We start from the raw sequence: 72,089 nt of genomic DNA, 5'->3' as shown, positions 1-72,089 counted from the left end.
GGCGAAGGCCATATGAGATTATCAAGACCGAAAGTGTCAAGAATCAGGGCTATAAATAATGCGTTGACGGGACAAGCTGTGTAGAGAACGTAATATTGTGATAAGAAACTCACCAGAGGGTCAGTCGGAGAATGGTGTAAACAAAACAAATACATTCGATAAATAACGGACTTCAGTTTGGGGGGGGGGGGGGGGGGGGGGGGTCTGTGGTATAGGTGCTGTCAGGGGGGAAACAGATAACAAACAGTGTCATAATCGCCACATTTAATTCGGAATCTGATACACAGAAAATAATAGGATTTTAAGGAGAAATATGTTTAGAATCCCATGTGACGGCGTCAATGTTCAAATCACATCGTAGAGCACTGTCAATGTTCAAAAGTGGTACAGCACCGATTGGACTAGAAACGGGGAGATATAAATGTCTGAATTCGTTTGCATTGTACACAGGAAATTGATTTAGAAGAGAACGGCCTTTTAGAATGTCCCATTTATGATTATGTTAGATATGATGTTGTAAAAGAAGTTATTTAACGTATCCCAATTTTTTATTGTGTACAAATGAAGAAAGGTTTCACCCCTTTTAAAGAACACTTTGATCTTAAAACATCCTGCCCAAAACGGCAATAATATTTTACTGCGACGTGACAAATATATGCAAACACCAATAAAATTGGTTGGTTGGTTGGTGCAATATTCCAGCTATATGTCGGCGGTCTGTAAATAATCGAGTCTGGGCCAGACAATCCAGTGATTGATATTATGAGCATCGATCCACGCATTTGGGTTCGATGACATGCATCAACCAAGTCAGCGAGCTTGACCACCCGATCCCGTTAGTCGCCTCTTACGACAAGCATAGTCGCCTTTTACGGCAAGCATAGTCGCCTTTTACGGCAAGCATATTTCCCTTTTTCGACAAGCATAGTCGCCTTTTACGACAACCATGGGTTACTGAAGGGCTATTCTACCCCGGCTCTTCATGGGCCACCAATATAATTGATGTATGCTTAAAACCACAAACCTTAGAATACTGCCACCAACCTTCAATATTTCTATTAACCTTTCTATGACATATTATTTTTGTTCTTATTCAACAGTAAAAAATATATATATCCAATAATTTTAAAATAGTTATTTGTACAAACAAACCTAACTTCGACCATAAAGTGCCAAATGTTACTGCTACATGTACCCGGAGTGTACTGCTACAACGAATTTATCTTACTGACATGTTTTAATCTGCCATTGTAAAAGAATTGCTTAGAAGCCGGGTATAAGGGATTTATTCTCTCGTTCAGATTTTTTTTCTCAGGGGGGATACATAGCATTTTGTCAAGATTACCTGAACCAGTCAGATCACATCATTCTGACACGGACGTATGATAATCCATTTTATCAACACTAGGGATAATTTTGCATTATCAGCAGAACAATCAGCGTTAGAAATTGGCACTAGTCCTGTAGCCCTTGCCAAAATGCCCAGTAGTAAAGGTATCATAAGGACTAGTAGAAATTTGCCATTTTTAGGGGTTTTGCTATATGTTATCATTATAAGGACTAGTGGACTGAAACTTTTAGTTTCTACCCCTGGCAATTCTAGATTCTACATCCATACTATCACAAGGTGAAAAGGCGAACGTGGCTTGGATGAGAGAAGCTGGGGGTCGATGTGGATGACCCTCGTACCCCCACTGACATGTCATGTCAAGCAGCTTGAGGCTGCACACAACCAAATGTTTTCCCATATACTTCCATATGTTATTTGTGTAATTAACTAAGCATTCAACGGCGATTATATGTACATGTCCCACCTTAAAGCAGCAATAGAACAAAAACATGACTAGCTTTGCCAGCTTCCCAGTACATGAGGCGGAACACACCACCCCCAGTTCTGCACCAAATGTAAATTGTTTGAAAATATCTGTGATCACAGTCAGCATAAGTCATCATGTTATAAATGACAGCACTAAAAATTGAAAAAAAACATTACCAGTTTTAATTACTGGATGGATTTACATTTAAAAAAATAAAATAAATCTTACACAAAATCATCCACTCAAGTAGCCAGATGATTCAATCTGCACTGAAGGCTACGGAAACTGCTACGATTGATTCTTATTTGGTGTAGTAAAACAAAGGTGTGAGTGCGCTTTCATCAAAAGTTTAAGGGGATGGAGGCCTGTGGGGGAGTTTAAGGGGCTGGGAGGCCTATCTATGGTAACCCTAGGAGGTCGCGTTTTCTTTAAGCTAGTCTAATGCAAATACAACTGTGCCCAGTTTCAGCAAACGGACACACTTGTGTCAGCAAGATTTAGGTGGTGTATTCTTATTTACTGAGGTGTGGATCAATAAGCTTCTGGGTGATAATAATGCTGTTAAGCAGCAATGTAGGTTCGGAGCAGATTGTCTGTTATATCCGTATTTTGTCTTCCTTATTGGTCACTGGGCTCTGATAGTTTATAAGCCAGCCAAATTATTGACACTACTGAGGATGACAAAATCACAATATGATTTTTGAAGTCAAATATTCACAGATGAAATAAAACTTTGAAAGCAATCAGGGACTCACAGCTTAATGGTAGTAATCATCACATAGAGGCGGACACCTGAGTCGAATCCAGATTTCGGGGAGAGGAGACCAGAAAGTGGAATAACTTTGCAAGCAATAGTCATATAGTGAGGTGGGACCTTTTACAGTGTTTGGTAGTCTGTTTCTCTACACGTTGGCATGTAATAAGGGGGTAATACAGCAATTATGTAGGTCACCAGAGGCCGAAAGGTCACGACATTTGACCCCTGCTTAAAATATAACCATCTGTCAGAAAATATACTCAATATACCACACCAATGGCACTTACCCCAAATTATAATTGACGACATATTTGTTATAATTGACTTCAAGCAGTTTCAAGGTCTATTAAAAGTCCGAAAAGTGGAATTTATTTGTCTTTTGTGGTATGGTATAGAACGGTTTTTGATGTATTTTAAAAACAAGTATTGTATGGAGTTTGACTGCTTAAAATACGTCTCTTACTATATAGAACAGCGTTGATTACTCATCATCTGAACTATCATCATCATCATCATCACTTGCTTCTAATTCAACCTCGTCCTCAAGTGGCGGATTGCTACATGTCTGTAACTTTCAAAGGTATATATACTTCATGTTATCCTGTAGGCAGGTACAGCTCTCTACTAAGCACTTCTGTCGACAGTTACATGCAATCAGTTCCATTACTGTCTCAGGAGTAGGTTGTGTGTCGCCCAAGTCTCCACCCGCATCTGGTGAGGGAATCTAAGGTAAAGCCTCCATGCTCCTTTTCCATACATTGATATTTGGCCCTCTTTCAATGGTTCTGCAGTGAAGAGGTGCAACGAGGAAGTTGCCAAGCCTCAGCCTTTCTTTCTGCACAAAGACCGCAATGCAATGTTCTCAGTAGGTGTCTTACGCTGAATAGGCTGCACGTCAGAGGTTGAAGTGCCTTGAACAGCTGTGGTGAAACTTACCAGTTTGTGCCTAAGCATATCAATGCGTTACTGTGTATGTCGCTGGTGTCACAGAGCCGTGCTCTGATGAACAGGGTGTCATTAAACAAGTATAAAGTAATGATGAAAACGTGGTAACAGGTTCACAGGTTTCTTAATCAGTTGTACAAAAAGATGACAATAAAAGATCGGCTAAACCCAATCTGCGCTGACTCAGATCACTGATTAATTACATCAGAGCATAAACAAAAGCAAAAGAAAATGTATTAGAGTAATATACATGTGGGTAGCGAAAACAACACTTTGACAAGATATTGACCAGATGCGTAGACAGCCAATTAAGTCTGCTGCAACCAATTAACACCTGAGTCAATTAACTCAACACTCTAATGAGTGAATAACCTCGGCTGGGTTACATAATCGGAAATAAACACACAGAGAGACCATCCCTAAAATAGGCCACTTAGACTACAAAACGAGTACCTATCAATATTACAAAAGTATGGTAGACTAAAGATTAAATCACTTTGACTGATAAATGAAAATACTCAAATTCCCAAATACGAGACAATCACGGGAAGTTTGGTTATCCACGGATAACTAGAAAAAACGGAGTATGGGAAACACAAGTTACTAAGTAGCTAGACAATCACGGGAATGTTGGTTGTCCAAGGATAACTAGAAAAAACGGAGTATTGGAAACACAAGTTACTAAGTAGCTAGACAATCACGGGAATGTTGGTTATCCAAGGATAACTAGAAAAAACGGAGTATTGGAAACACAAATTACTAAGTAGCTAGACAATCACGGGAATGTTGGTTGTCCAAGGATAAGTAGGAAAACGGTGTATTGGAAACACAAGTTACTAAGTAGCTAGACAATCACGGGAAGTTTAGTTATCCACGGATACCTAGAAAAACGGAGTATGGGAAACACAAGTTACTAAGTAGCTAGACAAACACGGGAAGGTTGGTTGTCCAAGGGTAACTAGGAAAACGAAGTATTGCAAACCCTAGTTGCTAAGTTAAGTTCAGTACAAAGAGACTCAGTACTAGTTCGAACAGTGTCCTGAAAACCACTTACTAACGAAACCTGAGTTTCGAATGAGACCACCGACCCAAATGGCCTAACGATTCCTAACGATAGACAAAAGTCTATATATTCAGAGCGCGGACCTCAGAGGGCTCAACCTCTCCTGGAATACCACATACTTGAACGCTTAGCCAACTTCTGTTTCTAAACACGGGGAAAACACGAACAGCAAATAAACTACTATACTCACACGCAAAAGAAACGCAAGTCGAGTATGCAGTATACATGTTATTTATTTTCAACAGTAAAGCCAAGAAATACTAATACGTCAAGATTGACAAAAAAATTACTGAAGATAGTTTAATGGATTAAAAGGCAGATGACATAAAAAAAAATTCAAATGTTAAGGGCTTATGAATACACAATGCCATTTAGAAAGTGGTCAAATGTAACTAATGTTATATTTGGGATAACACTTTCTTAGTAAAGTACAGATTCTAGTACTCAAAGTATGTGATCTAGACTACCAGTTGTCGGACTTTCATTTTTGTGGAAGGCTCGGTGGCTGAGTGGGTTAGATCGCTGACTTTGTGTGCTGGCGATTAGGTGCCTCACCCTGGAAGGTGTGGGTTCGAATCCCGGACGGGACTCAACCCAAAAGTACTAGAATCTGTACTTTACTAAGAAAGTGTTATCCCAAATATAACATTAGTTACGTTAAGGGCTTACACAGTTTCGGGTCAATACCCAAAATGTCAGTGAATACCTGGTGTGACCACCATTAGCATTGTTCACTGCCACACATCTCCTGTACATGAGTGGATCAGACGATTTCTGAAGGCCCTAGGGATCCTCCTGCACACATCAGGAGCAGCTGTGCGTAGTTCATATGCAGTTGCAGGGACTGAGCGCACATTGTGCAAACGCCTTTGAACCTCATCCCACAAGTGTTCGATGGGGTTCAGATCACGGCTGAGGGGTGGCCACTGTAGAACACGGATATTGTGTTGTTGCAGAAAGGCCATGGTAGCTCTGGCAACATGGGGACGAGCGTTGTCCTGCTGGAAAATGTGTTGTTGATGTTTTGCAAAAAATGGAACAACGTGGGGTCTGATCACTTGGTCGATATACCGCTGAGCAGTGACGCCGTGTCCACGACCTTGACCAACATTCAGAAAGCACATGCATGGGTCCAAGTCTGGCATTAAGTCCAATCCCTGCCTATATCATGACGCTAGGTCCACCCAATTGTTCCCTTTCCACAACGTTTCTGTCAGCGAAACGATCACCACTGAATATGAAAGTTTCAAAATAGAGCTCTGATCTTAAACTACCCAACTGTGCTATTAACGATTAACAACAAGCTATGTACACTTATCGATCAGGTAAAAATGATCATAAATACATGAAACATATCTGAATGTGTATATAAATTCCCCTAACATTTCAACACAAGAATAAGAGAAAACCTATAACAGATAACATCAAGTCAATATATGTTTTGAGAATTAGATCACAAGAGAATAAAACAGTTGGGCAACTACTTCTCTGACACAGAATGTACTGACACTGTACAATGACTACTGGCGGACTTTACCGAACGGTGCCGAAATAAAGCCAAGGAGCAGAGCATTCACTTGACGGTGACATGGGTAAATTCGAGATCCGGTGACACTGGTCAGTAACCTAAGGGCTAAAAATTTCCTCTTCCAGCCTGTAAATGCATGTAGTCCAAGAAGCCCTGCACTTTTGTCAAGGCCCAGCGCATCAGAAACTCTCTGGACGTCAACATATAGTGTTCATGTCTTGGTTCCACCCTTCATGAAAATTGAGCATGGTAGTTGTGATTTCAGATTTTCAGAGAATAGCTCCTGTTTCCAAATGATGCAGATGGCCTTTGCATACGGGCGTGTGACGTTCAGATCTTCTGGGACTGAGAAAAATCCTCACTGTCTGTGGGAAGCTGTGTTGCGGGGACATTTATTGTCGACAGATAATCAATCACTTCGGAGGTAACATCAACTTCATCCCGGACCCAAATATTGAACTCTGTCCAGCTGCTCACGGTGTGGTTTGATAAATAATGCAACCGAGTTGTCAACCATAGCAGGGTTTTCTTGTACGCATCCTTTTTCAGATTCATGTCATCTACTAAAATGTGTGTTTACATGAGGTGGCGGACCAGCTTGCACACCAACAGTGTAGATAGGAACCTTCGACTTGACAACCTTGATAATCTTCTGCTTCTGTTTTGGTTCCTTCCTGGCAAATATTGTGGATGAGACACCTTTGGTTGTAAAACGATTCCATTCACGTTATGTGATGTCCCTCCTCTACTTGATGTCTCTTCGAGTCGACTGATGTTCTTAACGACAGTGTTACTTGGACATTTGGTTGTATGACTCCTGGTAGTGCAACACTTTCTTCACTCAGTGACAATTTATAAAGACAGAGTGTTGTGTCAATCTCTTCAGTTTGAGAATATTACGAAGATTTTGAGATTGATTTTATCAATGTCATTTTCAAATCGGTTTAGGAGTGTACCCAGTAAGTGATTTCACAGCGTATGACAGCAGGATTTATTTTAGAGGTTTCACCTTGGCACATGTTATGCCATAAACAATGTCATCCCCTAAAGATTCTGTTAGCCTGTGAACATGGTCTGATACAAGAACTGATGTGTCAGTTTCTCCAATAAAACGCATTTTCAAGAAAGTAATGATGCAGGAATGTAGACAGAAGCATCCAAGATTTATGTTTTTAATGTGCATCCGAAACCCTTCTGTACCACACCACAAAATACAATAAATTCCACTTTTTCAGACCTTTCATAGACTTGTGTACTTCTGGTCTTCAATTATAACCCAGTTTGGGTAAAGAGAGTACCATTGGTACACAATGCTGTGTTACATACCATAGTGTAGAACATCAACATTGTGAGAGGTCACACTTCACTATATGACTGTTGCGTGTAAAGTTAATCCAAATTTTAGCTTCCCCCTACCCGGAATTTGGTACCTTGGGTTCGACTCAGGTGTCGCCTTTATATGATGATACTACCACTAAGCTGTTAGTACCGGATTTCTTTCATCAATGAGAATATGACTTTCAAAATTCAAAGTGAGATTTTGCCACCCTAAATGGTACCACTACATAAAATTTTGGGGTGTGGCTCATGAACTATGACATACAAAAATACTGATTTCAAGAGTAAAAAGCCAAAGGGATTGCAAAAGGTTTTCCCGCCAGTGTAAAGGTCACTCCTTGGATAGTCTCGTGAAACACGTGTCATAATGCGTCGAACATACAGTTATGGACTTCAGTTCATGTGACCGACCACGTGTGCAGTTGCAAAAGCCTTGTAACGTGTAAAATTCACATTGTATAATGATATATGCTGCTATCGATAAGATACCATAAGGGCAGGCGAAAGGTGCTTTCTCCAACGCCAACAAGATTGACACAGATTCGCTGCTTAGACGATGTTATAGCAGAAAGCTAGTAATACAATAGCAATTGTTTTAATGAAAGGAGAAAAAAATATTTGATACTTTTGATAAATGACCAGAGAGTCTGAGACTGTGACTGAGAAGATACATATAAGTGATTCAAATTATTCCAATTACGAAATGTTATTATCATACAAAGAACAAATTATGCTTAATTTATTAAGAATGATCTGGTGCAACTTCAAAGCAATATTGTTTGGATTAAATGCAGCCTTCGCTCAATCAAAACGTCATAATTTGAGTGTCTACATATATTTTAATAGCGACAAGAATATTTTCATACCCATAAAACTTTCACCTGAAAGAGTCCGTCTTTAACGAACTAACTTTTTAGTCCCGACTATTTGCTGTAGTTATGCTGTATATATGCTAATAACGAATTACGGTTATAACGAACTAAAATTAGTAGTCCCTTTGAGTTCGTTATAACCGTAGTTTACTGTATTTTTGAATCACTATTAAATGGTGATAATTCACCGTGTTGGCGAAAACGTGAGTGTTATATGCACACATACGTGTCATAATTTTAACTACAGAAACAGTACAAGCTTTGCTCAATTTTAAAAACTATCTTTATTTATGTGACTTTATTGCATTTTTCGCTACCTTGGTCTTGGACAAAAATACACTGAAGAATTTTTCTAAGAGGTAATGCATGCTTATTTTGTTGACCATACTATCATAAATTTCAAGTTATTGGGGTCATCAGCTGTTTATATACTTTTATGAGCATATATTTCAGAGATTGCTTGAAGTATGCCGACTATTAGTTTATATCTTCATAGTTAAAGTTTTGTTTCATCATAGGATTGGCTGGTTGTCCTCGAGTCCGGGTTGTTGTAGAGCCTGTTTCCCGATAAGACTGACCTGGACGTGTGTTGTCTGATCGAGGTCAATATGTTCCACAATCGGCTTTTCACATACTGTCACGCTCTAAGTACAGGGTTACGATACGCTGATTTGTACCATGCTGAAGCATATTTATTGCCATTAAAAGTTCGATGTCGAAAGTTTAGAGACGTTCAGTTTTAATCATATCACGATTCCTGTTTTGGACTAATCATATATATATATACACACACACACACACACACACACACACACACACACACACACACACACACACACACACACACACACACACACACACACACATACATATATATATAAATATATATATATATATATATATATATATATATACATACTGAACAGCATTGAAAACGCACCACCATGAAAATGGATGTATATATGAAAATATATAAGTGAATGAGTAATATACGACGTTTTGGACGAAGCATGAAGAAGAACAGCTCGTCAAAACACATTCCTAATTTTTTTGTGAGCGAAATCCATATGTTGGACCCATACTCACTGATCGACATCGAAATGAACGTCTGCATTAGGCCAAAAGGCATCGTCATTGGAGATTGAGGCAGTGGCATGGTGTGCTGTTCTCTGATGAGTCCCGTTTTCATTTATGGAATGCTGACGGTCGACTGCGAGTGTGGCGTCGACGTGGAGAACGTTACCACAATGACTGCGTTGTACAGACAGATCGATGGGGGGAGGGAGTGTCATGGTGTGGGGCGGCATCAGTTATTACCATCGAACAGAGCTCCATGTTTGTCGTGGAAGAGTTAATACCCTTTACTACAGGAATAACATATTGGCAAATCACGTCATCCCATTCTTTCATCAGCACCAGGATATGCACACCTTGCAGCAAGATAATGCAAGAGCGCACACAGCACGTGTTTCAACACAGTACCTAGCGAACAATAATGTGCCTCTGCTTCCATGGCCAGCCCTGTCACCCGATCTATCGCCAATTGAACATCTATGGGATTACCTGGATCAAAGCCTCTCACGTCGTCCGCAAGTACAGAACCTGAGAGAACTTGAAGATCCACTACGTCAAGATTGGAATGCCCCAGAACACTATTCGCAGACTTATTCGATCAATGAGAAGACGTTGCATGGCCTGTGTTGCTTTCAATGGCGGACATACCAGATATTGACTTTTCATTTTAACCCTATGTGTCTTCCTTACACTGATGACGTAATTGTAATTACTGTGTGGTATTCTTGTTTCTTTTGTCGTCTTTCTTAATAATCCGTCTATGTCTGTTCTAATCAAAATCGGTCATTGCTCAAGTTGTTTGTGTAATATTTCAAGATTTATTGCTGGTGCGTTCTCAATGCTGTTCATATATATATATATATGTGTGTGTGTGTGTGTGTGTGTGTGTGTGTGTGCGCGCGCACGTGTGTGTGTTGTTAATTAATCCTTTCACGATGGATCACCCGATCTCCAGTAAATGGGTAGATACATTCGATCGAGTTCGACAAATCTCAAGAAATACGCACCCGCTATTGTGTATTGATTGATGCATCACTGAGAATATACCTTATTATACAGGTTTAAGAAACGGTGTAATGCAATCGATAATCAGGTATGTTTTGTATGTCTTCTTTTTCAAACACTGAAACGCATGGCTCGTTTAACTTCTAATATAAGCTTGAAAGTTACCTACCTATTACTACAATACCCAAGTATAGATGGAAGAACATTAGGATTAGCATGGAACAAGGGACTTTGTCTACTTTGTGTAATATTCCAACAACAGAATCTGGATACTACTATTGCTTCCACTGTCCATTTTGTACTGACCTAAGAAGTACCAATATTCCTGAATCCTTTATATCTATATTGTTTTCTGAAAATTCTGGACGAACATACAATTCATACCGAAGGGAACGTAGAAACTTCCCGACTCTCGGATTGGCAAGCTACTGACACAACCACGCTGCCACACAGCTGAGTTAAGGACGAAACACGCTTGGTTATTTTATATATATGTTTTAAGTAAGCATTTTGTATCTATTTTCAGTTACTTCAGATTCAAAAGTGGTTATAACTGTTTCTTTCGACCACGTAGCGGAAGACCAAGGGTCACCACCGGACGTCAGGATGGACAAATTGTGCGACAGCATCTTCGTGATCGCTTTGTTACTGCTGTGGAAACTGCTCGACAGACCATGGGGACACATTAGTGCGGACACCGTGCGTCAACAATTGACACCTCCAGTCACAGGCCACACCGAGGACCCATTCTGACACTACGTCATCGCCGGGACAGTCTTCAGTGGGCAACACAGCACCAGCATTGGCGTCACCAGCAGTCTCTTATGAGACGAGAGCCGTTACTGTATCTCAACAGCAGATGGCAGAGAGAGAGAGAGAGAGAGAGAGAGAGAGAGAGAGAGAGAGAGAGAGAGAGAGAGAGAGAGAGAGTCTGTCGTGGGAAAAGTTGCGTGTGTTGTTGAGAGAGACTCGTGGGGTGTTCCGAAAGTCATGGTGTGGGGTGGAATTGGTCTTGCACAGAGGGTCGGCCCTGTGGTCTTCCTCTTCCGGTCCAGGGAGAGGCAATGGTGTCACAGCAGCTCTGTACATTGTCGAAGTCTTGAGACCACAGGCTATACCTCATTTGGCACATCGCCGCAACCACGAGTTTCAGCATGGTAACGCCTGTGCCCATACTGCGAGAACAACAAGAGACTTCCTCCAGCAGAATGGCATCAGAACCATGCAGTGGCCTGCCCTTAGTCCCGATCTAAATCCCATTAAGCACCTGTGGGACGAGATTGACGTCCGACCAAGGCCGACAACTGCAGCTGAACTGCGTCAGGCGTTCTTCAGAGTGTGGGCTCAAGTGCCTATGGCCTTCATCAACCGCCTCATACATTTCATGTATCGACGTTGCACGGCAGTCATCAATGCACATGGCGGACACACGAGATACTGACTTGTGATGCCATTTTCTCAGAGACTAGTGTTGTGTTTCACTTTAAGAACATTTGACACTTTAATTTCAACCTTGATGATCAGTTTTGCCAAGTTTCATCTTTTAAATATGTCTCAAAGAATTTTTGCAGTGTTTGGACAAATAAGGTTTCTCGTATATCTATCAATGGTGACGTTTCTTTTGCGGTTAAGTATATAAGGCGGTCAAGACTAACACCGGAAAAGACGTCTGTAAGCAGCTGTAGTATGGTGCCATGACGGGATCATCCATACAACATTTCACACATCAATGGCCCAGAGGCATTTAGGATGGTATAGGCGCCGCTACACGTGTGCAGAAGTAAGTCCCATGAAGGGTTTGAGCTATATGTTTAGCTTCCTCAAACGTTTGGGCTATGTGTTTAGCCTCCTTAAGTGTTAAGGCTATGTGTTTAGTCTCCTGAAGCGTTTGGGCTCTATGTGTAGCCTCCTTAAGTCTTCGGGATATATGTTTAGTCTCCCGAAGCGTTAGGGCTCTATGTGTAGCCTCCTTAAGTGTTTGGGCTCTATGTGTAGTCTCCTGAAGCGTTTGGGCTATGTGTTTAGTCTCCCGAAGCGTTTGGGCTCTATGTGTAGCCTCCTTAAGTCTTTGGGATATATGTTTAGTCTCCCGAAGCGTTTGGGCTAAGTGTTTAGTCCCCCGAAGCGTTTGGGATATATCTTTAGTCACCTGAAGCGTTTGGGCTATGTGTTTAGTCTCCCCAAGCGTTTGGGCTATATGTTTAGTCTCCTGAAGCGTTTGGGCTATGTGTTCAGTCTCCTCAAGCGTTTGGGCTATGTCTAAAACGTCTAAGACCAAGGTCACTTTGGCCTTTCTCCTCACATTTAACACATAAACTGTTCAGAGCAGAGTAAAACCGGACTCGTTCACTTAACATTTCATAGAAAAATCACCAGTAAGTTACGATCCTTAATGTTACATGTTCTATATCGGCTTAAGGTCACATGGTTTCAAGGGTTGCCTGCACTTGATTGTAGCAGTTCTCTACTGGGTGGCAGATCAAACAAATGGCTGTTGTCCAATATGACATTGTCACGTGGTTTTTATCTTTGCGGGGTACATGTAATAGACTTCAAGCTTACAGTTCAAAGGAGTGTGCGTGCTTCTACTGTTAATTGTGGCATTTGAGTGAGTCACTCGTGACCGTACATTATTGAGACATGACTTGTAACGAGACATTTCAGGGCTACGGATCGCCCTTCACAGAGGACCTAGTGGAACTTGTCAAACTGACGGGGCCTTCAAAATGTTCATTCATGGGAACAAATAACACCACTATTCGCTTTTCAAGACGTTCATATTTAAGATATTGTCACGGCACTGTAGTTCACCTGGACATATCGTCAACAGCTTAACATATCAACAAAGTCGGATACTTCACATAAGTTCAGTAATGATATTTAAATACTTGCTGCATTAAAATAAACATGTGAAAAAAAACTACAATCAAAAACATTTAACAAACTAAAGTATTATAAGGAGGAACATACATGCCCATGTCTCTACAGCCTAGCAATGTCAGAGGAAAAGAAGTTTACAGAGTCACAAATATATGTTGATAGAGGTAAGGATCATGGTCAGAAGTAAATATAATAAACATACTTGTTGTGCCCCACGACTAAGTAAACATATGCCACTTTCCACGATGTACACAATTAGATTCTAGTACGTTATATTGATCTTAATAAAAAATGTGATTACAAAAGTGGGAACAAGAATGTGAAGTTTCAGTTTCAAAGGTCCAATGATTTCTGAGAACACTTTTAGGACTGACGAGGCATGTTGTTTTCAATATGGCTGCTGGCATCAACATGCCTTGAATAACTTGGAACGACATTCGATGACTATCTCACCTAAGTGTCAGCCAAATGTCCCCTGGGGTTTTGGATATTTTTAAGTGATTAAATATATAAAGATGGCTACCTTGTGGACATGTTGAAATGTTGATGCATTGAACAAACTTGAGCCCCATTATAGTAATACATCCACGCACAATTCCAACTGAATTCATCAGGTGAGCTCAAATGTGTACGTAGCTAAAAGTCCCGATGCTGTTTAAACTGCTATTAAAGTCCAATACGGATATGTGACTAAAATATGATTGATCTTCATGTGACTTGTAGTGTGTGACGAGTTGGTCTCTGGTTATGAATAGAGGATCTTCTTCACTGTGGAGACGTACACGTCATCATTGGGCTTCCTCCGCTGTGGTCCTGCCAAAAACTCAGCCATGTTCGGCAGAGACGTCACCTTCTTATGAAACTCCTGAAGAGTGAAAAGGAACATGTATCAGATTCTGTCTTCTCAAGCATGAACTATTCTGCAAGTACTTTAGATACTCTAAACAGCAATGGAATTGAAATAATCAAAGACACGCGCACGGAAAAGTATACGTTACAAAAAAAGGGTCCGCTGACTTCCACGGACAAGACAGTGAATAATCAAAACCTTTCGAGAGAGGATACCCTGCAGACAAGGAGGACTTCGCGCAAACAGGTAACAAAAATGTAGCATAAAGATATGGACATGTACAGACGCTCGTACAACGTACTTCTGCAGTGAAAACAGCTCAGTACAAATCATCAAAATGTAAAATCGCTAGGTGGTCCACGTCTGCAGCCTTATCACATATGCAGCCTCACCTGAAGAGATGGGTAATCTTTTAGAGCTTCCTCCCCGTAGTAGTCGAGTATGGTAAGAATTGGTTCCAAAAGACCTATATCTGCCAGCGTCAGACGTCCGCCAACCAGGAAAGCACTTCCGTTTTCCTTTACAGCCTGTCAAAAGAGTAACATAAACAGCATCGCAAATCGGTCGATCGAATCTAATACAATAAAAATATTAGGAGGGGAACTGGGCTTTTTAAATTATTCTTGATATCCATGGTCAAAGTTTCGAAAGGCGAATAATTGACACATGTTCAAGCAGGTCTCACGTTTTAAACACCCAGATATTTTGACTTTCTGTTAATTGTTCTGGAAACTGTTCCCCTGGGGTTGTTCAGAGGGTGTCAGGATACACCATGAACAGAAAACTTTGGGCCGAGTGCCTGACGAACTAAGTTTGTATTTGACAGGACAATAGCGGTGACATTCAACTTGACAGGACAATAGCGGTGACATTCAACTTTGTGTATCTTGGCAGCAAGGATATGCTTGTTACCGGTCCAAACATCAGATTCTTTTCGACTGTCATTCATTATGATCGGGGGACATTTTACCCATGTTTTAAATAGCATGCGTGATTTTAATATAACCACAAATTAGACATTGTTCAACAACTCGCTAGTTAGCACTATCACATTAAAATGTGAGCTCACCTTGTCAAATATAGGCAGATAGCGAGGCAAACCTTTGGCCGAGGCGTCTTTCAGCACCTCCTTTATGTCCACAAATCCGGCTTTGTAGAAGAACGACATAAAGTCACGTGAGCCTTCGAACATGACATTGATTCTGAAGAAAAGACATATGACATGTAACCAGACGACATCATTTAATCAACCAACCAACCAACTAAAAAAAACAGCCAACCAACCATCCAACCTTAGGCCGATAATATACAATATGTCGTGACAATTGATTGTGGAGGAGTCACGTATATTGGGATAAATAATGTGACAATGATATATAATCGCGTACTGTGTTTTCGAGCTCATTGCGTCTCTTATAACAATCGCAATACACTAAAATTAAGTCTTACATTCGAGGACATTTATTTCAGTTTACAACTGGCCAGTCAAATGACCACATCCTGCCCATTATATCGCGATCATATCCCGCCAGGCAAGACGAGTCAATCAGGGGCCATCTTGTTACATTCACATGACTTCGAGCCCCTCCATGACAGTCAAGTTAAAAATAGATGCACAGCAGTCACATGACATTACAGACAGGAAATTTATAAACAGAGTTGTGTATCGAATCTAGGTACGCTCCAATTATGTAACTAGGTTTGTCAGCACCATGCCCTTGCTGGTCGGTATCACCAAAGTGGTAATTATAAACGTGTGAGACCTCCATCACTTCGGGCTTTCCTCCCACAATAAGCTGAAACACCGTGATAAAACTGGTAGACTGTTCAAAGCTGTGTTAAACACAACTCACTCACTCACTCACTCACTCTATTTTATTTTCCCATATCGACTCAGAAATACTTCTGTGAAAAGAGGATCTGATTGACAAACTCTATCACGCACATTCCATTCAGACGTTCCTGCTAATACATTTAATTCAGAAGGATGTACGTTTGGGAACTGTGGCTGTCGTACCTGGCCGTCTCCTCCAGTGATGACCCCAGTAGCCCTTCTTTATCTGCAAGGTACCGAACAATGGCTCCTGACTGTACCAACTTCAGGCCATCTATCTCCAACATTGGCACTTGTAAAAACTGTAGGAGCCCATCTGATCATGAAAAAGTCTCTCATCACAATACCTGACATAATGGCATTATCTATATATCCATTCTTGGGATTAAGTATGAGGAAAAATGTTAGTTTATCGCTGCTTGTAGTTTTCTAACGTCCACATTGCATAAGTGGGGTATATATATCTATAGCACAATATCAAGATGATTTGCCACATATTGAAACATGGTCATGCGATAACAAGAATTAAAACAAAATCAACTGTAAACATACAGGCTACAAACTGTTTCACTTTTAGACGAAAGAAGCAAATTATTTACCTGGTCGCCATTTTTCAAGTTGCTCTTTTTCTGTCAGAAGCTCATCTGTGAACTAAACAAAATACTACAGGTACATATGGTACAAAACCTAGACTAGCTGTTTGGAAAAGGAGGCAATAGAAATGACCGAATAATATACGAACATTGAAATTATACATTCAGAATGCTTTTTGTCAAGACTAGTTGTTACACAGAAGACGAATTTGGAGTGAAGGGTGTGGAAACATACGATGTTCACAATTCAAAATTATTTTGCTGAAGTTAGAAATGACGATATTGTTCTGGAAACATCATATTCATATTATCCTTAACTAGTGAAGACTGTTTCTGTTTACTACTAACGACACATGGACGGACGGACTTTTGACCCATGATAAGCTCACACTGACGATATCAAGGTAAACTTACACATTATGATGCAGATTAATGCAAATGAATGGCATTGTGATTTCTGAACACACTACGAACTTGTGGATTTCATGTACATCTAAGGCGGTCCGGTAGCCTTTTGGCAAAAGCGTTGAGTCCGATGCTCCATTGCCGGGTACAATGTATGAAGGCCAATTCTGGTTTCCCCTGCCGTGATATGGCAGACATATTGCAACCTACAAGCGGCGAAAAAACATACTCAGGCACTCCCACCTAGACTCTAGGCCGAAACACTCGAATACATTAAGTGTCGCATGTCCTCGTTGGTTGTTTATTGCTACCTGTTTCCCCTTTTTTCCAAATTTTGTAAACATAATTTGTCCTCGGGGTTTATCAATTACAATATATCGTTCACTCACAAGACATGCCGGGTGTTCTGTAAAACAATGTACAGTGGGTCCCCCCAAAAACTGTAAGAAAATAAAATCATGGATCTCATGGAAGTTTGAGATCCGTATTTTTCAGTGAACACCAGCTTACAGTGTACATGTGAGTGAGTTAGGTTTAACGTCTCTTTTGACAGTATTCCAGTCATATCGCGGCGTGTCAGCTTAATGTGGGAGCCCGAAGTGATGCAGGTCTGAGACGTTTACCACTTCCGTCAAACCCACGAGCACGGGTATGGTGCTGACAAACCTAGAAACATAATCGGGGCGAACCGGCATTCGAACCCACAATCATAGGTTTCTGGCGTGCACAAGCGGCGTCACTCTGCACAGCGAATCGCGGCGCCTCAGACGACTGGGCCACCCGTGCCCCCAGAGTACATGTGTAAATGAGAATTCAAATAACAAATATTCTGTAGCTTTCTTGACAATCATGACAACTTCCACATCAATCTCATTAAAATCAGATCTGTTCTATCGCTAAACAAAGATCTGAGGACATCCTAATACGGGTCACGTCAGTAGACCTTTCATCCGACCAACCTCGAAAACGTTAACACGGGGTATTCCTAATGACAGTTACGGCCCCTATGACCAATTCCGTCAAAATTATCGTCTATCTCTCGCTTCCGTGGGATAAACACTTGAACGGAGGAGTCGTTGCACAGTTCGTGGGAAGCACTGCAATACAATCGCAACCATACAATAGACATTCCGGATTGTTCGTTTGTTCAGTATTAAAAATTTTAACCGAGAACTGTGCCAACATATTTTTCAAGACAATAGTTTATTAGTTAGTGTCTCACTTCTGTGCATACATAAAACAGCTTTGTACAACTTGACATAGATAGAATGTACAGAACCATTCAATAGAATTATGAGAGACAAATTATCATAACATTTATACATAAATGATATAAGGATGATATAGTGAAACGTTATCCATATAAAAGAACCTTTCTACGGTTAAGAATGAAAAAGCAGACCTTGGCAAGCATAAAACATACACTTGATTCACTGAAAGTTAAACAAAGTTTGTTGATATCAGGTATATCTAAAAAATTGTAAGATTTAGCAATACATTCATAAAAAAGAGTTGCCCTGATATCGTCATATAATATGCAATGAAACTAAACATTGACCTCGTCTTCTTCGCTGTCATAACAGTGAAAGCTTTTTCTATTATGGACAGGTACACCTTCGTACCGACCGGTTTCCACTCGAATAGGAGCCACGCCACATCTAACCTTGGCTAGTGCCGATCTATAGTTTCTGGCCATCTTATTTGAAACATAGTATTCTGTCCCATTTACTTGCTTGTAACATCGGTACATTCTCAATTTATTAAGCCCATTTCGCCCCTCTTAACATATCACTCCAACGGGTAACATATTCATTCATAAACCATTGTTCCACCTGTGTACAAACAGAACATTTATCTATAAAAGCTGTTGCGTTTAACAGATGTTCTAAATCCATATTACTAAACTTCTTTCTTACCTTACCATTCCCGCTTTTACGCCCATTTACAGCGAATCTATCAGCCCAGTTAAACACTTGTTTGTTTAACCTACTAGACATATTCTTAAGGCGACATCATTGTCTTGCTACACTTTTCCACTGTCTGACAACAGGCGGTATCCATCCCATGTCCCCATTTATAACGACGTTAGGGGCATATATGCCGAGTCCCAAATAAAAATGGCTATGTGGTGTACAGCATTTATTGCTGACACGTCATAATTACCCCCAGATAGCCACCCCGTAGTCAGGAACTGACCACACCATGCTATCATACAATTTGGAATAGGTTTGAAAATTCATACCGCCTATTGTCTTAACTTTGGATATCAACAGGCCCAAAGCTCTATTAGCAGACTTCGATGCTGCATGTGCCATTGCAGTAAAATCTAAGTGGTCTGTAAACAGTAGACCAAGATAATTATACTTAGCAGCAATGTCGAAAATCATATTTCCGACATTAAAAACATGTTTCGTCTGCATGACAGACGGGTTTCTAAAATGAACAATTTGAGACTTCTAATAGTAAACTGAGATCAGCATGATTCTCAGCGAGCACCGCTAAATCATCCGCATATGCTAATGCTGCAATATAAAAATTGTCAGCGTAGACTGAAATGGAAGTCGCTAGGTTAAAACGAGTGTTGTAAAGCTCGAGAAAGCTGCTTTATAATTGGTTGATGTTGATTTCTTGTTAGTCGTTTCAGTGGTCGGTCAAAGTTCGCGAAAGGTCGTTCTGGCGTGACCCGTAATGGGATGTTCTCAGATCTTTGATTAGCGGCATCGAGAATTTAGATCTGATTTAAATGAGATTGACTTCCACATATAAATGTTTACTCGAACGACACCCCAAGAGGTTGAATAAACATATTCATGATATTCGACGGTTATGTGCACATGGCCGACAAAAAACACGTAAAACATAATTATCACATTCATGGAGGCATCACCTCACAAACACATTGTATCTAACCTTGATGCCACACGCGGCCAGCGTCATACGTATTATAGCTGCTCTGCCACGTCCGTCGAAATAGTAAAGTTTAGGAGCTGCCATTGTTGACATGGGGCGGAAAGTTACAAGGGATGGCGATAGTCGATTTAATAGGGTCAAGGACGAAGTCAGAAAAGACTGACTACAGGTTTGTAGTCCGCAAAGCAGAAATGAACGATCGTGTCCGAGTAAGGGAACTGCTTAGAATGACACGTGTAAGAGCACGAATTCAGGGGTCGTCGCTGCGCTGTATGCCACGCCAGAGACAGTTGGTGCGGCGACTGCGAGTTATCGTGACCCGGTACGGTGTCGATGGAAAATGTTACCGGTGGTATAAATAGACGGGGATTATGTTGCCTAGTCTCTCAGCTCAACACAAGTACAAATGAATGTTTTGATAAAATCTCTTCCAATAGGCCTATAGATGTTTGCTTTAACCGGTGTCTAGCCGGTTGAGCCACATTTCAAAAAAGACTATTGCCGAATGCGCCACATTTTCAGCTGTGTGCATTTCACCTACTCTAGCCGGTAATTAATTAATCAGATTACCGATACCTTTAAATGAGTGTCCCACATTTAAATTGAGTAAACGTTCTTTATTGACATTGAGTTAATCCTGTTATTTAACATATTTAAGTGACGTCCTGTTCACTCCATGTCAGAACCATGGCAAATGCACAAGTTCAAATAAAGTTCATTGAAAGTGGCAGAGGAGGCGTCATTTTGTACTATGATGGCTTTAAGTTTCGGTGTAAGAGCAGTGGTGGTGAAAGAAGATACTGGTCCTGTATTGTCAAGGAGTGCACTGCAAGGATCACAACTCAGGGTGAGTTGCTTCACGCCACCTCGTGACAAGGTGGATGATGTGTGGCTTGATGCCATTGCTGACTCTCCTGCTGGCCCTAAAGTGACTGCCTTCATGGACTACGTGACAACCAGTTGGGTTCAAGGACAGGCCTTCATCCCAGAGTTTTGGAATCACTTCGACAACCAGGGCCACCGTACCAAAAATCACCTAGAATGGTGGCACAACAAGATAAAGAGACTTGTCAAGAAGTGCCACCCGAAGTGCCTATCTACGAGGTAGTGAAGCTCTTTCAGCGCGAGCAGTCACTCACAGAGGTTGCAGTCCTGAGACCCTCTCATCAGTGGTCAGAACCTTCACGAAGAAGGAAGTACAATTTATTAAACAATCGTGACCTGTAATGTGACAATGTAATATGACCTGTCATGATATCCATCAATGTAATGTTGAATATATTATCCCTGTTATGATCTGAATAAAAAATGAGAAAACAAGACTTGTTTTGTTATATACGGTAACCTGTTAGAATCACAAAGCATGTTTTGACAGCATAGCCACGAGAGCCACATTCCACGATCACGCAACCGTAACCATTGCCACCAGAGCCACATCAATTTTGGCTATCTATTTTCGAAATGTGGCTTAGGCGGCCTGTAACCCTTTAACCTATAGCTATAAAAAAAAAAAACAGCCTGCAGATATAACTATAAAACAGTCATGTTTTTGTAATTATATTTCACCTCTCTAAATGGAATGTTGAAAAATTCCCGAACCCTACAAAGTAAGCCGTTTCATTTTTCATTTGGTTTGGTTTGAATCAGTTTGCAATATGTCAAAGTTAACGTATCTATTCTTGGTTTTAAATTGCACCAAGGTGTATTTAAGCTATCCAAAAATATTAATGATTAAAAAACAATTATATCTAAAAATCAACGGTATATTTGGAGCAAATACATAATACAGTCTGTACCTAAGAATAGTACACTTAATCAACACGATCCGGAAAATTGCAGAGGAATTACCCTATCACCTGCCTGTTATACAGTATATTGCTCTACGCTTTACTTTTGTGTTAGGACAAAAAGTTGAAACAATTGAAGATTTTATATCGGAATCTCAAACTGGTTTTCGCCCCAAATATTCTACCATTGATAGCATGTGCCTTTTACAGTCATTGTGCTCGAAATATATATACAAATTGAAGGGCCGCTTTTACTTTGCTTTCGTTTATTTCAATAAGACTTCAATGTAGTGAATACGCAAAAGATAATAGTCTTTACTTGTTATCAAGTGTTGTCATGGGAAAATGCAATGGTAACCCGATGCACGTGAGTTCAGTGTAAATTGAAATGCACATGCGTTCCCCCATTTCTTGCCCTATAAAAATCCACCCAGGTGGGATAACATTCATTCGTTATTGAATTGCTACCACATGCCAAGATTGACAAGAAATCAGCGACACCAAGAGCTTGGGCGATTGCAAAGCTGGACAAACCGCCCGGCAAGTTGCCAATGCATTTCAAGTCCAAGTAAGGACCATACACAGGCTCCAGCAACGGTACCAGACGACCAACACTACAGATGAGCGACCACGGAGTGGAAGATCAAGGGTCACCACCCGACGTCAGGATCGTCAGATTGTGCGACAGCATCTTCAAGATCGCTTTGTCACTGCTGCTCGACAGACCATGGGGACACATCAGCGACACATTAGTGCTGACACCGCATTTTCAAACATTATTTCTTATTGTACCAATAATCAATACTCACAATAGATTTTGATATGTTTTATGAATGTTACGTGTCGATTCCCAAATTGAAACAATTAGTTAAGCCAAATATATGTACGTAAACGAATTGAGTGTGTTACAGTTACAATCATTGTTTTACAATATGTTACACTGCCATATAATATATAGGATAACGCACTCTTGGTGCACATTATGATTCATAGATTCAGTATTTCTTCAAATTGCCACATTGTATGCAAAAGACCCAAGGTCAAACAAAATTGGAAGATTGCAGTCCAGGTCTGTGATATTCCCGGGGCCCTAATTCACGATGATCTAGTAAAACAAGACATGACTGGGCTCCATGATTGACAGACATGGCTTTATAAAGTCCAAGTAATTAGAGTCATTAGAAATTACTGGAACTCCGAAACCACGGGTTCGATTCTCCACATGGATACAATGAGTGAAGCCCCTTTATGGTGTCTTTCGTCGTGATTAGGTTGGAATATTTGTGATACATATTATTCCGGGAACACTTCTGCAGCGATAACGGTCGGCATATTCAAAATCCATTCATTATGTTACCTCTATGACAAGCTTTTGGAAATGTAGAAATGCTCAGTCGAAGAGTTAGTGAGTAAATATAGTTTAGCACCGCCATTAGTAGTATTCCAGTTATATCACGGCGTGTCAGCTTTATTTCGGGAGGAAAACACGAAGTGACGCAGGTCTCGGATATTTACCACTTTTGTCTGACCCACGAACAGGGGTATGGTGCTGACAAACTTCAGACAAACCTAAATATGTAATCGGGGAGAACAATCATAGGTTTCTGGCATGACAAAGGGATGCAACTCTGCCGGCCGGGCGACTGCAAAGAGCCACCATCGTCGATGAAAACCCCTAAAGGAATAAATATCTTCATGATACACACGCACAATTATTTTACACCTAAATAAGCACAATAACTACTTAATTAGTAAAAATCAATTAAGATCTATGCAGTTAATTATTAATTCAAACTCTACACGGTCGAACATGATATTCATTGACTAACTTGAAAATTGGAATCTTTACGCACTTTAGGGTTTAAGCGGTAGATAGCTTATCAAGTTGTGAGAGCGATGTCCCTTTGTTGACACGGCCACGATGCACGTTGTTAATATAGACCGTCAACGAAGATTGAAAAGCTATTTCAGAGCATTATGACACCCACATGCGACTTTATGACAAACTCATAGCCTATTAGTAGTCTACTAGTAACTTTTGTCTATTTAATATGATATTCTGAACTGATTATTCAACGTTAATTCAAAGATCAAGATTCTGCTGTTCTGTCGATGACTTGGTGACTTTATATTTACTGTGTATTTCATCGTTGTGATCAAAGTCAAAAGGTGTGTTCAGCGTTTATTTCAAAGTTGAACTATAAAAAGACCCCCCCCCCCCCCCCCCCCCCCCAAAAAAAAAAAAAAAAAAAAAAAACACCCAAAAAACAACAACAACAAAAACACACGAAAAACCCCAAAACAACAACACTATTTTTTAGTCCATTTTGCATTGAGATGCAGTAATGATGTTATGATCGAAGTAATGAAACCTTTAGGAAATAATATAATTTGACTAAATATCTTAGGTACATGTACATGTATAAATATATGAAAATTCCATATAAATTTGCTTACTAATATTTTACCAGGCAAGCAGAAAGCCCTTTCAAGTGAGTGTTTCACAAAATATACGTACTTTGTGACGTAAGCAAACTGCGCCCACAATTATTTTCTTAATAATGACAGGTTGTGTTAACTGTGGAAAATAAATAACCATCATATGCTACGAATGAACATGTTAAAATGATAGAAGTAATATTATCGATTCGTTTTAATATTCAAATTTGATTTGTCATCATTCATGTTTCTTGAATGAAAGTCAAAAATGTGTTGGTGAAAGATGTATATACATATACATTACCAAAAACATTATAATAAATAAATTACCAATATTTGTTACAAATAAAATCGAGCATAAACGGTCCCAATATGAGGGAAATAGCGTTTCAAGGAATCTCATTTTAGGGGGTTCAAGCGCTTCGGGACCACGAACATAGAAGATTGCTTTTGTTTACACTAGGAATTAGTCTTGTTGCGCACCTGGAAAGTGTACCGGGGATTGCGATAGTCGATAGAAGGAGGTGCATGGAATACTGGGAACAGTGCAGCTTTCCAGTGTTTACCTATTATCTTGGACGTGGTTAGATGACACTGCGCAGCTCCCATACTCGGAGCTCGTCACTGTACTGTGAGGTCAGGTCGAGTTATTGTGACCTGGTACGGCGCCGATGGAAAATGCCACCGGTGAGAAAAAAAACAATACAACTACTCGTAATACAAAACTACGAAAGCCTATTAGGGCCAAATTCATTGATAACATTTTTTTATTTAAAAGTTGTAATTACAAGTTGTAAAGGTGTAATTACAAGTTTCTCAAGGTGTAATTACAAGTTTCTCAAGGTGTAATTACAACTTGTAAAGGTGTTATTACAAGTTTCTAAAGGTGTAATTACAACTTGTATTGAAACTTCAAATGTTTCGATCATTCAGTGAAATTTCACATTTCTAAACTTGTAATTACGCCTTTAAATCTAGTTATTACACCTTTAAAAACTTGTATTTTCATCTTTTAAACTTGAAATTACACCTTAAAAACATGTAACTACAACTTTTTATAAGTCGTAATAACACCTTTTTAACTTAAGTTGTCACGATAACATGGGAATGTTCACATAATTATATATTTCATATGGCTATAGGTGGAATGCTGAACACACACGCACAGCACGCGCGCGTGCACGCACGCACGCGCGCACACACACACACACACACACACACCGTTGCTCCAGAACCCGCACACACACACACAACGTTGCTCCAGAACCCGCTGGAGAACCCGGAACACACCTGGGTATATTCAGACAGAACTACAGAAGTCTTTTAATTAGGGCCACTTGTTTTTGTTTTTCTTGAAATTTCAAGATACTGAATTGAAATTTTAAGATACACACGTTCTTCAGGAAACATATTTTCGATAAGAACACAATGTACCTTGTTTGCCGTCGCAAGCTGTACAACATTGTATACAGTATATATTTTATGTACGTATTCCCCGTGCAGGAGTTATCTTGCACACAATACGCAACTTAATTCATCGGAAATGATATATAATTTGCATTGTATATAGATCAAGTGTATATTTGCTTTGGAAATAGTGCTTATAAGAGATTTCTCGTATTCTCTCATTTGCATTTTCAATAAAATTTCAAAGATAGTGTACGCACAATGGATAGCTTATCACATGTATGACCGTCTCTCATTTTGGACATTTAAGGGTACATCACGTCCGCCGTGACGCTCTCGCGAGATGTGACAGGTGCTCGATTTGGTGCTTAGTCTGACAATGGCGAGTGAGCCGCATTTGACATATTTTGAAGGACGCGGTTTCGGGGAACTAATTAGAATGACACTATGTGCTGCACGAATCAAGGTGAGTCGTCGTTTGCTTGACTAGCTTCCGAGAGAGAGAGTGTAGTGACTTATGGTCATCGTGACCTCACATGGACTCGGCCCTACATGTGAACGGTTGCCGGTTGGTTGGTTGTATAACGCCGCGCTCAGCAATATTCCAGCTATATGACGGCGGTCTGTAAATAATCGAGTCTGGACCAGACAATCCAGTGATTCATATCCTGAGCATAGATCTACGCAATTGGGATCGATGACATGCATCAATCAGGACCTGTCAATCAAGTCAGCGAGCCTGACCACCCGATCCCGTTAGTCGCCTCTTACGGCAAGCATGGTTTGCTGAAGACCTATTCTACCCAGATCTCCATGGTACATGTGAATGGAAAGTAGGAAAGGGTTCTCAATTCTGGTGATAAATATTGACAGGAATTATTTTCGTTTGTAATATAATTGTATGTATATATATGTATATATTTACCCCCGTGTGTAGTGTAATAAAGTATAGTTTTCCCTCAACTCATATAGATCTAGTTAAAGCATGAGGATGCTTAATTGGGCGTGAGTGCTTTGATGTTATGACAGTTCACGGTCAAACTATACTTTTTATACTTTAGGGAAACGTCATAGCGGCCTGTCCTCATTTCGCCTACACCTCATTTCGCCTACACCCTTATCAAAACAAATTCAAAACATAAGTCAAGTGCTGTGTCAAGACAATCTTGAAGCCTCATACATTGTTTAATAGCTGATATTTACATTATGCAGTAATAATAATAATGACTCATGATAACTGTAGCTTAGTACATATCCAACGGCATCAAGAAATTGCATTACAGTTTTTCTTCCACTAAGAAGCTGTGTCTTTAGTCTTTCAATTCTTTCGTCCCTTTGTCTGTCAACACGAGCTTGGGTCTGCATGATCCTCCAAGATCAATTTGTTTCCTGGAGCGTCTGTCTGCCTTTTCAATCTTCTTGATCTCCTTCAAGAACTGATAGATGTGCTGACCTGGCACATAGTGTCTTTTGTATGTATATATCTACATCTATAAAGTAAAACTGTATATACCGCAAGCCATCGTCTCCAAGTTGTCACTTCCTACTGAGAACCATACGTCGGTACCTCGCATATACGAGTATGCAAATTATTCACTAATCAACATCAGACCATATGTATTATTAGAAACAACACTCCAAGTTTGAAAGACTTGAAATATTGATGGGCATATATTTTCAAAATATACTTATTATGGACTATTCTTGCTGCGCTGCTCGAAATGACACCTATCAGAGAATCGAAGAATGAGAAGCCAAAGAGCTGCAGCCAAACGGAAATGTGTTTTGTTGTTGATTAATGCATGTACGACTTAAACGGCTGAAGCTATCGTCAACATTTTATCATAAAACACTGCATAGTATCCCTTCAACTCGGGTAACCGAACAGGTGACAACAAACTGGATCAATAAAAATGTGAAATTCAGATTATTATCCCTGAGCATGATGATTTACCATTTAGATTGTATTTTCTGTTCTGCTAGGCATTGTTTAATATGCAGAAATAAATTCTGCAAATGAATGAAAACAAAATGCAAATACCGTAATCACAACCAACAACAGCTATATGTATAATATCAGGGAGTTACCTTGTTGGAGGAAGGAGTCCGCAGATATCGACATAAACGAACAATGTCCCATACATCTGAAGCTGTACAAAGAAACTTGTCCGATGTCACATGTCTGTGTAACAATCTAATATATATTAAACTATATATAGTGTTTGGGGATATTAGGACCCTACTGACCACGTAAGTTTGTTTAGTTGTTTCACATAGGTGTCAGTAAAGTCTCCTTGGTCAGCTGAGATGACACACGTGACAACTATGTTCAGGATGTCCACTGTTCTTTAAAAAATCAATCAACACGTTATTGGCTAATCCATTTAACAAAGTATGTTGTTTTTACATGGGCATGTCATGCCAAGATATGGGTGCATTCTGTCGGATTCAGTAAGCCTACATATATAAACACTTACTTTTGACAAGTCCTCTGTGCAAGATAACAGTGATTAATCAATCAACGTATTATCAGTTAATCATTTGAACAATGTGTTTTGCAACTCTACTGATTATCCCTCTCTTGCTGCGCTGCCACCTGCATATTACATAACATGTAGGACATTCACCACATTAGATCTGGATGTATAATCCAATCATAGATTAAATAATTCCCCCAGACACAATACAAACCACTGAGTGCTCCATTCATTGCCTTGACACCCTTACAGGCAGCGGGGGGGCATGGGTGGCCCAGTTGTCTAAGGCGCCGCGATTCGCTGTTCAGAGTTGCGTCCCTTGGGCACGCCAGAAACCTATGATTGTGGGTTCGAATCTCGGTTCGCCCCGATTATGTTTCTAGGTTTGTCAGCACCATACCCATGCTCGTGGGTTTCACCAAAGGGGTAAACGTCTGAGACCTGCATCACTTTGGGCTTTCCTCCCACATTTAGCTGACACGCGTGATATGACTGGAATACTGTTAAAAGCGGCGTTAAACCCAACTCACTCACTCACTCTTTATAGGCAGCGGTGAACGTTACTGAGATATTTTGCAGTCTTTGTCAGGTAATCTGAGTAGTTCTACCACCAATTATACCTGTAAAAGTCATTAACTGAGCATCAAATCAATGATGACAAATATACAGGTTGAAGGTTATACCATGAAACATGGATGGCAAGAAGGGAGTAGTAACTGTTGTAGAGAATGGAATTTGTACGAAAAATAAGAGAGGTTACTGTTGAGTATACGAACTGAATTTCATTGTTACAAAAATTATACGTACACATCTTTTCTGTATACCATACTACATAATTTACACATGCAGATGAATTTGCAAGGTTAAGGTAACCATCATCTACTCAAATGTGAGGATACCAGTAAACCCTCGCTGTCAACAAGGTTTTCCAGGTGGCCCCTCACTGGTCAGAAGCCCAGTTTGTTGGTTCCTGGCTAATTAAAATGGCGCCGGCTAGACAACTGAAAGTTTGAGTCTTGTCTCCCTTTAAGAGACCTATTAATGTGTTAGACATAATACAACACCACTATAATGGGTAGTTTATTAAATATATAGGTCATATTTCATTGTCTGTTAAGTGTGTGGTTATCCATAATCACATGCACCAATAAGTATACGATTTAGATTTAAGTTTTTTATATTAATTTGCTTGAATTTAATCACGACACTCAAAACATTCCACAAGTGCATTGTTGGGGCTGAGTTAACACCTGTAAACATAGCCGAAGTTCAGTGTCACGGGTTATTGTGAGTTGAGGGGTTTTCTGTTGTACAAGTTGTTTCCACCAGTGATGTCAGCGACTGCAGCAAAAGCAAACCATGAAATAGTGTGCATACTAGTTGGTTACACTACATGATACCTTTACCAACGTGAATCAACGGCTTGGGCGATATATGGCGTCGCTGTGCGATGAACGTGGCAGAGGAAGAGAAACAGTGGCTGTTTTGTTTGACTGCAGTATATTGCAAAATGCCGTACGCTGTGGTTAAGAAACGTTTCAAGGATTGCGTATGCCTGTACCTTGAGACAGACATAGGCCCAAATTCATAGGACACCCAACACCCAGCTCGGACATTTTGTTTACTTCTGTGGCACGGACACATGACCGCGAAGCATAGGAACAACACAACTTGACGTTCCAATTGTTTCATGAGACTGTATTCTTAAAATCAATCAATGAATTTTCATTATTATTTAGATAACACATCTTTGCAATCACCTTTCAATGATCGGCCAGTTGATCAATGATGACTAACAAATATACAGAGTCAGATATTTGTGCTTGTCAAAACTTTATGCACACTCTATGCATGTATATGTATATGTATATGTATTATCGTCTGATATCAGAACCAAATGGTCCTGTGTCCTCATAATACCAAAAATCATGTCTTTGCATTTTCTTTCCAAATGGGTACTTTTCTAACATTGTTGTAAATTTCATGAAGTCCTATTGCTGGAAATTAGTTTTTCAGTGCCTGTCATTGTCCAAAAACTCATAAGTGAATGTTCTATGTCCATATTTCATCACGTCCATGAAACGGATCATGTGACGAGGAGATAGGACCACTCAGTTGCAAGTCATTTGCAGATAGAAATGTTTGGTTATCATTTATCAGCTGAAGGATGTGAACAAAGAGAGTGAACTTTTGTGATCTGTTAACTGAAGTTGTAAATAAAATTTGATGAATTCATTACATTGTGCTCTCTGAAGTATGTCATCTCTCCTTTGGGTGAAAACTATGGACCAGAATAATTAGAATACACCAGTTGAATTTACTAATTGAGACAGAACACTAATTCTAAAACAAATCTTTAATTCACCTGTTTAAATTTGGAACATTTTCTTGTTAAATTTTAAAGTTTTCAACAATATTCCTTTTCTGAGTGACAGGATTTATTGCACTTCAAAATGAAGTATTTAGTTGAAATTATGACAGACGACATACATGGAGAAATTGACAAATTTAGCCGTTTGGTTTACTTTTAGAACAAATAATACTGAACTATAAGTAGTATCATCAATATTAACTTTTATTAAATTAGTGCCAAACAATGAACTATTATCTTATTATAGCTCAAATACTGTTAAAAGCAGTGTTAAACCCAACTCACTCACTTATCATAGCTGAATATTGACTCTGAAAAACGTCTTAGAATGAATGAATGAATGAATCTTTCAGACTTCTAACAGTGACTTAACCATGGGTGCATGTGCAATGATGACAGTGATGTATAGATCGGTATAGAATCTTATCCAACTGTCCTCAAACATTCTCAATAAAGAAATGTGGTTTCCAAGCTCATGTTATTATCATTATGAGTATATCTAATATTATCATGGTTATTGCTTTGCAAATGTGACTTTATTTGATCACTTTCTATGTTAATAATTTTATACCACAGATAACTTGACCAAGAAAATGGAAAATTCTTTAAAAATACTTTGTTTTACATCATTGCATTAAATGCATTTTTAAAATTACATTTGAATTAAAACACTTTTTTTAGAACCAGTGTTGGACAAATTTATGTTTTTTTCTTCTAATTTTTTATCGGGCGGTCGGGTAGCCTAGAGGTTAAAGCGTTGGATCGTCACGCCGAAGACCCGGGTTCGATTCCCGACATGGGTACAATGTGTGAAGCCCATTTCTGGTGTCTCCCGCCGTGATATTGCTGGAATATTGCTAAAAGCGGCGTAAAACCATACTCACTCACTCACTCTAATTTTTAATTTATTTTATAACCTGTGATAAAGCACAAATATTAAATAAACCTTGGTAATTTATAAGCTTTTACGGTTTTGTTTCAGTATTTTAATATATCATTCTTCAAAATTCTTACCTTGAAGAAATGGGTTGTGAATTTACACTGTAATAGGAAAATACCCCCTGTAATTAAAAGAATAAGATAAATAATTTTCATTAAGTGTATATATGCCCATTTGAGCAATTCTTTTGTGTGTACACACACACAGGCACACTCAGTTGTTTTTTCTCCTGCTTTGTGTGCTGCTGAGACTGCTATGTTATTGATCTGGCGTTAAGTTGCCTTGTGTAAAAGAACATTTCAATCGTAATTTTTAAACGTACTTATCTCACACTATGCGTATCTCCTTCTTTCGACACCCAAGTGGGAATGTGCCTAAACAAGCTTTCCAGCATCTGAAAAAAACCTCAATTCCCCGAACACTCCTAGCATCACCATGGTCACCGCCCAACAATCTGGGTCATGGACACTTCATGCTGGTTGACCTACACGAGCCGAACATGCGATTTCCCCTGCTAACTCATTCTCTATCTAATGTCACGGTGTGGTGACATGCTCTCGAAAGAGAATCCGTTTGGCTGTTTCTTTGGTTGTTTTGGTAACATGGCAAAAAACTACGCATCTACCTGCATGCCTGACTTGTAGACAGGTTTTTCTCCTTCCGACCCACATGATGTCTGCTCGGATTGCCTGCTCTTCACAGTGTGTAGACTTGCCCGATGAATCTTTCAACATTTATCTTCGCAAGTGCCAGCATTGAATCTGCTGAATTTTTTTAAAAAAACTAAGAAAACTCCTATGAAGAATCATCCACACCCTCGCTTCCTATATTGTTTGTTAATGACGATGGAGTATCTGACAGGATGGAGTATCTGACAGCTTTCTCAAGGAAGACTGCTCAGCCACTTATGAGATTCATGGAGATACAACCTGCGGTTTTGGATGTACGGGAAGTTCCCCCAGTGGTATTGGATCTGACTGCTCCTGTACTTTCCTCACAGTCGGCCACACTTCCTCTTGCTTCTACCAAGTCTACCGTAGACCGTCTAGTTGCAGAATGATCTTTATGGATTTATAAACAAACTCAAGATCAAGAATGACAACCTAGGGCTGGCTAATCATGGGATCGATAATCCTCTCAGACTAGAGATACATCCAAAGATTGTGAATCCTCCCTGGGTCAATGTACTTCTAAGATTTGACAAAGATCTCAAGATCGGCGCTCCTCTGTGAAGCAGCTCACTTCAGAGATTTAACATACCGGGTACCTCACAGAATTGATGCACCTCAAAGCATTGCAATACTTCCAACGATTGCTGCTCCCCTAAGGATTAAGGCATATCAAAGGAGTGACATACCTCTAAGGATTGACATTCCCCCATGGTTTAACAAACATCCACAGTTAAACGCACCTCTCCAGATCGGCAATCGCTCAAAGGATGGATGATCAGGGGATCGGTTGTTTACTCGTCCTCTCTCACAGAGAGACACTTCAGATTCCTCATGTATCTGTTCAGAAGATGAACTTCATACCGATTCTTCTGGACACTTTTAGCACTTGGCTCACTCTTCTTCCAGTCATCTTGACTCTAGCCTATGTGATCGTTATCGGTTTTTTTACTATCATCAACGACGAGAATTTCCATTGAACCCTGCTTCATATAATGCCTATGCTAGCTCTCCTCTACCGAGCTACTATCCCTCTCCTTGCCGTGAATTTTTCTCTCTTCATCGGCACAGAGATAATCCTTGTCACTTGGCTACTACCAGCAGATGTCCTTCCCAAAAGGCCACGCATGGCATTCTTCCTTCAATGCACCGCTTAGGTTTCCCGTGCCCCTGGTCTGATGTCCACCTACTGTGGCTGTACCAGATTTTCCACACATATAATTTCCTACCTCATGGAATCCTAATCCATCTCAGCACGGCAACTTCAGTCTCACTTACAAGCTGTGACATAAGCATGCCTCCCTCACTCGGGCCTTCCTATGGATACAGTAAATTTCATTCCAGCTTTTCATCAGCCTACGACCTTGATAGTGTCACCCCCTTGTCCTGTGGACCCTTTGTCCAAGGGGGATTTAATCAATCGTCATGCCTCCCCTGCTTCTTCCTCAGATGTTTTGACACTGTGGATCCGGTTACAGTTTTGATTTGGATTGCAGATTTACTCCATCTTCCCAAGATTACTTCACTGAGGTTACCGTATCAACTTTTGTTGTCCCCTCTGCTACTTCACCAAATTTTACGCTCCCTCCCGAACCAGTATTGGCTGACATGTCTAGATAAAGCCTTTGGGTCCTTTCGCCGTCTACTCGATCAATTAGTCCCCTAGCTTTGACACTGCTCTTGAAGTGGACAGTGACTTGGTGACTTTGGCCCCCAAATGTTTGATGTCTTGCTTTTCGATAAGTGCACCTAGACACCACTATTCGTCAAACACTAACCCTAGTCTCTACTATTCTTTGGCAATGGAGGCTCTTACCTCAGTTTTGGTCTTATCCAGGACATTGTTACGGCCATTTTGGATCTTCTTTCTCATTACACAGGGTCTGTTACAAGATGCCGTGGTGTCCTTCAACACTACTCATGGGACGGTTTCTTTAAAAAATTGCCTAATTACCAACTGCCTTGGTCAACTCCTTCACTTTTGATGGGCGCATCCCAGACATTGCACAGGAGGTTCAGTTTGACTAATTTTTCAGGGTGACGGTGGTTCTGCTTCGTTTACACGTAACCGCCTTGAAGACCAACAATGAAAGGACCACAAACAACCTGCCACTCCCACTCAGCTGGATCTTCGGAAGGTAATTAGCAGCAGATCCAGTACTTTTCCTGGGCGTGGAGATGTTCGTCAAGGACAATGTGATGGCAAATCAGTTATATGTACCCTGTCTTTCTCGGGTCCTAAAAGTAGCGTCTAGAACGCCATTGAGTGCTTGGGCACAGCTCCCACGACACCGTGTTTCTACTCGCCGATGTTAATGGTCCCAAAGAAAGACAGCCTCTAACTCCGTCTCATTTTCAACATGAAAAATTCAACACGTTATGCCTAAAGATACGTCAATTAACTACATACAATTCTTAGTCCCAGCGAATTCAGTTTAGATCTACAGGACACATATTTACATGTCCCTATCCCTCGGGAGCACTGATTGGTTCATTCTCCTCAGCTGCCCTTACCAGTGGAAGGTGCTCCAATTTTGCATTTCCTTAGCGCCATGGCTATTTACCCACCCCACCAAACCCATTGTCAAATTCCTACTCATTCGAGGCATCGTCTTCGAATCATACATAGATGACTGCATTCAGGCCAACAAAGATCAAGGCATCCTACATCTAAACTCCATGCATGAACGTCTTCTTCATCAACTCGGCTGAAATAATTCCCACTCAACATCTTCAGTTTATCAGGGCCATGCCCCAGGATTGTTGGGTGAATATTCAACACCTTGTTCCATTGGCACTCAGACAGTCACTTTTTCTGCATCAATGGCAACAACTTCTTGGTCTCCTGACGTCAGCACAGGCTCTCACCACAGGCTTTGTCAGCAAAGGCTATTCTCAATCACTTGTCAGGTACTAATTTCCCTGCCGAATCACCTACTGCCACCTCTCCAATGGGGGCTGGTACCATTGAATGTCTGCAAGGGAGTCTCATTGCATCCATTTATCACAACTCTACACCTAACAAGATGGTTGGTGTCACTACTTTCTCTGGCGCTCATCTTTTTTCAGCTGATCATTGGCATCTCCTGATTATGTTGCACCATACCCGTGCTCGTGGGTTTCACCGAAGTGGTAAACGTCTGAGACCTGCATCACTTTGGGCTTTCCTCCCACATTAAGCTGACACGCCGCGATATAACTGGAATACTGTTAAAAGCGGCGTTAAACCCAACTCAGTCACTCACTCACTCACTCACTCACTCACTACTTGACTATGTGTATGTTGTTTGACTGTTTTATACCATGTGAATGTTTAGTCCATGAACAATTCCAGATCAATCGTAAAACATGAAGGGGTGATGAGGTGGTCACATTTGATAACAGCCACTCTCATTCCTGTTTGTCAAATTACTATCACCTTTCATCATTCAATAAAGAAGAGAAATTTGTCTGTTGTTCTTGTGAGATTAATGCATTTTTTTCAATATTTAATTGTATTGTGTATTGTGAAGACAATTAATCAGCTCAGTCTCATGTGGGATTTACTATTTTAAACATGATAAAGATAACATTGTTTGCTTTTATTGTTAATATGTTGACCGAAACTTACGCTCTTTCTGGTTTTGCAAACAGCATGGATAAAGCTTGTGTGAAGGGGAAGAACGATAAAGACATATATTTTTAGTTTCTATATATTTTTCCAGTGTTTTCTGGAACAATTTGTTTTTCAGTTCACAGAACGCTTTGTGCAGTCAAGAGAGGAATTCCTTCAAATGAAAGCAGGTAATGTCACATTTGAATTAGGGGTGAAACAAAACATCAGTGCACTTGTGCATTGTGAGTTTTCATGTCACAATACAATATTTGATACTGAATACAAGACAATACACTTGCTAGAATATATTAATTACTACTTGGTGAATGACCACCTGCGTTTTTTTCAGTAAAATATCAGAAAATGTGTTGTGATTCAAGTTTCAATTGCACTACTTAAAAATAGCCACTACGAACATGTGTCTTCAGCTAGCTTTTCCTTTTCAACCTCCTCACAAATATTTATAGTCAAGAAGTAATTCCACCTGATTTGATGTAAATATGCGTATCCAAATACAAAAACGTATTGTGATGCGTATCGTAACGTGACCTATGTATTGTGATACATATGACCTTGCTGTTTCGTTTCACGTCAAATTTCAACATTGTTCATGTATAAATGCAATGCTAAGTACAGATGTACCTACTATCTACATAGATTCACAAAGGCATATATCAATGTTCCCGTTAACCGGTAATTACGAGTTTTTTACCAGTAAAATTAGGCATGGACTGGTGATTACTGGCTGTCCCTGTGGACCGGCAAATAGAATACCTTATAAATCTTTGTTGTTGAACAAAACATTGATAATATTCATAAAAGAACATTTTTCGAACGAAGTCAGATTGTCAGTTACCATCAGGGTTTCACCTTGTCTATTTTTAGTGCAAGGAAATAACATTTTGCTTTGCTTCGAGGTTAAATATCCATTCGTAGAGACTATGTATCAAAATATTTTAAAAAGAAGAAGAGAAAATTGTGACCAAAGTTTGTGTGAATGACATGTAGATCTAATTAAATTACTTAAGAGATGATGTCACTGAACTAAAAACAATTTTCACATGTTATTTTTATTTGTTGGAAGTAGTGACTGACAAAAATTTAGTTGGGACTGGTAATGATATATGTGAATCTGCCTTAAGTAGCTAGGTTACCTCTGTGTGTGGTGTATGCTGCTTGCTTTGTTGGTGTTTGTTCGTTTGTTTGTTGTTTAACATCCCACTAAGCAATAATCCTGCTGTATGATGGCGGACTGATGCGGCAGGCAATCCAGTGATTGATGCTATGAGCAATATCCCTCACTGTCAGGATACAATGACATGGGATCAATCAAACCACTGGGCCTGACCACCTGACCCATTCACCACCTGACCCATTCACCACCAAAGCTTCATTGAAAGTGGTGTCACTATCTTAAACTCTTTATCACGGACTTCACTAATTATTTCTCTTGCTCATGAATGAAATTTGATTGGTCAGCTAGCGTAGTCATTTGAAAAGGCATTTGTGACCAACTCCTGTTATTTTGGGACAAGCCGAATGGCCATTTATGCGACTGGGTTCCATCTATGTGCAAAAGGGCATAGCTAAAAGAATTGTCTACTCATTGCGTAACAAATCACGCACATTTCACCCATTTATCATATATATTTCAGATGCTATAGAAAACACTTAGGGGCGTATTATACAGTATGACTGAACACATTTAACTGTATCTTGGGTATATTTTTAGATGTAAGACACATGTCAATTCAACTATTTTTCCTGAGGGATTCTTTTCCCTCAGTACTTGAAGTCATGCTCACATTCTGATTGGTTTTGTCATATTTTCGGAAATAACAATCATCGATAGAGGGATGAGTCTTCTCGCAGGTTACAGAAAGGGGCAAGTGATGATAATGTTGAAAAGTGTTCAAAACGCGGCCACGGTTTTTTTATGGGTCCGAGGGATTTATCTGGACATGCTAAATGTAATGACATATGATATACTGGATAACCGAGGCTGAGCTGACTGTGACTAAAACAAGTATTCCTTATAGGGCTGGGATGAGTCCAAATTTACTACCCGGGTACCCCATCCCTAAATACTGGACCCTATCCTGTATGCGCTGTAGGTCTCAAGAGTTGGGTACAAAATGTCCAATTGGATACTGTTTTACCGGAGCCCTGGCTAAAACTATTCAGAAACACGTATAAAACAATCTGGTCATACATAAACTGAAGTTAACTGAAGCTGATCTTTATTCACACATGAAAGTCAGAAGGAATGTGTGTGTAGTCAGAAAGAAAAGCGAACATTAGTGACTTGTTGTATAACCATGGAGTTATAGTGAATATTTGTCATTAAACAAAGTATAATGAGATTAACCACAGGCACAACTTGGTATCCACCCAACCCATGTGCCCCAGTTGCACGTCCAAGCCCCAATTCCTACCCTAACTTATTCACCGTTCACAGATGGCAAGATGTTGTTTGGCCAGCTACCCCTCCTAGAGATTGATGGACTAAAGCTTGTACAGAGGAGGGCAATCCTGAATTACCTGGCCAGGAGGGAGGGGTTATATGGCTCTAACCCAACAGAAAACGCCTTGTAAGTAATCGTCTATCAACCGATGATTGTCGTAAAAGACAACTAACAGAATCGGGTGTTCAGGCTCTATGACTTGGTTGATGTCATCGTATCCCAATTGCATAGATCGATACTCGTGTCAATCTCTGGATTGTCTTGTCCAGACTTGACTTTTTACAAACTGACGTCATATAGCTGGAATATTGCTGAATGTGTGGTTAAACAACGAACAAACAAAACAAACTAAAAACAAAACGAAAAATTGATAGAGTATGTGTAACTTTTGACTATTTTAACCATTACTCGCTATTGTTCTAAAAAACTGTGTTTCATGGAAGCCAATCAGTTGATACTCATGCTTTGGGTTGGACTTGACAGACTGTTTAATGTCGCAACTGGTCGAAGTTCTTGGCATTTTATACTGTTGAATATATTGCTGATACAACTCAAAAATCACTTGAACTATTAACAAGAATGTATCGATCCAAGTATTCATGTGCCAGGTTACCTGCTGTGCTGCATCTTCCCGAGGCAAGAGCATCCACTATCTATTTATCAAAGTCTTGTTTCCACCTTAGCCACATGAAACCCTCTTTCTTTTTCTTAATGTTATTGGACAATAGCACACATCTATAGTCCAATCAGAGAACATTTCACAAAAACAACATCCGGGTTAAGAAAACTTGTCAAATTTGCGCTGAAGTTCTTCAACAATTAAGAGCAAACAAGTATTTTTTTAGTCTTCAAGTTTGAAATCAACTCACTGTAAGCTGTACGATGAGAACAGTCATTCACCTTAACACGACTGGTACATATTCGTATGAAAGTGATTTACCGCTGCCTGTCTTTGTTGAAAAGATTCCTTATCATCTTTTAAACCCTTTGAGCATTTTCATTAATCCCTTAATAATAGTAATAGGTTTTTGCCTTTTGTAGATGTTTCAAAATCATGAAATTTATGCAAGCATGATTATCAACGCGAAAAATGGGAATGCCCATGGCCACATCAATACAGTGACACATTTATCTAGACATTGGAGTACATTGTCATGTAGGGTTCACTGCAAATGGCCGGAAACAATGACATGACAAAGCTCCCAATAAACAATGTAAATAACCGCTCAACAAGTTCATGTCAACATGGTCAAGTGTGGTCAGTTTGTTCACACAACTTGATCAAGCTGTTAAGACATTTGCCAACCATGTATGAGGTAAAGCAAAAGGAGTTGTTGTTAATACATGACATAAACTGTATGATCTTCGTTGGTGACCTGGCCTCTCTCATTAACACATTAATGCATGGATTACTTTGTGGACATTTAAGATATAACAAAAACAGTTGCTTTCCATTTTCAGCAATTGGCTGATTGACAATATCAAGTCTTTTTCGGTAAATTAAACTTTATTTCATCACAATAGTTTATGTTAAATATTATCGATAACACAATTTTCATGTCGATAATCATTGATATTTCCTCCCATTGATGATAATTTTGATGATCGATAATTTTAGCCAGCCCTAGTTCTAATATACCCTATGAAATCTTTGTTGCTTGAATAAAAGTTTCATCCGAACTCAAAAGAGGGTGGATTACACCAGCTACATTGCTCAGTCCTTTCTGAAAGGTCAAGTTCTGACCACTAGCTATTCCTAAGTTATCCCACCCTGCCCTAACCCTCATGGTGACTGGCCGCTGCTGGCTCTGCATACTGCATCACAGTTTAAAAAATGTATACAAAAGTGTTACAACGTTCTTATTTCTTCAGTCAGTGTAACCAAATTGTATGACATGCAACTTGAGTTGATTGTCTTTTCAACAGTACCTTAAGTCAACAAATCCAAAAGGACTGCACTGCCTATCCATCGATAAAAGTGCTGGTATTGTCAGTTTCCTACTTTTCTACATTAATCATAATATGGAAGCACCCGAATGTGGCAAATAAAGTCAATTTAGCGCCTTGTTTGGAATCTAAATGTCCAATAATTCATATCATTGGGAAGTATATATCCTAACCGTGATAGACATATGACATATGACAAATGTAAATTGAAGTAGAACATTACAGCACATTGTATCCACAAGCTTTAAACCCAAATGCGAAAAAGTATAGCTGTCATTATTTTAGAAGTAATGTTGATGGTTTCAGTAGTTGTACTTTGTTTGTACCATGTGTACCATGTGTACCATCGATAGAAATGGGGGCCGAGTGACCACATATGAAACCGACCTTGACACAATTTGTTTACAATGTGGCGTCGACTCAGGACAGATGTTATGGACACACTTTTGAAATTTCCTTTTGCTATAAAATGTGACATTTCTGGTGTCATTTGCTGTGATATTGCTGGAATATTGCCAAAAGCAGCGTAAAACCAAAATTCACTACTCATGAAATATGAAACGGTTAGGGCAATTTATTCACACGGTCGGGTAGTTTGAGCAATCACACATGACTCTCAGTCATTTCATATTAAAAAAGCAGCAGATATTTGATGAAACGGGCAGGCATGTAGGACAACCGGTAGGCAAGAAATTGGGCACAGCTATGATGTGAACCTGCCCTGTTGATCATATTCCGGCTTGGTCATTCAATGTTTACATTTTAATCATGAACTTGCTGCCCATATATATACATTATACCACCTAAATATTTAAGATCATAGCTATCTTTCCCTGTCTTAGATTTAAATGTTTTCTGTAAATCAGAATCATAAAACAGAAAGACAATCTGCATTGTCATTTCGTCTCAAGGCTCATGCTAAATCGCCATGACACACAGCCGATAAAAATATGCAATATTTGAACAAAAAACTTTCGTTTCGGACCAAACATTGGTAGTCTTACACCAATAACTGTACAGTGGGGAAAAGTAAATCTTTCTGACCAGTCTGATAAATTTCTTTTTCAAACTGGCTGTCTGATATTATAATAGTTACATGTATGTAACATAGGTGCCTAATCAAAATTCACTGTCATTCGTCTGAAGTTCAGCATGGCAGAAGGTCGATAAGCGTAAGACAACTTGCTACCAGATATATCCACGGTAGACTGCGAAATATTCAACTATGGAGAGCATGGGAATACGTGCAGAAATGTCTGTGTTCCAACAAATGCTAGTGCAGAATGCATACAAAGACAACTTGCTACCAGATATATCCAAGGTAGACTATTTGGAAGGAAATCTGAGTAGAACACATCTAGAACCTTTGGAGGGCCTGCCAACATTTGTAGACGATATGTATGTATTTGGCTATCTAGAAGAAAACGATATTGTATCTCTACGAGGATCTGTGTCTTGTACAACTGGAGAAAATGGATCTGCAAAACGTATACTACCAGAAATACGAATAGCAATGCAGAAAGTATACGGATGTTGCGTGCATGCTACTATTGCAAATACAATTTCCTATATAGGAGGCTCCGGAAGCAAAATACGAGACACAATGCAACAAATACAAAAAACAAAATGTTCCATATACTGGAATTTCCAATCCATCTGTTGTTTGTAGAAACAGAATAGTCCTTTCCAATCCTCAAAATATACTTTTGGCAAATTTTCTACATGTATATTGTCCTACCATATCCAATGCTTTTGTGCATTCTTTCCATGCTGGCGCTTTTTCTATATATTGCATGGAAGAATCTTCCACTTCTTCTTGAATTTGTCTATCTTTGTATTTGCTGCAAGTGGTTCTTGGTTTGGTGTTTTCTCATTGTTGTAGAACATTTTTGTTTCTTCCACGAGCAAAGACAATTCGTCTCCTTCTACCATTGGGATCCAATACATTGTCGTTCCATTTTTGTCTGGTTTTGTAAGTTGTACAACTGGTTCTAGCAATTCTAGTATCTTTCGCAGTCTTTTTGTTTACCAAATAGATAGAAAACAATATACATCTACATTTTCAATATTTTCGATACATCTAGCTACAACACGTTCTCCTTTCCATCTGAGTATAGAAATATTTTTTCCATAAAATTAGGACATCTTTCTAAACCAGTCCCCCAAACTTTCTTCGACAATATTTTTGGTATCTGTAGATGCAATTCTATATTCTTGTATGTTTTTTGTATTTCTTCTATTTCTTGTTCTCTCATTTTCCTTTCCTCCTTTTCTTTTTGTATCTTTTGTTTGTGTATTTTTGCAATATTTTCTTTCCATAGATTGCTATCCAACCAGTCTTCTATGTCTTGCAATCTTTGTTCTTTATTGGATCTCGAAAGAGTGGATATTTGTCTTTTGGTTTCCATTTCTATTGCTTGGAACTGGGAAATTGTTTTCCTATTCTCTGGGATTTGTTTTTCTGGAATATCCATTCTATGTATTCTGTGCTTGGGAGAAGCTTGGAAGGGTTTGTATCTGCCTTGGATATTTTTGTTGGTTGTTTGGATGGCAAGAATAGTTTTGGAATCCATTGCTTTAGTATAGCAACGAAGTAGACCAAACTCTACCCCTTCGTTTGTAGAGGATAGGATGTCTATACGAAATATTGGACAAGCGCGAAACCCAAAGTCTCCAATAGCAAATTCTACTGCTCTTTCCCATTTCTTCGGATCTTCTACTGTCTCTTCTTTCAGATGTATATGTATCCCTGCTATTCTCATAGTTTTTGTGTGTGCATTCCATGCTGCAAATATCATCCTAAGAGGTCTAGAGGCGACTATACAACATCTATCCAATTTCTTTGCCAAGTTTCTCCATTGGTTTTCTGGTGGTTGTTCGAGAAATAGTGGTTCTTCTTTTGGGGATACCAACTCTAGAATTTCATCTACAACCCAAGATCCTATGTCTTCGTCTGGTGCATACACAGATACTTCTATTCGAGAACAACCTCTTTTCTGTACGTCTGGATGCAAAAATGTTTTTCGTAGGTGTCTATTTAGGCAATCTACGTATTCGCAAAGATGTGCTCCTATTGGATTCCGAACGTCCCCCGCTTCGAAATTGGAAACAACTTTGTTGTATACATTCGCGGAAAATGATCTATTGTTCCTACTGTATACCCAAGTACATACATGTTCTCCTACAGATGCTGTATTGTCTAGAATTGTTCCTTCTATTTCTCCACAGTCGTATTGTATGCCTTGTAGAAAGTATCCCTCGCTTTGTAGGTATTCCACTAGTTTTTTCCTATCTTGTACACCAGAACTATAGTATAATCTATGGAATATATCTCATATCCGAAGTAATATAGTTGCCAGTGTAGTGCATCCAACCCCTTTTGTGTTTTCTCTAGGGACAACTCGGAGACATCTATTTTGCATACAAATATACCTTTGGGTTCTTCGTTGGAAAATCTTTCAATCCATTTTTTCTTCTCTTTGTATTCTGTTTGTTTTTGTATTGGTTGCATTGTGTCTCGTATTTTGCTTCCGGAGCCTCCTATATAGGAAATTGTATTTGCAATAGTAGCATGCACGCGACATCCGTATACTTTCTGCATTGCTATTCGTATTTCTGGTAGTATACGTTTTGCAGATCCATTTTCTCCAGTTGTACAAGACACAGATCCTCGTAGAGATACAATATCGTTTTCTTCTAGATAGCCAAATACATACATATCGTCTACAAATGTTGGCAGGCCCTCCGAAGGTTCTAGATTTGTTCTACTCAGATTTCCTTCCAAATAGTCTACCTTGGATATATCTGGTAGCAAGTTGTCTTTGTATGCATTCTGCACTAGCATTTGTTGGAACACAGACATTTCTGCACGTATTCCCATGCTCTCCATAGTTGAATATTTCACAGTCTACTGTGGATATATCTGGTAGCAAGTTGTCTTACGCTTATCGACCTTCTGCCATGCTGAACTTCAGACGAATGACAGTGAATTTTGATTAGGCACCTATGTTACATACATGTAACTTTTATAATATCAGACAGCCAGTTTGAAAAAGAAATTTATTAGACTGGTCAGAAAGATTTACTTTTCCCCACTGTACAGTTATTGGTGTAAGACTACCAACGTTTTGTCCGAAACGAAAGTTTTTTGTTCAAATATTGCATATTTTTATTGGCTGTGTGTCATGGCGATTTAGCATGAGCCTTGAGACGAAACGACAATGCAGATTGTCTTTCTGTTTTATGATTCTGATTTACAGAAAACATTTAAATCTAAGACAGGGAAAGATAGCTATGATCTTAAATATTTAGGTGGTATAATGTATATTTATGGGCAGCAAGTTCATGATCAAAATGTAAACATTGAATGACCAAGCCGGAATGTGATCAACAGGGCAGGTTCACATCATAGCTGTGCCCAATTTCAGGGGTGCCAAAGAAGAAAAAGACGCCCTCTTGACGATCGTCGAATCGCATCATCATTTTGACAAAAAAAATTCTTTCTGTAGTAGTGGTATAGGTATATAAATCTGGCTCCAGTGGAAGTGAGCCAGAACTGTCATTGTCTATGCTACTCGCTTTACTAATTTCACCATATTTCGCAGTCCGTAGCACTGTATAAAATAGGAGTTACACAATGTTAAAGCTGAGAGAATTAGGGTGATGATGGCTATAAGTTTGCTTTTGTACACTCAAGTGTTTGACATCTTAATTCACAGTTGAAAAGAGTCATTTTAGCGGGACCATACATGGTCCCGTGGCACTAAGTGTGTGTGAAAGTGAGGGACCATATAGGGTTAAGATTATTCCCATCATTCCCATCATTAATCCAAGTGCGTAGGCGTACCTATTTATGTCAGTCAATACCTTGCATATGAGTTTTATGTACATAATTCTATGACAGTGGATACCTAGACCAATGTTTGGTACAAATTAACGTCTCTTCTATTCACAGAGTGGACATGTACTTTGAGGGGACTCGTGACTTCATGAATGCCTTTGACTTCTGGGTGTTCGATGATGTCAATAAAATTCGGGAGGCATATCGGACAAAACATTTTCCCAGATATCTGCCAGTGTTTGAAAAGGTAAGCAAGGATACAGAAGAAATAATACATATGTTTTACTGCAGTTGTCAAGGGCTCGAGTTTTGTGCTTCTTCCATGTCCGGAGCTGCGAGTCGTTTGTTCGGTGACCAGTCCATTCCAATTGCACTGTCGGCACCATACCCTTTCAATTTTGATAGGGGGCACAGGTACCCCAGTCGTCTAAGGCGCCGCAATTCGCTGTAGGAGTTGTGACCTTTGGGCAAGCCAGAAACTTAAGATTGTGGATTAGAATCCTGATTCACCCCAATTGTGTTACTAGGTTTGTGAGCACAATACCTGTGCTTGTGGGTTTCACTGAAGTGATAAAAGTCTGAGACCTGCATCACTGCGGGCTTTTTGCCTACATTAAGCTGAAAATGCGGCACTTTTTCTCCTGGATTAAACTTTTAAAGTTTTAAAGCAGCTTCAGACACCACTCACACACTTGTGGTACCAGCCATTTAAAAAACAATTTTCTGATGTATACTCACTTATCACTTTCACAGACACCGTCCAGGCGACTCAGATTAGTGATAAATGCATTCTCTTGTCACACTTAAGGCAACTAACTTCATTGTCTTTAAACTGTTTTTGATGAAATACAGTATTTTATTACTCATGTGACATCACTTCATCATTCTTCATTTTATCCCATTAAATTCGATTTGTAGATGACGCTGTAAATGGGATGATGTTGTTGTAAGCTGGTGCTAGCCCTCAGTGTATTGCACTCTGTCATCAAAACCCTGTAGTTGTGGTTGTCTGAATCCCTCCAGGTTCTGAAGGAAAGCAGCAGCGGTTACCTGGTTGGGGAAGCCATGAGCCTAGCTGACCTTGCACTTCTAGAACCTCTAATGACAGCACACGAATGTTTTGGGGAAGATGTTCTGCAGGACTATCCCAAATTAAAGGTGAGTATTGTGCTCCACAACTGTCCCTACTTAATGGTTAGTATTGTGTTCCACAACTGTCCCTACTTAATGGTGAGTATTGTGCTCCACAACTGTCCCTACTTAATGCATAGTGAGTATTGTGCTCCTAACATTCCCAACTTAAGGTGAGTATTGTGCTCCACAACTTTCCCAACTTAAGGTGAGTATTGTGCTCCACAACTATCCCAACTTAGGTGAGTATTGTGCTCCACAACATTCCCAATTTAAGGTGAGTATTGTGCTCCACAACTGTCCCTACTTAATGCATAGTGTGTATTGTGCTCCACAACTTTCCCAACATAAGGTGAGTATTGTGCTCCACAACTATCCCAACTTAGGTGAGTATTGTGCTCCACAACTTTCCCAACTTAAGGTGAGTATTGTGCTCCACAACTATCCCAACTTAAGGTGAGTATTGTGCTCCACAACTATCCCAACTTAAGGTGAGTATTGTGCTCCACAACTATCCCAACTGAATGGTGTGTATTGTGCTCCACAACTATCCAAACTAAATGGTGTGTATTGCGCTCCACAACTATCCCAACTAAATGGTGTGTATTGTGCTCCTCAACTATCCCAATTTAAGGTGAGTACTGTGCTCCGCCAGTATCCCAACTTAAGGTGAGTACTGTGCTCCGCAACTATCCCAATTTAAGGTGAGTACTGTGCTCAGCAACTATCCCAACTTAAGGTGAGTACTGTGCTCCACAACTTTCCCAACTTAAGGTGAGTATTGTGCTCCACAACTATCCCAACTTAAGGTGTGTATTGTGCTCCACAACTATCCCAACTTAAGGTGAGTATTGTGCTCCACAACTATCCCAACTGAATGGTGTGTATTGTACTCCGCAACTATCCCAACTTAAGGTGAGTATTGTGCTCCACAACTATCCCAATTTAAGGTGTGTACTGTGCTCCGCAACTATCCCAACTTAATGGTGAGTATTGTGCTCCACATAAATCCCAACTTAAGATGAGTATTGTGCTCCGCAACTGTCCCTACTTAATGCATAGTGTGTATTGTGCTCAACAACTTTCCCAATTTAAGGTGAGTATTGTGCTCCGCAACTATCTCAACTTAAGGTGTGTATTGTGCTCCACATAAATCCCAACTTAAAGTTGTGTATTGTGCTCCACAACTATCCCTACTTAAAGTTGTGTATTGTGCTCCACAACTATCCCTACTTAAAGGTGTGTATTGTGCTCAACAACTATCCCTAATTAAGATGTGTATTGTGCTCCGCAACTATCCCAACTTAAGGTGAGTATTGTGCTCCACAACTATCCCTACTTAAGATGTGTATTGTGCTCCACAACTATCCCAACTTAAGATGTGTATTGTTCTGCACAACTATCCCAACTTAAGGTGAGTATTGTGCTCCACAACTATCCCAACTTAAGGTGAGTATTGTGCTCCACAACTATCCCTACTTATGATGTGTATTGTGCTCCACAACTATCCCTACTTAAGATGTGTATTGTGCTCCACAACTATCCCAACTGATTGGTGAGTTGTGCTCCACAACTATCCCAACCTAAGGTGAGTATTGTGCTCCACAACTATCCCTACTTAAAGGTGAGTATTGTGTTCCACAACTATCCCCACTTAAAGGTGATTATTGTGCTCAAGTTCTTTAAGTGAAGGTGAGTTTTCTGCTCCTCGACTACCTCTGACTTGGATAATAACCTAAGGGGATGTTGTTGTGGACATGGTAGGTTTGAACCACAGGCCCCTTTCTGCACAACTGATTGATTTGCCCACATACATTGTGTAGAGAAGACATGCCTTGGAATAATTGAAATACATTATTCTTCGAAAGCTGGGCATCACTGTTTCAAGACAAACTGATTAATATGCCCTTGATTAAAAGTGGGTGGAAGTTAACATTTATCTCTGTACTAATGTGATAGGGCTGGGAATTTTTTATTTTTTTTCAGGAATTCCACAAAATGATGACAACAAATGAAGCCATTTCTGCTTTTCTTAACGGTCCTCATCGAAGACCTCTAAACACACCTGAGCATTGTCAAGACGTTTGTGGCATCCTTGCAATGGAATACAAACTCTAAAGGTTGAAAAGGCAATTAATGTTACTATATTACATAGATATATCCTTGTGTATCCTATTTTCGAACACTTGTTTCATACACTGAGAATTCAGTCGAACCTTGTGGGGACCTGGAAAAGTTTGATTTATTCATGTTTCTGTTATGGGAGATAATTGCCAGGTTCGGACACAACACTAGATTTCAAGGCATGCACAAATTTCCGTACCAAAGCTGCAGGTAGTGACAAGGGAGGCAACTCAAGCATATCATCGATCATGTTTAGGTCATATTTTGAATGACAAATTCACTAACGTAATATTCATACATTTTACTAAATTTTCACATATCATAGGCAGGCACATGAAAACACTAAAGTGTTTAAAGTGTGAATGTTTATACTACTGTAATCAGCTTGCACCATTGCTGTACAATGAGCTTGTTCGTCAGGATTGTTTGGATATTGGCTGCCTCTGATGTAAGTGTGTCAATCACACTGAGATCAGTCAATTGTATGTGAAATAAGTTGAAAGTTTGGCTGGTGTGGGTGTTGTTATTTATATGGAACGATTCGAGCCATCAGGGGAATTTTATGCTTTATATGGATACTTGGGACTCCCAAATAAGTACATGACAACCAGGAATTAGACACATCCAAGTTCGACACAACGAGGTTCGACTGTATTTGAGAATGCGTATATTATTGAATAATGAGCATTTTCAACTGAAATAAAATACTGATTACATCAATACTTGTGTATATCTGTTCACTGTCGTCTTTAGGAGGAATTATTTGCAAGTACAGTTGTTATAGATCGTTTAGTCCGATATGTTTATCACGATTAGGTGTTCATTTTCCTGGCTGGGTGGTGGGGTAGCCTAGTGGTTTAAGCGTTCGATTCCCCACATGGGTACAATGTGTGAAGCCAGTTTCTGGTGACTCATGCCTGAATATTGCTAGAATATTGCTACAAATGACATAAAACCATACTCACTCGCTCATTTTGCTGGCATGCAGGAGACAACAATCTCCCCCTATCAGATTTCTCTGTCTTCAACAATGTGTGTTTTGATGTTAATTGAAAATATTCAAAGTGAAAAGACATGAAATAGCGACTTGTAAATGGTGTTACAGTTTTCTGGTGAAAAAATGTTTATTTCCATTCGAAAATGATATTTTATGAAACACAGACTGTGCTTTTGTCAATTTAACTGCGTATTTCAATACTATTTAATGCCCAGAAATGGCCAGGGAGCGTCCAGGAGTTTTCATCAGATGTCAGGAGGTTAAATAATGTTGTGCAGTCAGTCAATAAATCATGTCTTTCTGAGTTTGGTACGATCATGAGAATATACGCTGCTTATGTTGTACAAGTAAATAAAACAGAAAAAACACACAAAACAACAAGTACAAGTAACAAGGTAAGAAATATTTAATAGGCCATGATGGTTTTGTTTATCCAACAAAGTGGACCTAATGGTAATTACAGACAAGTTTGTTTTATAATAAGTTCCAGCTATTTGACGGTGGTCTGTAAATAATCGAGTCTGGACCAGACAATCCAGTGATTGACGTCATGAGCATTTATCCATGCAATTGGGATATGATGACATGCATCAACCAAGCCAGTGAGCCTGACCACCCAATCCGGTTAGTCGCCTCTTACAACCATCATGGGTTGCTGATGACCACTTCTAACCAAATCTTCACGGGTCATATGTTAAGGTTTGTTTGTTTGTTGTTTAACAGCTTAGCAGTATTCCTGCTATATGATATTGGTCTGTAAATAATCGAGTATGGACCAGACAATCCAGTGATTTACATTATGAGCCTCAATCTACGCAATTGAGATATGATGACATATTAACCAAGTCAGGGAGCCTGAATTCTACTTTCTTATTGTGAACGTCTTTGCTGTTTCAATCCTCTTTTGTTGTCCTGTCTTTCTTGCTGTCTGTGGTGTCTTTGGCATGTGAGTCGAGCATCTGGCGAAACAGTATTGGTTTTTTGACATCTCGGGCCTCACAGGAACTTTTGAAAATGTCTATCTTTCTTCCTTTTGATGTCCAGCAGGCATTAGACAATTTCAAGACTGCCATCCAGGGTGTCAGTTGGTAGTTACCTTGGCTGTTGAGGGCACAGTACACATGTCAGCATTCTGTTTTTGTACAATTGTGTGAAGTTTATTTGTTAAATCCGGAATATTTAATGATTTCCCATTGGTACATAATTTGTTGATGTTGTTAATGCGCTCACAGGCATAGTTAGTCCAGTGTAACAGTACTGCTTTAGGTCTTTCTTTTGAAGGAAGGAAAATGTCAGTTTTTATAGTTTTAATGACTTTAGAAAGGTAAGAATAGGAATCAGGAACTGTTGTTGAAACAAGGTCTTCTAGTTCCATTTGTTTCAGTACGAACTGATAGGAGTCACTGCTATTCATCAGTCCATATGGTCCAAATATTTTCTGATGAATAAGTCGTATCTGCTCATCTGAAGTGCTTACCTTATGTCGGAGGTGTCTTTTTATATTTTGCTTGATGTGCCCTTCACATAACATGAGTGTTGAAACAGTTAGGAAAGAGGGAAACAGATTCAACCCCCTTTCTTCGTCAGATCCAGTTACCGATTGTTTTCAATGTGTCCGAGTCTTATGTTTGGTATGACCCATCCCAGTGAAGGTAAAGGGGGCCTAGCATTATTGAAGGGGTCTCTGTACCTTTTCTGTATAAGTTCGGATGTTGAAACACAAATAAAGTCACAAAACATGCCCCTAAATTGAACGCCCTGTCAACTCCAAATAAAGCTTTTTTTTCTGAGGCACTTTACAGAACTCAATTCCTTAATTTGATCCTGTGTGTAATAATTTACTGATCTCTTGAATAAACTCGTTGTTGTGAATGGCATTATTTATGCGGATAAGGTCGTCTGCGATGATCTGTCTGTTTGGTGACAGCCTTGTCTTTTCTCACTGTTTCAAGTGTTGTACTTGTTGAAGATCTCTTCCATCTAATTGTTGTCCCTGCTGCAGGTGCTTGCTGTAGCTATGTCCTCACCTCTTCTCTAATCTGTTTTATGACAGTGTCTGATGTCCTCACAAACTCGGCAGTAGTCTTTTTTTTTAAATTTCCGTGAATGACACAGGAATGTCATCTTCCCTAGGCAAGGGAGTTAACTGACTGTAAAGTTTCCACCTTTGCCGACCTAGGCTGGAATTTCAGCTCCGGCTCGTGGTATAAAGCCTAACGCTGGACGCATATAATCCCATGTACCCCTCATGACCATGCAACAACTTTTAACATGCTGCAGTGAGTTACATTCACTCAACATCTTATAGGAAGACGATACCTTACTCGACACGATGAATGCGAATTCTATGTTCAAATAAACAACATATTATCAAAAGCTTTATAAACATTATCATAATAGCGTTTTTAAATAATATTAAACAGTAACAGTATTGTAGCATCGTTATCGTAAAATAACGGAATTTAGACACACGTGTCGTAAACATAGTATGACATGAACACTCCTATAATATCCTCTATTGATGCATCTTCCTACTTTTGACTTCTGCCATGCAGCTCCGTGTAGTTTTTTCGAGCTCTTTATTCTTACGTTTGATTTGCCATGCATTAAATTTTATTTCCTAACCTCAGTAACTTTATAATTATGCATTTCTGAGGTAATATACATGAATGATTACCTCAGACACAATAAATGCCAAATGGGAACCTTTGTCAGGTATTCTGAGTGGTGCTACCACTAATTTAATCTGTAATAAATTCATTAACTGAACATCAAGTGAATGATGACAAATACAAAAGTGTAGGGTTATACCAGGAAACGGATGACAACAAGGGAGTAGTAAACGTATTATTGACGCAATCCGAAATCGTTTTCACTGCATGGATACTTTTTTTTATTATTAAACTACAACAATCGGGGGTATTTACAAATGACGACATCCGATGAGCTCCGCCGTTCTTTTTGTCTGTTTGTTTAGGCTGAAGAAATTAATTAACATGCGCCCTTTGTCTAAATCTTTATAGATCACGGTTAACCAATCAGTGATCAAAAATGAGTAAAACAAATATTGCCTCCAAGTTTATTGAGCTGTCCTTGCAGACGGTAGCCCAGTCTCTTGTCACGCTCAGTTGCGTTGCGTATCATCCGGGTACTCACGGGGGAAAACACCCAATAACAAAGGCAACAAACAGTTCCGGGGAATTGCTCTCGATCAGTGTCCCTTCCATGTGTTGGAACAGCAATTTTCATAAGGGCTTTGGGGATTTTAAGTTCTCTTCCAAGAATGCATGAGTTCTCTCCCTTAGATCAAATAACCTCAGTTCAGTCAGCAAATGGAATATATTTGCATTGTGTTTGATGTTGACAAGTTATACATATGTCTATGTTTTCTTGCCACCAGCTGCCCATGGTAACTTGCCAACAATTTCACAAAAACGAGTGATTATGACTGACTGTTTTCATCCTCACATAAACTATACAGTTGATAAGTAGAAGTGTTATAGTATACAGCTTAAATAAATCATGATATGGCAGTTCATTTGTTATATGATGGAAATGATAACATCTGTAGTGAGTGAAACTGCCTGTAACATCAGTTCGGACAACATTTCATGCAGTTTACATATTGCCAGTCTAATGTTTGAGGAACAAGATCGTAGATAGTTACCACTCTCGTGAAAACCGACAGTGGCCTGGCAGACCAAAATTTCAAAACCATCTTGTGTCATTCTTAGATACTGACATCCTTGGAAAAGGTCATGAACACTTGTATCGTGCTGACAAGCATTATAATCGGGGCAAACCTGAGATTCAAACTTATGACTAGCGGATCTTGACAAGGGCTCTGCTCAGTGAACAGCAGTGACCAAACTATGTACTAGTATATCCCACACTATAAGCCGTCTAAAATACACCACTCTATCAGCCACCTTATGTACTAGTATATCCCACGCTATAAGCCACTCTATGTACTGGTATATCCCACACAATAAGCCGTCTTATGTACACCCATCTTTAAGCCACCCAATGTGCTATTATATCCCACACTATGAGCCGTCTTAAATGTATCACTCTGTAAGCCACCCTATACATGTCACACTTTTGTGAAACCCTATACATTGTATATGTATACCACACTTTAAGATACAACATGCCACACCATGGGACACATTGTATATACCTCACAATGGGACACCTGATATATACTAAACAATGAGACACCAGTTCATGTAAGCCCGACTTGATTACAGCTACGTTGATGTTACTGGCTCCTGTGAACAACCTCGCTCAGTCGCCGTTTCGTTTGTATTTGACCATCGTTTTCAGGTTAAACTGTTGATCGTGGTGGGATTCTGAGAGTGGAATAGACCAACAGCACCAAACTATCTGAAAATCAATGTTTCAATGTCGACAATAGTTATGTGTTTTCATATTAGCGGGTTTTATTGAGAAGTGGGTGCACGGAAATTGTATTTGGAACCGACAGCGTTTGCATAGAATACTCAATAACACATGTCTATCGAAAATTGAATACAAAAAGTTAATCAGTATTGTACAGTAGCACACACAGTCTACATGGACTCAAACAGTTGAGGCAGACATTACGCCAGTCTGGCATGGAATTGCATCTTGCTACAATGTATGACGTCAAACTCTTCCATGACAACAGTCGCCTGGTTCGCAGAACACAGAGAAATATCAATTACAGCAAATTATCTTCAAACTCAACACTTACACGACTTCGTACTATGAAAAAAGCACGATACTCATGTTGGAAAGCCGTATAAAAATTTGACTAAGACAAAACAGATGTATAACCTTTTCCTCCCATAAGATTTCCGGTCTTCGAATCCAGTTTCACACTGGCTTTCAAAGTACATTTACAGTTGCAGACTCATTCCATTTATACACCGCGATACTTGTACGTACAATCCCTACTCATCATATACTGTGAAGCTGTTGATGAACATCGAAGTAAGAAACGCAGGAACAGTGTACCTATCTGCTTTACACACAGTAAGTCGAGGTTCCAGCCGAACGATATTGGAAACGATATACCACCTTTTCCACCGACCGTCTCTGGTCAACCTTTAAAGTTTAAACTGCAATGAGTCATCACAGGCAGTGTGCCCAACACTACTACAGTGTGCAACAAGAACAAAACATCGATGACTGTCGCAGAGGTAATCAATGAGCCAGACCAGATACTGGTACCACCTGGAGTGGCAAAATCTCACTATGATTTTTTGAAAGTCATATATCCATAGATGAAAAAATAATTTGAAAGCAATCTGGGACTCGCATCTTGGATTAATGACAACCTATTTACATCAAAATGGAGCTTAACCGACACATGAATACATATATGACATGACTACTAGCATTGGGAGTGGTTCTTTATCAAATCACGATGACACATTTCAAGCAGACCAACGTCATACAAATTTTGCATGTTTTTAAGCACAAAATGACATTTGTTTTAAAATGCATCAGAAACCGAAATCCGGTCCCTAGGAATCGCCTTAGGTGCCCGCCTTCACTGGGGGATTACTACCATTAAGCTCTGATTCCCTGATTGCTTTCAAAGTATTTTTTCATTTATGAATATATGATTATTTTTTTTAAAAATCATAGTGAGATTGTCCCCCCAGGTGGTACGCTTAATAATTGTTTGGGGTCTGGCTCATGGAATAAATGAGACATAGTGGATTTTTTTCCAACATTTCATGGTGCAATCATGTTACAGGTTTAATGTAACCACTCTCATGATCTTCCAGTCATTATCACCACGCAGTCGTTTGGAAGTCTTGAACATGATACTGCAGCTCATACCAAATACATACTATCTCAAACACCACATTTTGAGGTTCTCAAAAGAGTGAATAAATTTAACCACGAGATCGCTTCCTGACTATCATTTTAAACCAGTAAAAATGACGACTGAAAATGACACATTGTTTGACTAATGAACGATTTCTGCAATCAAATATAAATTTCATCCTACACTGTTGACCAATTGGTTGCAATGGGAATGGTGAATAACAGTTCGTTGCAATAAAACATTTATGAAAAAAGATTAAGCCTATTTTGATGGTTTTGTTGGTATAGCATCAGTGGTAGGCTCCATTGTGAGTAACAGGACCCTTTAGCTAGGCAGAGGAGACTCGCTGCTCCTGTAGGACTTCAGTTTGTGGTTAGCTTACAGACAATTAGGTTTGGCTCTCTCAACAAAGGCCGGAGAATCTTGAGATTATCAAGTCGGCCGGCGCAATGACATGCCCTTTGCGACGTTGTCAAGAAGAAACCACAGAAACAGAAATGACATTCATTAATATTTCCCCTTTTGGGTAAAGAAGCATACTCACGAGGACAAGAACAGAAGTAAATAAGTATAATTTATTCGAACACCCTTTATATAGGACAACAGCGACACAGCCAAATAAGGTGTAAGCTGTCGCGAGCAATGTTGCGTCAATATCTCAAGGGGTAGCATCATGAACCAAGTAAATTTGGGAACATGGGGACGTACGATGGCGACCTTATACATGGTAATGTGTCCGTCCATACGCGGATACACGTGGAAGGTATAGGTGATTATGTATATAGGTATATACTTAACGCACTTCGAATCCCAGATTCTCCACGATGAGGAGTCTTGATTTGTCAGTACCAACCAATCGACACGCGTTTCACCAAAATAAACTTCTATGTGAACAGGAAACCACTTATGATATGAAACCGCACTTTAACCTTTTGCCATAAACGACCCAACAGTGGGAGTTAGAGTATATGAAGCATGTGACATAACCCAACATGAAGAATATCAATGAATGTGAACAGTCAGGCTTCGGGTTAACATCATTCCACTTCTATCAGCTATGTGGGTTTTTCTTATAGTGTTAGCATGCTGAAATATCATGCTGCAGTTTCACATGGGTACACCACTCAGCAACATGATACTGACTCCGAGTCTGCCAGTCCTTGTTCTTCCCCCTTAATTAGGACGGTATAGATATTAATGATGTGATTATCCAGATGGTAAACAAAGCCAGATTCATCCAATGGAGCACATCAGAATCGCGACGTCACAGTTGTGTGTGCACACAGATTTGTACAGCCGAATCCCTATCCGACCTGAAATGCTACAGTGGGAACTCACTCGGTGTGAACAAGTTCTTGACTGTCAGTGCGCGCGCTACCTTTAGGATGTGTAGGGACGGATATATGAAGGGTTGGAAAACAAAACAGCCTAAGTCCTACTTAGGACAAGTAGTACTTAGGCTGTTTTGCTTTCCAACCCTTCATATGTCGTTCCGAGCATTCTATTTTTAGCCGATAGTTATTTTGGGATTTTCTTTTGTTGACCCCCGTTGCTGTGGCATCATATTAATTGCATTCACATCATTGGTCCATATTTGCATGTTGTAAAATACTCTGGTGTTGTACCTTTAAATGCCTATTACTGGTTATATCTGTAATAATATGATTTGTTGTGAACTGTTGGATTGTGGCCTCTCTTTCTCGATTGCACATTTTAACTTATATATAAGCATTTTTTTAAATAGACTGCAAAATGAGATCTTTGATGCATCATATTCGATTATATAATCGACTCTCTCAAGTTGTAAATATAGTACATGATTCAGGCAAAACTCGTTATTCAAAATCAATTGAGGAAAATTGAGGAGAATTGAAGCTTTTTGAAGCCTGGATCACAGTGATAGTTCTGGTTGAACCGCAACAGATTTTCTGACACAAGACATTGATGATGAATGGCTGCGAAGTTTCTAATAAATTAGCCGTCAAATGTCCTTCAAATGTCACTCTTTATCGACCACTGAACTCACAGAGAGTGTTGTGTCCGTGTATATCAGTCTTCAAAAAGTACAACCGTCCACTTGTGCGCCAAGTTACCAAAGAATATTCTATACAAGCCGTGAAAGACGTCGTCTGCCATTGTCCCCGAGTGTTGTACAGCGTGACTGAATCGTCATTGAAAATTGCTTGCTATTTGTGTCTCTTCTTTGAGGTGATGATGAAACCCGTACTCAACACACTCTCTCGACATGTCTACTACCATTTGGAGAAATAGTTCTCTCATTTCATTGTCAGTCCTGTCGTGATCTGGTTACCGTTCTACATCTCTGGAACCACTGGTCCAATGCAGTTGAAATTGTGTTGGGATGATCCATCTGGTGAAAAACCGTTGGCAATGGATGCTCGTCCAAAATACCTTCAGAACATTACGATTCTCCACATGGGTACAAGTGTGAGGCCAACTGTTAGAATCCTCTGCTGTAATAATGATTGGATATTGCTACAAAAGGCACGAAACCATACCTACTTACTCTCCCCTTTAGTTGTGGTCGACCATTTGATATTCTTGGACGGGCCTGAGATTATATAATTTGAAAACAATATGTTCCCGAAAAAGCTGTCCGGAGTAGTTTGTCCGCAGGTTTTGCAGGAAATAATTCGTTCACTGGACATGCGTTTTTGGTCCTAAATATATACACATGGAAATTAGTTAAGCAACACCCGTGTATTCTCAGACTGAGCAAATTTAATGAACGAGTGCATGAAATGTGAAAACGATTTCCATACCAAATAAATTATTTAGTGAAAAGAAAGGGTTGAGGAGGAACATAGCCCAAACAATTATGACTGTCACTTTTGTTGCACAAACTTAACTGTCAGTACCATGCAGACTTCTGGTTCGCGGAATTGAAGAACAATGTCCCGCAAGTCCAATTTCGGTTTTCCATCAGTATCTTGTGTAACCTCCCTGAGCCGAAACAACTGCTTCAAGACGTCTCCTCATTCTTTGGATTAATCTCTGGATTTGATTCTGAGGAATTCCGCCCTATTCTCTCCCATTTTAGGCCGTCGTGTTCGACAAAGAGACCCACCTGTCCATACGCTCAATGAAGTGATTGCTGCTTTGCATGAGAAATGGGACAGAATTCAGTGAGTGAGTGAAGATTTTAAGTCACATTGGACTTGCAGGACATTGTTCTTCAATTCCGTGATCCAGAAGGGTGCATGGTACTGACAGTTTAGTCTGTGCAACAAAAGTGACATTCCTCATTTCTTTTGATGAAATTAAGTCATTTACCAAATCTGTAACATCTCCAAAAAAACAACATTATTTCATGGTAATCTTGGCTATGTTCCTCCTCAGCTCTTTCTTTTCACTAAATGATTTATTTAGTATGGAAATCCTTTACACATTTCATGCACTAGTTCATTAAAGTTGCCCGGTCTTAGAACATACGAGTGTTGCTTAACTAATTTCCATGTGTATATTTGGCTCCTTTCAAAGAAAAAGTGTATGTTTTGAAGCATTGAAAATGTGTCCTTTCTCAACACAAAATCTTCCCGCCATCCTGATTACTAGATGGTCGCTGTTTTTCATGTTATCTTTCTGTACACATGTGAAGGCTGATAGTTATATATTAACTTATCCCATCGAAAATCCTACGTGCATGATGGTGAAAATGTACAAAACGATACAAATACACACCTCACAATCAAATGTAACCATTTCTAAACAAAACCTATTTTTTTGAGCTTCATTAAAACTAGTAAACAGCAGAGTGTACACAAATCTCCACTTTCTGACATGAACACCACTGTCCCATACGCCACTCTCGATCTTCATGTGGTACAATAATAACACCACATCTATATTCTGTAGCTACATGCATGTCAGTTGGACTGCCAGAATCTGATACCAACATTGCTTACTACCTTCACTCTCCAAGCATGTCATTCTCAACATCCACCAAATCACCCAACCCAACCTACCTCTTAAACACCAATCCCCAAACCATAGAACTTTACGTTGTTTCCTACACCTCCTCTGGACATGATCTTCCCTAAAAACGGTTCTGAGGTGACTCGTAGCCATATTGTAAGCCCCAACTGAATTTGACCCATTTATAGTACATGACTGTCACGTGAGGTAAAGAAGGGCTTTTGATAATATTTGCGAAACAAACTTCTAAATATTTAACAACGTATATTTAAGAATACAGAGAAAAATACACATATGAACAGTTCACTGGCGGGCGTGTTTGGGCGGAAGCCTGTTAACTAATTGCGGACAAGTTGCCCCATTTCCTACATTCACAGCCGAGTCTTTGCGTTACGGAAAGCGACCATTTGGGCCGATTGATTCTTCACCATCACATTCAGCAACATACCCTTTGCCTGATCAGATCTATGAGGCCTGTCCCACCAAGGTTAGTATCGTATACTGGTAAGTTTCCATCACACACAACAAACGTTCACACATATTCTGTCATCTCCATGTGTCGACACGACCTGACAATTGTTTTCTGTGATTGGCTTTCTTTTCCGTATCTAGATTTAGACCGTGAATTTATCGCCATGGGACAATAATGCACACAGACTATTACCAACTCAGTACAGCAAAAGAACATTTTAAAGCGCCTGACTGAAAGCCAAAGTTGTTACGCCAAGGTGTTTGTCACCAACTTCCACCGACAACACCCGGAATGTACGCACTTTAACCCACCCAATCCACTCCAACACCCAATCCAGATTGTGCACCCATCACCTAAACCGACCTAGACCCACTCTGACACATTACGCACATTCTACAATCCATCCACACCAAACCCAAAGTCAGATAGCAATAGTATACTTATCCATTAACTGAATATATATCATCAACGCCAAATAATAACTGGTCTCGAGATGACACATTTCATTTGGCGTGAAAGGCCAAATTATTTTGAAAATTATATTAATAGATGACTGAATAATCAGTGGCACCAGGTGTTCGCGAAAAGGGTAAGCGTTATTCTGTCCGACCGAAAGCACCCGCCACTCACAATTTGCCTTAGAAAAGAGTTTGTTTAGTGAAGCTGCATACCAGTACTCCTTCCATCCGACGGCGGCCTGTAAAAAAACTGGTCAAACGAGGAACCAGAAAATCCAATGACACGATAACACATTTACTGACTTTATTAAAACTAAAAACGATATAATGATTTTGAATTACGTGTGCTGTGTACAACTGCAGAGATTCTGCTGCCAATTCAGGCTACACATACACCCACAGAATTAGTTCATCCCTAACAACCGCGCAGCAACACCCACGCTGAACCAACAACCACCCCACATCCAGTTAGTGCGCCCATTCCCTTATCGACATCCACAAAAACACCACAATCTATGCACAACCAAATTCATTAGATAACCTTGATTGCGAGATATTAAAAAAATAGGTTCCAACAAAGATAATCAAAGAATGAAAATTAGATCATCCAACGTTCAACTTCCAGTGACGTTGATTAAAACATTAAATGATGGGATATCCACACATTGAGCTTTTAATGATGTCGTATATTTCGATCCCTTCATTAATACTTCAATCCTGACGCTGAGCCCACTTTTCAACACATCCTTGTGTTATGCTTTACCTCATGAGCACAGTGTTTTAGCATTTGGTATATTTTATTAGAACTGTAAAAACTAACCTGAAGGAAATTAAGGGTCTTCTGATAACGTCTGAATTGTTCGAAAATTGACATTAATTATATTCGTTTTGTTTAGGACGTTCAAATGACATGACAAAAAAAGCTTTACTTTTAAGTAATGTTAAAAAAAATCAAGTTGAATGTCAATGTTGGCAATAGAAAACACGTAATAGACACGATGGCATTCCCCTGAGTTTTGTCATAAGAGTATTTGTTAGATTATTGTATAGTAAAATTACTGTCTCCGGCGTTGTGGCTATACTGTTGTTGATATGCATATTAATAATATGTAGCATTCTCGTAGGAAAGAGTATCTTACCTCTTGTTGGTGACAGAGTTAGTGAGTGAGTTAGGATTCAACGCAATTTTGAACTGTTTTTCAGTTAGGTTAAGGCGTGAAACCTAATGTAGAAGTAGGAGTAGGAGTAGAAAATGAATATTGTAGATGTTAACTGCTAAAATGCCGTATGTGTCGTACTAATCAATACCTGATGACTCTTTCCTTGACTGAAAACACAACACACACCTGGGCTTTCCATTCTGATTTACGTTCTTCTTGATGGAAGAAACAAACGTGAGGCTAGGTGGCACTATCTAGTAGGGGTGGGTTAATGGAGTTATATTAATTTTTCAGTCATGTTTCAGTTTGGTTGCGAACAGGTACACAAGGACTGTAAATGGAGAATTCCTGGCTTTCTTCTGATAATGACGCGCGTAGCTTCAGACACTATGCTCCAACAAGGCCCTTGCGGCAAGGATAGCGTGTGAGTTAATGAGTTTGTTTTAACGCCACTTTGAACAATATTTTAGTCAAATTGTGTGTCAACTTGATGTGGGAGAAGAGCCTTAAGAGCTTGGACGTTTACCACTTTCATGAGGTACCACGGTTGTGGTGCGGACAAAATATGGGCCAAGGGTAATCAACAGAACGAATCTGGGATACGAATCTCCAGTAGTGGTAGCAGTAATAGTGGTGTAGTAGATTTGTTTGTTTGCTGTTTAACGCCGCACTCAGCAATATGCCAGCTTTAAGATGGTGGTCTGCAAATAATCGAAACTGGAGCATCATGATCCATACAAATGGAAAACGATGACATTCAGTCAACCAAGTCACTGGGCCAATCCATTTAGTCGCCTTAAGACAAGCATCCTGTCCCCCATGCCCTCCCCTCCCCTTACCCACCACCACTATCACGGGATTAGTAGTAGTAACGGCGTTACGGCGGTCTCTAAACTCACACATTCCCATTTTAATAAAACAGTATGAATCTGTTGATGAACAAGGAAGTACTAAAGACAACATTTCTGTCCAACTCATAAAGCAGACTGAGGTTCCAGCCGAGAGACCTGTCTCTAAACCCGTCCATCGCCTTCTCTTTGCTCAACTTTGAAGATTAGACTGCAATGAGTCATCCCAGGCTAGCTGTCCAACATACAACAGTGTGTGCAACAGGAACAAAACACCGGTGACTGTCGCAGAGCTGGAATGAGTCATTGTGGAGTCTATTACAGTATTTCAGGGTGCATACACGTGACAGATTTCATGTTACTACACATTATCGTCCAGTCATTATCCTGACTAAATGTTAATGAACGCGTCAACGCTGTCATTTAGAAGATGTGGACTTGAAACTGCAGCTGATACGAAATACGTACAATTTCAAACACTTACTTTTGATTTTCTCAAACGTTTAACCATGGGATCAGGTCGGGACTAGCATGTTAAACCAGAGTACAAATGCCCACTGAATACGACAGGCCGCCGAATAGTTTCTGCTGTCAAATTGCAATAACTTAATTTAATTTCTTCCCATACCGTTGAAGAATTGGAAGCAATCAGAATGTCGAAAACAGATTAAGCTTATTTTGGTCTTTTTGTTGGTATGGCATCAGTGGTAGGGCCTATTGTGAGTGGTCGGACCCAAGTCCCAGGAGACTCGCTGCTTCTGTGGTTAACTTACAGGCAATTAGCTTTTGCTCTCTGAACAAAGATTATCGAATAGGCCACCTCAATGACATACCCTTTGCAATGTTGCCTTAAAGTATAAAGTAACTGTAACAGCTGGTCAGACAAAATATATACAGTTCACCTAATTTTGAAGTTAATGTTCTCAAAAGCTTTAGTAAATTTAACCAAGAGGCATTATCTAGTTTAAAAATGATTTACTTAATATCACTATCCGCAACACAGTTTGTTCATTGAAAGATTTCTGCAGACACTTGTAGATGACTTAATCTCATTATAAAATGATTAATCTTCTACTAGTGTTGTTGTTGGTACACATCATCAGTAGGATTCATTAGGAGTGGCAGGACCCTATAGCTAGCCAGAGAAGACTCGCTGCAACTCTAGGACCTCAGTTTGTGGTTAGCTTACAGGCAATTAGGTTTGGCTCTCTCAACAAAGGCCGGGGCATCTTGAGATTATCAATTCAGCCAGCGCAATGACATGCCCTTTGCAACGTTGTCAAGAAGTAACCACAAAAACAGAAATGACATTCATTAATATTTCCCCTTTTGGTTAAAGAAGCATACCCACGATGACATGGACTGGAATAAATAGGAATATGTGTATGTTTTATTCACACATCCGTCAATATGATGGCAGCAACATTGCCGAGTTCGGGAATAAGGTGTAAGCCGTCGTGAGCAAATCTGCATCAATATCACGAGAATAGCATCACGAACCACGTGAAGTTGGGAACATGGGGACACAAGATAGCGAGAGTCCACGCAGTAGAAGGAATAGGTGATTATGTATCTATACTGTAAACGTGTTACACACTTAGACTTTTGGCGATATTATGTGTCACGCACTTCGAATCCCAGATTCTCCACGATTAGGAATCTTAGTTTGTTAGTACCACCCACTTGCGTACGAGTTTCACCCACTTAAACAGCTTTGTGAACGTGTATTCACCATTGATATGAAATTGCAATACAGCTTATTGGCAAAAATGTTGGATCCATCACCTGCAAGATGCATATTTACACTGCTTGACGCCAGATGTTACAGTATGCGGATATTTTGTACGCATGGGCAGGGATACGTTGGTACATTTCCTTGATGTGTCAGCATAGTAAGGTAAGTGTATACCCTTGACGTTTCAGCAGGGTAAAGTGGGTGTATAATTATCCTTTACATAGTAAAGAAGTTGTGCACCCTTGACGTATCAGCAGGGTAAAGTGGATGTATAATTATCCTTGACATAGTAAAGAAGCTGTGCACCCTTGACGTATCAGCAGGGTAACGTGGGTGTATAATTATCCTTGACATAGTAAAGAAGATGTGCACCCTTGACGTCTCAGCAGGGTAAAGTGGGTGTATAATTATCCTTGACATAGTAAAGAAGATGTGCACCCTTGACGTCTCTGCAGAGTAAAGTGGGTGTATAATTATCCTTGACATAACAAAGAAGATGTGCACCCTTGACGTTCCAGGAGGGTAACGTGGGTGTATAATTATCCTTGACATCGTACAGAAGATGTGCACCCTTGACGTAGAATTCCTGCGAAAGTTACAATGTATTGTCTATACCCTTTTGTCTGTCTATAAGTAGGACATGTCCAAAGATGCATGTGGAGATGTATGGTGGAAGACTGAGCAATGATATTGGTGCATCTAAGTGGCGGTTCAGCAGGGTATATGTGTGTCAATGCTTGACGTTTCAGCAGGAGTATCGGGGAGGGGGGAAATAAGGTATACTCTAGGTGTGGATGTAGGAATTTTTTCAGATCAAACTGAATACGCTTCCTCAAACAAATGATCAAATTGTCATTGCCTGTATGCTATAATCATCGCAGATAGATTCCTTAGACATTTTAATCAAGGAGAGTCCCTTTCGTAAGATGGGATCGATATGGCTTCAACACCTAATCAGGAATTATGACATATTAAACGAAGATTCTGACAACATTGACGGTGAGAAATCTTGTTCTCACAGTCAAGAACCTAGACTTGTAAAACTTAACAGGCGTTAAAATTGAAACTTCTTTGTTAAGTAGAACTTTCATGCGAATCTGAGGTCTAAAGTTCTTTCAATGACATGGCGACCGGAGTCGCATCCGTCTGCTTCAAAGTTTCCCTTTATTAAAATTCAAAACCTAAGATGGAGTTATGGAATTCAGATATGTTGAAAATTGTCATATTCCTCAGAACGCTTTTCAGATTTAGAAACAAACATATGACGCGAAGATGCATAAGTTTCAAACGTCTCTAAGTTGTGGTATATTAACCCAGTGCTTAAAGTAATAGCTAGTCACGCCGCAGCTCCGTGTTCGATTCTCCACATTGGTTCAGTGTGTGACGCCCAGCCCTAGTATCGCTCAAGTTATTGTTATTGTCAAGTTAGGAGCAGTGTAGGACTCGCCACTCATTCCCAATGCGGCTGACACCGAAAGCGTCATAGTGCCGCCAATACCTTTTGTCGAAATTTGTAAACGTTACGGCCCTCAACCAGATGCCAATCCTACAAGGAGAAAGTAAAACAGAACACGGACACTACATGCCTCGTATAGTCTGAAGTTCATGTCTGGTGTATCCTGTCGAGATGTCCCTAAAATATTGCAAACACCGATCATAGAAGTTGTGTGCTCCACCTTTAGGATGTGGGGACGGATTCTTTTCATTCCATTTTTAGCCGACAGTTAAAATGGCTGGGATTTCCCTGTTGTTAACCTCCAATGTTGTCTCAAACATCAATGGCATATACATCATTTGTACATATATGTTTACATTGTAAAATATTTATTCTGTTGTATTTGCATGTTACTTGTTACATATGTAATAACATGATTGTTTGGAACTATGGCCTCCCTTCACTCAATAAAAATTTTGCTTATATATATAAAAAAAAATTAAAACTACACCGCAAAAATGGTGAGGTGAGGTGAAATGGGGGTTTAACGTTTCGTTCTAGATTATTGTGTGTGTGTGTGTGTGTGTGTGTGTGTGTGTGTGTGTGTGTGTGTGTGTGTGTGTGTATGTGTGTGTGTTTGTGTGTGCGTGTGCGTGTGCGCGAGCGTGCCTGTACCCGCAGTTAACATGGATACCCCACTCAGACACAGTATGCTGACTCGTCCTTGTTTTATGCCTTTACTGACGAACACCAGGCAGGGTAACAACACATACCATATTTAACGACTTTTGGTTTGACACGGCTGGGATCAAACCTCTGGGCAGATGCTCTATCCCACTGCAAAATGGGATCTTGCTCTTTAATATGATATATCATATTTACTTCAACATTTAAGTTCAAATCTGGTGTCCCTCGCCGTGATATTGCTGGGATATTGTTAATAGCAGTATAAAACCATACTCACTTACTGAAGTTTAATAGTTCTGTTTGTATTTATAATGGAAAGCAGTGGAGCTAATGTAATCGGTTCACTGCAGTTGTAAATATAATAAATGATGCGGGTAAATTCAATTGAGGAGAATTGAAGCTTTTTCAAGCACAGATCACAGTGATGGTATCGGTTAGCCCCAACCTATTTTCTGACACAGGAATCGATGATGAATGGCTGCGAAGTTACTATAGTAATAAATTAGCTATCAAATGCCCTTCAAGTGGCACTCTTTATCGATAATCTGAACACACGAAGAGTGTTGTGCCTGTTAGGTGTTAGTTTAGGACTGGTGGAGTGCTCATCGTTTATGAAGGTCACGGGACAGTGGATATAATCCAAAATAAATAGTCACTAGAGACTGTTACATCTGCTGGAATGGCTGCATTGACCCCCTTCCGAAACGGTTTGTTCATGTTTCAAGCAATAGCGGCCATTTATACGCCACAAGAGGCATTGATATCAGGTCTCAGACCAAAGAGTGACCAAAGAGGTGGCCTTATAGAAACCGTGAAAGACGCCATCTACTATTGTCACCGAGTGTTTTACAACATGATTGAATGGTCCTTAGAAACCGATTGCACTTATCAACAGAAATTGTGTCTTCTTTGAGGTCGTGATAAAACTCATAGTCAATACACTCTCTCGACATGTCTACTGCCGTTTGGGGACATAGTCCTTTTATTTCGTTGTCCGCCCTACCGTGATCTGGTCACCGTTCTACATCTGTGGAACCACTGGTCCAATGAAGGTGAAATCGTGTTGGGATGATCCATCTTTGAAAAACCAGCGATGATTCCACATGCCACCGCTCAAATTGACAAATTATATTAAACGTGGATAGGGATTATCATTCAGATATGCATTTCAATATGGCCATAACTCTGGGGTGTATGCATATATCCATGTGTAATCTTGTATAGTAAAATGAGCAGTGGATATAGTCACATCTACTGCTTTTCACTAGTTTTGGCAAAGACCCGTGTTCGAATCTCCACATGGGTACAAATTTCGATTAAAGATACAAAATTCAAGGCCTCTGTAAAGCTTTCAAAAGGCTTTATGGTACTCATGTGAAGGACATTTCCATATTTGCCGCATTGTCTGATGAGATTCCCTATTTTGACTTGTATCATATGCACTCGTGTTTTTTCAAGTGAACATTTCACTTACCTTTGCATGCGTTTGTGACGGGTGCCACCGGTGGTGCAGGATAGGCTCGCCTTTTCGCGAAACCTGGTATCATCACTATTTGATGGTGATTCGTGAACATATGCTCATGACAGTCGGAATCGTACAGTCGACTCTGTTTTTGCAGAGATATCTTATGAACATGGAAAGATATTTGTCGCTTTTATCAACATTTAGAGACCGCATCTATCGCCATAGGACAAAATTCGACACAGACAAAAACCCACTCAGTGAATGATGTCAATATAATATCTTTCAGTATTCGTATGTAAGCCAATGTTGTTATTCCAAAACATTTTACCCTAACTTTCAGCTGCCCAGTCCACCCCCACACCCCGCAACCATTCCCTAAACCACCCACCCACGCGAGGCTCATTCCTTCATCCACCCAACACTACACACACGGCCGGCTGGTACACCCGTAGCCCAACAGACCGCCACGCCAAACCAACAACCAGCACATGCAAACCAAACCAACAACCAGCACATGCAAACAATACGGTAATTCCCTTATCGACGCCCACACAAAAAACACACCATCTCCACACAACTGAATTGATTCGAACATTTATAATGCGATGTATAGAAATAGGATCCAAATAAGGTAGTCAGAGAAATTAGATTAGAACATTAAATGATGAGATGTCAACACATGAAACTTTCCATGATGTCGCATATATCCCTCCCTCAATCCTGGTGTTGTGCGCACCATACAACACGTTCTTGTGTTATCCGTTTCCTCATTAACACAGTATCATTGAGCATTTGTTATATCTTATTGGAACTGTCAAATTTCACCTGAAAGAAGTTAAGGATCTCCTGATAACGAGGGTCCCTGTCAGGTTCTGAAGTTGACATTACTTATAGGTGTTTTATGGACGACATTCATATAAGCTTTTCTTTCATGAAATGTTACACAGTACTTTAGCGAAAATAACAAGTGGAATGTCATGATAGCAACAGAAAACACATAAAAGATAGACACGATGGCATAAGAACAGTACATTATTGCACATCGAAAATTACTGTCTCCAGCGTTGTGGCACCGCTTTGGGGGATAACAATTTGTATTATTCCTGAAGGAAATAAAATCTTACCATTGTTGGGCAACAGAATTAGTGAGTGAGCTCAACACGATTTTTTCAGTTCTATTGATGAGTGCAACTTAAAGTGGGAGTATGGCAGAAAATGATGAATGTGGCAAATGTTGCCTGCTTTGAAACAACTCTTCAACACTTAGTGCCCCTTCCTTCAACGTACTCGAAGGTTACGTATGACCACATCATTTCATGAAGCAGTTTCCTTCTGTCCATGGTTTTAATCGCAGTAAACCTTATAAACGCCAGTAAAAAGAGGGATAGTGTAAATTCTACTGGGATGCCATATACGTAGGGAAGGTACTGTAAGAGCCACTGGTCCCTAGATCTCAAGACCGGTTTATACAGTGTGCTGTAAATAATAGTCATAACGTTATACTATTTACTTGATTTACATATTTTTTAAAGATATTATTACCACAGACCTTGTGATAGTCACAATATGGTTCACCCCTTGACACAATACGACACACTCGGGCTTTCCATTCGTGATTTACATTCTCCTTGATGGAAGGAACAAAGGCGAGGCCGGGTGGCACTTTCTAGTAGGGGTGGGTTAATGGAGTTATATTTCAGTTTGGTTGCGACGGGGTACAATACAAATTTGTCTGACTAAGTGGAGACGCTGTGCTACAACAACGAACTCGCAGCAAGGTTATGTGTGAGTTAATGAATTCTGGCTAAACGCCATTTTGAACAGTACTTCAGTTGTAGTCAAATCAATGAAAGTAGTCAAAAGGAAGGGCTGACGGTAGTAGCGTTGGGACAGAAACACCACAACGAGTAGTATAGGGCGTTGTGGTAACACAACTCACATATTACCATACTCATTAAACAGTATGAATCTGTTGATGACCATCGAAGTAACAGGAATCACTAATCTGTTTGAATGGATACTTTCCTCTACTGCCGTCCATCGCCATCTCTCTCCTCAGCTTCACAAATGAATCTGCAATGAGTCATCATTGGCAGTCTGCTCGTCAGTTTACAGTATGTGCTACATGAACAAAACAATGGTGACTGACGCAGAGGTGGAATGAGAGTCATTGTGGAGTCTGTGCATGTCATGTTACAAGTACAGATTCCTTGTGATTACTTTCATCATCTTGCAATTATTATCCTGACGAACAATAAATGGACGTGTTGACGCAGTCGTTGAAAATGTTATGACAGCTCAAACGAAATAAATACAGTCACAGACACCTAATTCTGAATTTAGTATTCTCAAAGGTTATAGTAATTTTTACCATTTAGTCGGTTCCTGACTAGCATTTTAAACCAGTGTAAAAAGGACTACAGAATGTGAATATTCACCACATAGTTTGGCTAATGAACGATTTCTGCAGTCACTTGAAGATAACTTCATTCCTTTTCTTCCCATATCGTTGGACAATTCTTTGCAATCAGAAAGTTGAACAAAATGGGCTTCCATTGGTGTTTTTGTTCGAGATGGTGGAGATCGAGGAGACTCGCTGTTCCTGGAGGACTTCAGCTTGCGGTTAGCTTACCGGCAATTACTCTCAACAAAGGCCGGGGCATCTAGAGATTAAGTCAGTCAGCGCAATGACACGCCCTGTGCAACGTTGGCAAGAAGTAACCACAGAAACAGAAATGACATTCATTAATATTTCCCCTTTAGGGTACTCACGAGGACTTTGGCAGGAATACATCGGAATATGTGTATGTTTTATTCACAGACTCTTCATATAGGATGACAGCAACATTGCCGAGTAGGGGAATAAGGTGCCGTTGCATCATGAACCACGTTCAGAGCAGGACATGGGGACACATGATGGTGACACAATACAGTATGAACACATGTTCAAATGCGGATACATGTGAAAGTTTAAAAAAAATAAACGTTTAAACTCATTATTTGATGTAACTTGTAAGGCAATTCGAATCCCATATTCTCCATGATTAGGATTCTTGCTTTGCCAGTACCACATACGCGTGCTTGAGGTTCATCATTGTGTATCTGTATGTGAATATGTATTCACTAATGATATAAAACTGGAATATAACCTATTGCCAGCAAAGAACTAGTAAGAGTTAAACACTATGCGCTCGTATCTGTAGCAGTATGTTAATGTGGATATGTATATGCGTGACGTTTCAGCGGGAGAATGTGACGAATAAGTAGATTTTGCGTCACGAGTGAATTGAAACGCAAATGTCAATCCCAAAATCGGGACGTACAGAAATAAGACGAAAGTTCCTCCTAAACAAACATTCCACAATAAGTTTCTAAATTTCAATATTCCTCAAAGAGTGAGTGACTGAGTGAGATGAGTTTAACGATGCTGTGAACAGTATTCCAGTTATATTACGGCGTGTCAGCTTAATGTGTGAGGAAAGCCTGAAGTGATGCAGGTCTCAGACGTTTATCACTTCGGTGAAAACCACGAGCACGGGTATGGTGCTGACAAACCTAGAAACATAATCGGGGCAAACAGGGATTCGAACCCACAGCCATAGGTTTCTGGCGTGCCCAAGGAATGCAACTCTGCACGGCGAATAACGGCGCCTCAGACGACGGGGCTACCCGTGCCCCCCTTTTTCGAGGCTTGGTATGAAGGCTATGCTACTTAACAATTTTGGACAGAATTGGGGAAACAAGCACAAAGTCCGTGGTTTCAGTAGATCAGTATCGTTCGAACTGGGCACGTAGAAGGCCTGGGATCGCCATCGATTTGCTGTTATATAGGTACAATCAGCCATCTAGAGACCATCATCTCTTGAAACTCCTCTGATGATGTGGCCTGTACCAGTGTTTGCAGAACTAAGGGAGGTAACTCATATTTAACATGGCGGATAATTCTCAGGTACTCTGTCAGCTGTAAACCACTACCAAGGCTTGAGGTGTAGTGAGCACTTCGTTCATTTTGCTGCCACCACCAACAACCATCAGAAATATCCTACAATAATCTACTGCCACATTACAGGATGTAGGACATTTGCATATCAAGCTGAATACTTTTTCTCAAATGAATGATCTGCTCGTCCTTGCATACACGATATAATAACCATATATCAATTCCTCTGGCATTTTTTATCAGGAAGTAACGAATCGGCTTTAAGACCTTATCAGAAATCACACATCAAACGAAGACTGCCAAAATTGACGTTCGGAAAGTTTTTCTTCAACGTCACGAACGTTACAAATTGAAACTACCTGTGTAACTTTGTGTCAGCTGAACTTACATCACAATCCGAGTGGCATCCGTCTAGTTCCACGTTCCCTTTAATCAGATCCAAATCCAAATTTGGAAATATGGTTTGCAATTGCAGTTATGTAATTTTCAAACAAAGAAAAATATAATGTGGAAACTTTTCGTTGGGACATATTTTCAGATTAAAATTAAAAAATCTTTTAGCAGTCTCTCGCTTGCCGTGATATGTCTTGATATCTTGCAAATATGGGAGTAGAACACAACTCTGTTACACATGTAGTTCCCGGTTCTTTTACTAAGCATGGCGCCCTATAGCTATACCCGCAGTGTATCTCGTTAGGGGACCTACGTTGAAGCGGATCTACATATACATATATTTTCCCTTATGTTTAAAAAATGCCTTTGCACATACATTCAGACAGAGAAATACTTAGACTACATGATAAATCTTTTAAAATCTTTTAAGATGTTTAATCTGTTAATAATATTTACCTCTCCCAGTATAGACAGGTTCATGACTGTCCTTGTGCATTCCACCTTCGCGATGTGTCGGAACAGATTCATTTCACTACCCACTTCCATTCCGAGCTTTCCATTCATTAACCACAGAGATACCGCATGGACTTACCATGAACTATTGTAAACTCTTGACCTGAGATCTCTCTTCACTGAACACACACACACACACACACACACACACACACACACACACACAC

General features: G+C 39.8%; 1 protein-coding gene and 2 pseudogenes across 1 annotated transcript; 1 reads left to right on the top strand and 2 right to left on the bottom strand.

Annotated features, from left to right (window-relative positions):
• Positions 1-13,162: 13,162 nt before the first annotated feature.
• Positions 13,163-20,179, bottom strand: LOC139474511 (glutathione S-transferase 3-like). The gene is made up of 6 exons (XM_071257563.1): positions 19,872-20,179; positions 16,563-16,614; positions 16,147-16,279; positions 15,199-15,331; positions 14,522-14,656; positions 13,163-14,144 (listed from the first exon to the last, which is right to left on the bottom strand). The coding sequence occupies exons 1-6, from the start codon at positions 19,962-19,964 to the stop codon at positions 14,025-14,027; spliced, it is 666 nt and encodes a 221-aa protein (XP_071113664.1). The 5' UTR covers positions 19,965-20,179; the 3' UTR covers positions 13,163-14,024.
• A 5,660-nt stretch (positions 20,180-25,839) lies between these two features.
• On the top strand, positions 25,840-48,050 carry LOC139474496 (glutathione S-transferase A4-like; annotated as a pseudogene).
• A 1,871-nt stretch (positions 48,051-49,921) lies between these two features.
• On the bottom strand, positions 49,922-51,173 carry LOC139475360 (uncharacterized; annotated as a pseudogene).
• Between the last annotated feature and the right edge of the window lie 20,916 nt (positions 51,174-72,089).

Source organism: Haliotis cracherodii, unplaced genomic scaffold (genome assembly GCF_022045235.1).
Source record: "Haliotis cracherodii isolate W230 unplaced genomic scaffold, xgHalCrac1.p SCAF_3, whole genome shotgun sequence".
NCBI classification, from domain to species: domain Eukaryota; kingdom Metazoa; phylum Mollusca; class Gastropoda; order Lepetellida; family Haliotidae; genus Haliotis; species Haliotis cracherodii.
This window is presented reverse-complemented; position numbering and strand designations above follow the sequence as displayed.

What these genes read in the sequence shown, in the direction of transcription:
- LOC139474511 (XM_071257563.1), bottom strand. Translation starts at nt 19,964, where the DNA reads ATGTCAACAATGGCAGCTCCTAAACTTTACTATTTCGACGGACGTGGC. An exon ending in TCACTGGAGGAGACGGCCAG is followed by an intron (nt 15,332 to 16,146) that starts GTACGACAGCCA and finishes TCTTTTCTTCAG; the next exon opens with AATCAATGTCATGTTCGAAG. An exon ending in AAGATTACCCATCTCTTCAG is followed by an intron (nt 14,145 to 14,521) that starts GTGAGGCTGCAT and finishes TTCACTCTTCAG; the next exon opens with GAGTTTCATAAGAAGGTGAC.